The sequence below is a fragment of the Schistocerca cancellata genome, chromosome 1, assembly GCF_023864275.1.
Source record: "Schistocerca cancellata isolate TAMUIC-IGC-003103 chromosome 1, iqSchCanc2.1, whole genome shotgun sequence".
Taxonomy (NCBI): Eukaryota; Metazoa; Arthropoda; class Insecta; order Orthoptera; family Acrididae; genus Schistocerca; species Schistocerca cancellata.
Genome location: NC_064626.1, coordinates 704,005,726 through 704,077,814, shown reverse-complemented (window position 1 = coordinate 704,077,814; position 72,089 = coordinate 704,005,726). Strand labels below are relative to the sequence as shown.

Sequence of the window (72,089 nt, the reverse complement as noted above, 5' to 3'; positions counted from 1 at the left end):
TGAACTGTAATGACTATTAAGAGTGAAATTAAGATATTATCGCAGCATTTTCCAAAGATTATTTATCACAAAAACCTAAATCTAGAACCAAATGCCACTGAAAGTGCTTTGCTCGAGCGTCCTTTTCCACCATCAGTCATATATTCTCATCTACGTAGATACTCTGCAAGCCACCGTACGTTGCTAGGCGGAGGGTACCCTGAACCAATACTTGTCATTTCCTTTCCTGTTCCACTCGCAAACAAAGCTAGAGAAAAACAAATGTCTACATGCTTCCGTATGAGCCCTACTTTTTCGTATCTTATCTTCGTGCTCCTTAAGCGAAATGTGTGTTGATGGCAGTAGAATTGTTCTGCAATCAGCCACAAATGCTGGTTCTCTAAATTTTCTCAGTAGAGGTCCTCGAAAAGAACGTCGCATTGCCTCCAGGGACCCGGTACGGATCCTAAATGCTCTAGCAGTACTTCAGGATACGTCTCACTTTCGACCTATACAGATGAACCACACTTCCTCAACATTCGCCTCCTCTACCACAATGCCCGTTGCGTTTCATATCGCTTTGAAACGTTTCGCCCAGATATGTAAGCGATGTGACTGTGTCAAGCAGCACAATAATAATGCTGTATTCGACTATTATGGGTTTGTTTTTCATGCTCATCCGCGTTAACTTAGATTTTTCTACGTTTAGTGCTAGCTGCCATTCATCATACCATCTAGAAATTTTGTCTAAGTCATCTTGCGTCCTGGTACAGTCATTCAGTGACAACACCTTCTCGTACGCCACTACATCATCAGGAATCAACCACAGATCGCTGCCCTCTCTGTCCGCCACATCATTTGTGTACAGGGCGACAATTATTGAACTATTTGAAATTAAACATAAATTAGTTACAAACTATAGTGTGTACACACTTTATTCAACATGTAAATGTCACTACAGATATTCAGATTTACGTAATGGCATGTTCGATATGTCTGCCATTATTGGCGACGATGTGACGCAGACGAATAGCGAAATTCTGTATGACCCACTGAAGTGTCGGATCATCGATGCTGTCGATGACCTCCGGCATGGCTGTTTTCAGCTCAGCAATGGTTTTGGGGTTACTGTTGTACACATTGTCTTTGAAATAGCCACACGAAAAGGAGTCGCTTGTGTTTGGATCCGGGGAATATGGCGGCCAATCGAGGCCCATGCCAGTGGCCTCTGGGTACCCCAGAGCAAGAATGCAGTCCCCAGAGTACTCCTCCTGGACTTCACTCTCCTGCTTCGATGGGGTCGAGCTCCGACTTGCATGAGCCACATCTTCTGGAAATCAGGGTCACTTTGGATTTTTTTTTTTTTTTTTTGGTCATCAGTCTACTGACTGGTTTGATGCGGCCCGCCACGAATTCCTTTCCTGTGCTAACCTCTTCATCTCAGAGTAGCACTTGCAACCTACGTCCTCAATTATTTGCTTGACGTATTCCAATCTCTGTCTTCCTCTACAGTTTTTGCCCTCTACAGCTCCCTCTAGTACCATGAAAGTCATTCCCTCATGTCTTATCAGATGTCCTATCATCCTGTCCCTTCTCCTTATCAGTGTTTTCCATATATTCCTTTCCTCTCCGATTCTGCGTAGAACCTCCTCATTCCTTACCTTATCAGTCCACCTAATTTTCAACATTCGTCTATAGCACCACATCTCAAATGCTTCGATTCTCTTCTGTTCCGGTTTTTCCACAGTCCATGTTTCACTACCATACAATGCTGTACTCCAGACGTACATCCTCAGAAATTTCTTCATCGAGTTAAGGCCGGTATTTGATATTAGTAGACTTCTCTTGGCCAGAAATGCCTTTTTTGCCATAGCGAGTCTGCTTTTGATGTCCTCCTTGCTCCGTCCGTCATTGGTTATTTTACTGCCTAGGTAGCAGAATTCCTTAACTTCATTGACTTCGTGACCATCAATCCTAATGTTAAGTTTCTCGCTGTTCTCATTTCTACTACTTCTCATTACCTTCGTCTTTCTCCGATTTACTCTCAAACCATACTGTGTACTCATTAGACTGTTCATTCCGTTCAGCAGATCATTTAATTCTTCTTCACTTTCACTCAGGATAGCAATGTCATCAGCGAATCGTATCATTGATATCCTTTAACCTTGTATTTTAATTCCACTCCTGAACCTTTCTTTTATTTCCATCATTGCTTCCTTGATGTACAGATTGAAGAGTAGGGGCGAAAGGGTACAGCCTTGTCTTACACCCTTCTTAATACGAGCACTTCGTTCTTGATCGTCCACTCTTATTATTCCCCCTTGGTTGTTGTACATATTGTATATGACCCGTCTCTCCCTATGGCTTATCCCTACTTTTTTCAGAATCTCGGACAGCTTGCACCATTTTATATTGTCGAACGCTTTTTCCAGGTCGACAAATCCTATGAAAGTGTCTTGATTTTTCTTTAGCCTTGCTTCCATTATTAGCTGTACCGTCAGAATTGCCTCTCTCGTCCCTTTACTTTTCCTAAAGCCAAACTGATCGTCACCTAGCGCATTCTTAATTTTCTTTTCCATTCTTCTGTATATTATTCTTGTAAGCAGTTTCGATGCATGAGGTGTTAAGCTGATTGTGCGATAATTCTCGCACTTGTCAGCTCTTGCCGTCTTCGGAATTGTCTTCATATATTCTACACACCAACGTGAATAGTCGTTTTGTTGCCACTTCCCCCAATGATTTTAGAAATTCTGATGGAATGTTATCTATCCCTTCTGCCTTATTTGACCGTAAGTCCTCCAAAGCTCTTTTAAATTCCGATTCTAATACTGGATCCCCTATCTCTTCTAAATCGACTCCTGTTTCTTCTTCTATCACACCAGACAAATCTTCACCCTCATAGAGGCTTTCAATGTATTCTTTCCACCTATCTGCTCTCTCCTCTGCATTCCCGTTGCTCTCTTAATGTTACCACCGTTGCTTTTAATGTCACCAAAGGTTGTTTTGACTTTCCTGTATGCTGAGTCTGTCCTTCCGACAATCATATCTTTTTCGATGTCTTCACATTTTTCCTGCAGCCATTTCGTCTTAGCTTCCCTGCACTTCCTATTTATTTCGTTCCTCAGCGACTTGTATTTCTGTATTCCTGATTTTCCCGGAACATGTTTGTACTTCCTCCTTTCATCAATCAACTGAAGTATTTCTTCTGTTACCCATGGTTTCTTCGCAGCTACCTTCTTTGTACCTATGTTTTCCTTCCCAACTTCTGTGATGGCCCTTTTTAGAGATGTCCACTCCTCTTCAACTGTACTGCCTACTGCGCTATTCCTTATTGCTGTATCTATAGCGTTCGAGAACTTCAAACGTATCTCGTCATTCCTTAGTACTTCCGTGTCCCACTTCTTTGCGTATTGATTCTTCCTGACTAATGTCTTGAACTTCAGCCTACTCTTCATCACTACTACATTGTGATCTGAGTCTATATCTGCTCCTGGGTACGCCTTACAATCCAGTATCTGATTTCGGAATCTCTGTCTGACCATGATGTAATCTAATTTAAATCTTCCCGTATCTCCCGGCCTTTTCCAAGTATACCTCCTCCTCTTGTGATTCTTGAACAGGGTATTCGCTATTACTAGCTGAAACTTGTTACAGAACTCAATTAGTCTTTCTCCTCTTTCATTCCTTGTCCCAAGCCCATATTCTCCTGTAACCTTTTCTTCTACTCCTTCCTCTACAACTGCATTCCAGTCGCCCATGACTATTAGATTTTCGTCCCCCTTTACATACTGCATTACCCTTTCAATATCCTCATACACTTTCTCTATCTGTTCATCTTCAGCTTGCGACGTCGGCATGTATACCTGAACTATCGTTGTCGGTGTTGGTTTGCTGTCGATTCTGATTAGAACAACCCGGTCACTGAACTGTTCACAGTAACACACCCTCTGCCCTACCTTCCTATTCATAACGAATCCTACACCTGTTATACCATTTTCTGCTGCTGTTGATATTACCCGATACTCATCTGACCAGAAATCCTTGTCTTCCATCCACTTCACTTTACTGACCCCTACTATATCTAGATTGAGCCTTTGCATTTCCCTTTTCAGATTTTCTAGTTTCCCTACCACGTTCAAGCTTCTGACATTCCACGCCCCGACTCGTAGAACGTTATCCTTTCGTAGATTATTCAATCTTTTTCTCATGGTAACCTCCCCCTTGGCAGTTCCCTCCCGGAGATCCGAATGGGGGACTATTCTGGAATGTTTTGCCAATGGAGAGATCATCATGACACTTCTTCAAATTCAGGCCACATGTCCTGTGGATACACGTAACGTGTCTTAAATGCAGTGGTTTCGATTGCCTTCTGCATCCTCATGTCGTTGATCATTGCTGATTCTTCCGCCTTTAGGGGCAATTTCCCACCCCTAGGACAAGAGGGTGCCCTGAACCTCTATTTGCTCCTCCGCCCTCTTTGACAAGGTCGTTGGCAGAATGAGGCTAACTTCTTATGCCGGAAGTCTTCGGCCGCCAATGCTGATTATTTATCAAAATTTAGGCAGTGGCGGGGATCGAACCCGGGACCGAAGACGTTTTGATTATGAATCAAAGATGCTACCCCCAAACCACGGGTTAACCTTGGACAATGGTGATGAAATCATCTTCCAAAATCTTCATACAGCGTTTTTGTAGCCATTGTGCCATCGAAGAATATCGCACGGATTATTCCGTGACTGGACATTGCACACTACACAGTCGCCCATTGAGGGTGAAGGGACTTGTTGATCGCGAAAAGCGAATTTACCAGTTTTGCATATTGACGAACCCATCCAAATGAAAGTGGCTTCGTGGTTAAGCCAAACCATATTCACATCATAGTCCATTTCGTCAATTCTGGGACAATGGTGTTGGCGAAACACAAACGCTGTTCCATGACTCTTGGGCTTAGTGGCTGATAGCTTTGAATTTTGTATGGGAAGAGATGTAGGTCTTCAACAACAATTTGTCGCAGTGTCGCCCGGTTGATTTCCACCTGTAATGCAGCTCGTTTGATCAATTTCTTGGGGGTGGTTTGAAACAGTGTAAGTGTCTTCCCGGCGTTGTCAGGTGCTTTCACCCTTATTGGACGACCGACGTTGCCAACACTGTCATCACGAACACTACGCGTTCTCTCAAACTTGCGAATCAAATTCTTGATTGTTAGCACACTTGGGCCGGTTCTCTTCAGCTTAAACTCGGTCGCAAACTTCCTTTTAGCCGCAGTTGGGCTGTTATTGCTCGCATAGTAGGCCTTCAAAAGCGCTATAGGCTCAGGGACGCTGTACCTTGACATTTTCACATACAAACGGCCGACAACAACAAGAGACGTGGGCATGTACATACTAATTCCCATCATGCCCCGCGAGCAAACGTGGAGTTTGAACGTCCTAACGTAAACCGTTCAGAATTTATGACGACTTTATTTCATATAATTCAATAATTGTCACCCTGCAGACAGAAAATAATAGCGCTCGTATCACACTTCCCTGGGCCGCTCCTGACCGTACCCTCGTCTCTGATGAACACTCACCGTCGAGGACACCGTACTAGGCTCCACCACTTAAGAAGTTTTGGAGTCACCCACACGTCTGGGGACCTATTACATATGCTCATACCTACGTTAAGAGTCTGCAGTGGGGCACTTTGTCAAATGCTTTTCGAAAAATCTAGAATTAACGCAATCTGCCTGTTGTCTTTCATTCATACGAGTTCGCAGTGTATCATGTGGAAAAAGGGCAAGCTGAGTTTCACACGAGCGATGCTTTGTAAAACCGCGTTGCTCCGTGGACAGTAGCTTTTCGGTCTCAAGGAAATTTGTTACATTCGAACTGAGAATATGTTCACGAATTCTGCAGCAAACCGGATGTTAAGGGTATTGGTCTTTAGTTTTGCAGGTCCGTTCTTTTACTCTTCTCACACATAGGAGCCCCTTGCGTACTGCGTCGCCCTTATGAGAGTTTGTGTAATCATCAAACGACGGTATGTTTTTACGATTCCTCTGTGTGAACGATTTCGTGAACTCGATAGTCAACATGTAATTAGATACAAGCTGTTAAACCACGATGGGCCTTTTCCGTCCTTAATCCACCTACTAAGCACATACTTCTCCAGAGCGAGAGTAACAATCAGTTTCAACTTTGCCCATAATTCCTCTCCGTCCGTCATATTGGAGCTAAATGGTAAACATTAATTGTCCAAGTGGGAAGTTAACATCTGATTACCTGCTTTTTCTAGCGTAAATGCTCTCCTAGCCTTCTTGATGGGTTTATTGACTTTAGTAACCATCATCATGACATGATGTCACTAATCCCCGTCTCTAGATTGACGCCGTCGGCAGGCTCAGGCCTGTTTGTAGCTACAAAATCTAAAATATTACTACTGCAGTTGTTTCAAAGAAATGCCTTTTGCACGCTAAAAATCGAAATTTTTATTTTTATTTATGCACCCAGACGCGTTTCGCCTTTTTTACAAGGCATCTTCAATAGGTGTCCTGAAATATTACATGATTTGCCTTTTTACACATAGGTTATGGTTTCACATGTAGGTTATAGATTTAAAAACAGTTCCTTAACGTTTTTTTACGAAATGGAAAGCTTCTTGCAGGTAACTTCCAATTCACTGCATCTAATCAAACTGCTTTTTCTCATCTGGCAACCAGGTGAACATCCTACAGTTCACTTTCATTTCACTGTTTTCGTTACACATCACTGTAACTGCCATCTTTTTAATACAGAGATTAATTTCTTTTTCTAAGTGTTACCAACTGTTTTTCATTTTGTGAATGTGTGTGTGTGTGTGTGTATTAGAGACGGAGAGAGACTTCTTTTTTATTCTTAATAATAATAATAATAATAATTATTATTATTATTATTATTGTTATTATATTTTCCTGTATATACTTATGAGAGGAATTAGATGTGTAATCATTTGTTCGAATTTTTGTCTATTATACGATGAATCAGTGTAAACCGTGAATTGTTAGTCATATTTACTTGGTCATTTAGTAGTTGTTTCTTTTCAGCCTTTGTTTTGTATATATGATAATTTTCCTGTAATGTTAGGAGATGTCTTTCATTATTTATTGCCGGCCGCGGTGGCCGTGCGGTTATAGGCGCTGCAGTCCGGAACCGCGGGACTGCTACGGTTGCAGGTTCGAATCCTGCCTCGGGCATGGATGTGTGTGATGTCCTTAGGTTAGTTAGGTTTAAGTAGTTCTAAGTTCTAGGCGACTGATGACCTGAGATGTTAAGTCCCATAGTGCTCAGAGCCATTTAGACCATACTGCTCAGAGCCATTATTTATTCGAATTATTTTCATATCATTTTCTCTTGTAGTAGGTTTGTGGTTATTTTCTCTCAAATGTTCTGCAAAAGTTGAGTGGCTCGTTCCATATTTCCATGCTCTGATATGTTCTATGTACTGGGGGTCAAATGTTCTGCTGGTTTGTCCTATATTCCTTCCATCACATGTGTTGCACTGTAGTTGGTATATTCCGGATTTTTGGTAGGTATCTGTGTTTTTGTTATTTTTGGAATGTGCCTTTGGACTGAATTGTCTGTTTTGAATGCTATGTTTATCCCTTGTCTTTTGAAAATGTTTGTTGTTTTATGTGTGAGTTTGTGCTTTTATGTCATTGTGTACCATTTTGAATCTTGTTTCTTGTTTTTCTGTACTCTTGGTGTCATTATTGTTCTGTCACTGTTTGTGCCTGTTTGTGTAGTGTTTGTTGTATTGTTGTTTGTTGGTGTTTATGTACTGTGTTCACTGACTGTATTTGTTTTTTAATTTTTTTCTTTAATTTGGTGACTAGTTTCCTATTGTAGCCATTGTTTGTTAGTATTTGTTTGATGATGTCTAGTTCTTTCTGGTACTTTTCTGTGCTGAGTGGTACTGTGTTTAGCCGACGAAGCATGTATCTGAGTGCTGATTGTTTCTGTTAGTGTGGATGATTAGAAGTCTGACGTAGGACTGTGTCGGTTCTTGTAGGTTTATGGATGAGTTCAAAGCTATGCTGATTGTTTTTATTTTTTAATGGTTATATCTAAAAAATTTATTTGGTTGTTCTGATCTTTTTCCATTATGAATTTTATCTTTCTGCGTATTGTCTTTACATCTGTGTGCAACTGGTCAATTTTTGCCTAAGGTTCATCTATTAAACAAAAGATGTCATCCATGTATCTGACCCAATAAAGTATGTTGTAATTCTTTTTGATAACATTTTTGAAAATTAAGTTTTCTACATGGTTTATGAAAATGTTTGCTAGGGCACCTGATACTGGGGATCCCATTGGTAACCCTTCTTCATGTAAATAGTATTCGTTATTGAAATGAAAGTAGTTCTGCTCAGTTATCAGGTCGAGCAACTTGTCTATTTCTTTGATGTGTTCATCTGGTATCTGGCTGTTGTCCTTCAGGTTTTGTTCTATAACATTTATTGTTACTGCTATTGTGATATTAGAGTACGTGTTTCCTATGTCAAAAGAGAGTAGTGTAGCTGTGTCTGGGATTTTTACATCTTTTATAAGTTGTATTAACTGTGACGTGTTCCCTATAATTCGGTCATCTTCTATTTTATAAGTTTCTGTTAGTAATTTCAATATGTGTTCTGCAAGTTTGTAAGTGGGAGCTTGTTTGAAGTTTACAGTGGGTCTTACTGGGCTGTTTGGTTTATGAATTTTTGGTTGGCATCGGACGGTGCGTGCTGTAGGGTTTTTCTGTATTAATTTACCTTTTTCTGTGTCATCCAGTGTGTAGTCTATATTTTTAACATATTCTTTACCTTGGGCTGAAATCTGTTTGTTGGGTCTGATTTCAATTGTTTAATATTATTTTGTGAAATAAACTCCTGTGTTTTGTCAATATATCGCTATTTGGGCATAAGAACTACTGTATTTCCTTTGTCTGCTTTAGTAATAATGATGTTTTCATTTTGGAGTTTCTTTCTGAGTTTTCTGAGTGTGTAGGATTCTGTGTTTTTACTGTTTTTGTCAGTCTGCTTTTTTGTATCTGTAATAATTTTATGTATTTTTTTATCATTTCCCTAGTTAGCCCAGTGTTTACATTGCTGTTTCCACTTTTTTCCTCTCGCTTTAGAATGGCTTCTGATTGTATTATGAGGTTTTATATGTATTCTTCATCTACTTTTGTATTCACATTGTATTTCAGACCTTTTTTTCTTCATTGTTTAATTGTGTGTCTGTGAGATTTATCAAACGTGGATAAAATTGGTGTGTGTGTTTTGGTTGTTTATTGTTTATGTTTCTTTGTTGTGTTTGTTGTCTCATGAACTGTGTTACCTTTTTCTTATGTTTTTCTTCTATTTCGATCAAGATAGTGTCTGTGTAACTTTCAACCTTTTTGACCAGATCATAAAAAACAGCAGGATTGTTAATGTTATTTGCAAGTTGTTTTATAGTTTTCGAGATAAAGTTTGTTTTTTCGAGTGTAGAGCTTTGATTTCGTATTTTAGCCAAACTTACTGAGCTGTTTCTTTCGCTTTTTTTAGCACTAGACAAACTGTTTTTAATCTTTACATTGATGTAGTTAGGTGTGACACCTCAACGAGTCACCGAGGGTCTTCGTTAAACTCGTTGCATCGGGGAATTTTTAACAGTCGCCACTGCATCAGCTGGAGGTGTTGGGTTGCGGTAGTTCACAATACTGGGTCAGCACATACGTCGACCGACTCGTGGGCCGCAACCGTCAAAGTACTATATAGCGGGCATAAAACAATAAAAAGTGTTTCTGTCGAGACTGCATCCTTGACTCTTCACTCGCCGCGGCACAGGTGAACCCGTACGACAGCTTACCACACACGCAACTATGTAATTAGAAAGGAACAGTTCCCTGGTTTCTGGATCAATAAACACTTCTAAGTTCACTAAACATTTCCCGAATTCGAGAAGGTTTTTCATCTTCAGTTGAGGACACCTTAGAGCTCACAGAAGCATTTTCTAACGTTCCAGGAAGAGGAAGTTTATTATAATATGATAAAACAAAACTTCACCAAAGAAGACGAAGTAAATTTTCTTGAATTCCTATCAAGAACAACCGCCAAGATGAGAAACATAGAATTAGGTATCCTCGGTGTAACAAAGCAGCTCAAGTCACTTAATAAAGCCAGGGCCTCCGCTCCAGACTGTATACAGGTCAGGTTCCTGTCAGAGTATGCTGATACAATAGCTCCATATTTAGCAATTATACACAACCACTTGTTCACAGAAAGATCCGTACCTAAGGAATGGAAAATTGCTCAAGTCGCACTAATACCCAAAAAGGGAAGCAGGAGTAATCCGCTGAATTACAGGCCCATATCACTAACGTCTATTTGCAGTGGGGTTATGGAACATATACTGTATTAGAAATTATAAAGTACCTCGAAGAAATCGATTTTTTGACACATAGCACGGATTCAGAAAAGATCGTTCTTGTGAAACACAACTAGCTCTTTACACTCATGAAGTAATGAGTGCTATCGACAGGGGATATCAAATTGATTACATATTTTCAGATTTCCAGAAGGCGTTCTTCACAAGCGTCTTCTAACCAAACTGTGTGCCTATGGAATATAGCCTTAGTTGTGCGACTGGATTCGTGAGTTCCTGTCAGAAAAGTCACAGGTCGTACTAATAGACGGAATGTCATCGTGTAAAACATAAGTAACATAGGAGACCATCTGGGTAGCCGTCTTAGATTGTTTGCAGATGATGCTGTCATTTACCGTCTTGTAAAGTCATCACATGACCAAAACGAATTGCAAAACGATTTAGATAAGATATCTTTATGGTGCGAAAAGTGGCAATTGACCCTGAATAAAGAAAAGTGTGAAGTTATTCATATGAGTAGTAAAAGAAATTCGATAAATTTCGATTGCGCGATAAGTCACACAAACCTGTAGGCTGTAAATTCAACTAAATACTTAGGGATTACAATTACAAATAACCTAAAGTAGAATGATCAATTAGATAATGTGGGTAGAGCAAACAGAAGACTGCGATTCATTAGCAGAACACTTATAAAGTGCAACAGGTGTACTAAAGAGACTGTTTACACCACGCTTGTCCGTCCTATTCTGGAGTATTGTTGTGCGGTGTGGGATTCGCATCAGGAGGGACTGACGGATGACATCGAAAAAATACAAAGAAAGGCAGCTCGTTTTGTATTATAGCGAAATAGGGGAGATAGTGCCACAGAGATGATACGTGAATTGGAGTGGCAATCATTAAAACAAAGGCGTTTTTCGTTGCGGCGGGATCTTCTCATGAAATTTCAATCAGCAGTTTTCTCCGCCGATTGCGAAAACATTCTGTTGGTTTCCCCCTACATAGGGAGAAATGATGATCACAATAAAATAAGAGAAGTCAGGTCTCGCACAGAAAAATTTGTGTGCTCGTTTCTCCCGCGCGCCGTTCGAGGGTGGAACGGTAGAGAGACAGCTTGAAGGTGGTTCATTGAACCCTCTGCCAGGCACTTTACTGTGAATTGCAGAGTAACCACGTGGACGTAGATGAAACTCCGTATGAAGAGGCTTTGAAAGCCCAACGGCACCGATCGACCGCTGTGTCATCCTCAGCCCACAGGCGTCACTGGATGCGTATATGGAGCGGCAGGTGGTCAACGCACTGCTCTCCCAGCCGTTGTCAGTTTCAGTGATCGCAACCGTTAACTCCCATAAAACTGCTCCTCAGTTTGCCTCACAAGAGCTGAGTGCCCCTCGGGTGCCAACAACGCTCGGCAGACCGGACGGTTACCCTTCCAAATCCTACCCAAGCCCAACAGCACTTAACTTCAGTGATCTGAACGGGTGTCATCAATGCATTAAGACCGGTGGCCACTATAATAAGATACAGAGGCTAAAATAAAGCACATAACTAACTTTTGTATCCACAGAGACTCCTTGGTTAACAGGGTGAACTACACTTACATAAAAAACATCATTACTGTTGGTGGGCTTCCTCAAAATCATCATCAGCCCAAATGACACATGATGTCCTATTCCACTCGTCCATGGTTCCATTTTAGATGAACACACAATAAAGGATCCATGTAGTGCCAACGTTTCTCTTCATCCACTATTTTACACCTGAAATACAATAACATAGAAGATGTAATCGAACTCTCAGTCGAAGCAAATGTCACTACACCGCGAATATAACATAAGTAATCTTTATTTATTACTCATTTGAGACTGATTTTCGTACGTGCCTGTTAACAGCTGATTGCCAGGTGGAACCGTATCGCAATTTCGATCAAAACAGCTCGAGAAGCGTTAAAATAACATTTCTTAAGAAGTAAAGATCCTTGCTTGGACAGAATGCTGCAAATCACACGATGAACACATGCAGGACATATTTCCCCACCATGTAATAGAACTACGCTAAAAGACTTAGGATACTCTCAGGCAGCGCTGCTAATTGTTTATACATGACGCCAGATATTAATGAAGAAGTGTAATTACAGGTAATTGTTGTAACTGTAAACTAGAGCTAATATGAAAGCTTCGAGTTTAGTGGAACTAAATTATCAGAATTTAATAAATTTCATATTCATAATGTTTTATACCCCCCCCCCTCCTCCCATGAACCATGGACCTCGCCGTTGGTGGGGAGGCTTGCTTGCCTCGGCGTTACAGATAGCCGTACCGTAGGTGCAACCACAACGGAGGGGTATCTTTTGGAGGACAGACAAACGTGTGGTTCCTGAAGAGGGGCAGCAGCCTTTTCAGTAGTTGCAGGGGCAACAGTCTGGATGATTGACTGATCTGGCATTGTAACACTAACCAAAACGGCCTTGCTGTGATGATACTGCGAACGGCTGAAAGCAAGGGGAAACTACAGTCATAATTTTTCCCGAGGGCATGAAGCTTTACTGTATGGTTAAATGATGACGGCGTCCTATTGGTTAAAATATTCTGAAGGTAAAATAGTCCCCCAATTCGGATCTCCGGGCGGGGACTACTCAAGAGGATGTCGTTATCAGGAGAAAGAAAACTGGCGTTCTACAGATCGGAGCGTGGAATGTCACATCCCTTAATCGGGCAGGTAGGTTAGATAATTTAAAAATGAAAATGGATAGGTTAAAGTTAGACATAGTGGGAATTAGTGAAGTTCGGTGGCAGGAGGAACAAGCCTTTTGGTCAGGCGAATACAGGGTTATAAATACAAAATCAAATAGGGGTAATGCAGGAGTAGGTTTAATAATTAATAAAAAAATAGGGAGTCCGGGTAAGCTACTACATACAGCATAGAGAACACATTATTGTCGCGAAGATAGACACGAAGCCCACCAGTACTACAGTAATAGAAGTTTATATGCCAACTAGCTCTGCAGATGATGAAGAAATAGAAGAAATGTATGATGAAATAAAAGAAATTATTCAGATTCTGAAGGGAGACGAAAATTTAATAGTCATGGGTGACTGGAATTCGGCAGTAGGAAAGGGGAGGAAGGAAACGTAGTAGGTGAATAAGGATTGAGGGTAAGAAATGAAAGAGGAAGCCGCCTGGTAGAATTTTGCACAGAACACAACTTAATCATAGCTAACACTTGGTTCATGAATCATCTAAGAAGGTTGTATACATGGAAGAAGCCTGGAGATACTGACAGTTTTTAGATAGATTATATAATGGTAAGACAGAGATTTAGGAACCAGGTTTTAAATTGTAAGACTTTTCCAGGGGCAGATGTGGACTCTGACCACAATCTATTGGTTATGAACTGTAGATTAAAACTGAAGAAACTGCAAAAAGGTGGAAATTTAAGGAGATGAGACCTGGATAAACTGACTAAACCAGAGGTTGTACAGAGTTTCAGGAAGAGCATAAGGGAACAACTGACAGAAATGGGGGAAAGAAATACAGTAGAAGAAGAATGGGTAGCTTTGAGGGATGAAGTAGTGAAGGCAGCAGAGGATCAAGTAGGTAAAAAGACGAGGGCTAGTAGAAATCCTTGGGTAACATAAGAAATATTGTATTTAATTGATGAAAGGAGAAAATATAAACATGTAGTAAATTAAGCAAGCAAAAAGGAATACAAATGTCTCAAAAATGAGATCGACAGGAAGTGGAAAATGGCTAAGCAGGGATGGCTGGAGGACAAATGTAAGGATGTAGAGGCTTATCTGACTAGGGGTAAGATAGATGCTGCCTACAGGAAAATTAAAGAGACCTTTGGAGAAAAGAGAACCACTTGTATAAATATCAAGAGCTCAAATGGAAACCCAGTTCTAAGCTAAGAATTGAAGACAGAAAGGTGGAAGGAGTATACAGAGGGTCTATACAAGGGCGATGTACTTGAGGACAATATTATGGAAATGTAAGATGGTGTAGATGAAGATGAAATGGGAGGTATGACACTGCGTGAAGAGTTTGATAGAGTACTGAAAGACCTGAGTCGAAACAGGGCCCCGGGAGTAGACAACATTGCATTAGAACTGCTGATAGCCTTGGAAGAGCCAGTCCTGAAAAAACTCTACCATCTGGTCAGCAAGATGTATGAGACAGGCGAAGTACCCTCAGACCAAGAAGAATATAATAATTCCAATCCCAAAAAAAGCAGGAGTTAACAGATGTGAAAATTTCCGAACTATTAGTTTAGTATGTCACGGCTGCAAAATACTAACGCTAATTCTTTACAGACGAATGGAAAAAACTATCAGAAGCCGACGTCGGGGAAGATCAGTTTGGATTCCGCAGAAATATCGGAACACGTGAGGCAATACTGACCCCATGACATAGCTTTGAAGGTAGATTAAGGAAAGGCAAACCTACGTTTCTAGCATTTGTAGAGAAAGCTTTTGACAATGTTGAGTGGAATACTCTCTTTCAAATTCTGGAGGTGGCAGGGGTAAAATACAGGGATCGAAAGGCTATTTACAATTTGTACAGAAACCAGATGGCAGTTATAAGAGTGGAGGGACATGAAAGGCAAGCAATGGTTGGGAAGGGAGTGAGACAGAGTTGCAGCCTCTCCCTGATGTTATTCAATTCTGTATATTGAGCAAGCAGTGAAGGAAACAAAAGAAAAATTCAGAATAGGTATTAAAATCCATGGAGATGAAATAAAAACTTTGAGGTTCGCCGATGACATTGTAATTTTGTCAGAGACAGCAAAGGACCTGGAAGAGCAACTGAACGGAATGGACAGTGCTTGAAAGGAGGATATAAGATGAACATCAACAAAAGTAAATCGAGGATAATGGAATGTAGTCGAATTAAGTCGGGTGATGCTGAGGGAATTAGATTAGGAAATGAGGCACTCAAGGTAGTAAAGGAGTTTTGCTATTTGGGGAGCAAAATAACTGATGATATTCGAAGTAGAGAGGATATAAAATATAGACTGGCAATGGAAAGGAAAGCGTTTCTGAAGAAGAGAAATTTGTTAACATCTAGTATAGATTTAAGTACCAGGAAACCGTTTCTGAAAGTATTTGTATGGAGTGTAGCCATGTATGGAAGTGAAACGTGGACGATAAAAAGTTTGGACAGAAAGAGAATAGAAGCTTTCGAAATGTGGTGCTACAGAAGAATGCTGAAGATTAGATGGGCTGATTTCATAACTAACGAGGAGGTATTGAATAGGATTGGGGAGAAGAGAAGTTTGTGGCACAACTTGACTAGAAGAAGGGATAGGTTGGTAGGACCTGTTCTGAGGCATCAAGGGATCTCCAATTTAGTATTGGAGGGCAGCGAGGAGGGTAAAAATCGTAGAGGGAGACCAAGAGATGAATACACTAAATAGATTCAGAAGGATGTAGGTTGCAGTAGGTACTGGGAGACGAGGCAGCTTGCACAGGATAGAGTAGTATGGAGAGCTGCATCAGACCAGTCTCTGGAATGAAGACCACAACAACAACAGCAATGTTTTATAGATGAATAATGTTACAGTCGCTGTGAATCGGATGCCTCACAAGTACCTGCAGTACCCAAAGTTTTCAAAACTAGAAATGTTGTTAATTTGATAGTCGACCACATAAGGCCAATATGCATGATTTTGAAGAATTTCCCCTTCTCATGATGCGGTGTTGTATCTGCATGCCATACAGTGATCTGATAATTTGTGTTTCGTCTTTTATTCAGTGACATACTTTCATATAGGTTTCAAAATTGCCGATTGAAAATTATCTTCATATGAAGAGCAGTCCGTAAAATGATATTACTTTCTGTCGAACGCATTTCACTGATGTAATATTTCGCAGGGCCGAGAAGTCGTCGAGATTATCATTTTCCAATCGAAATCCACTTCTGCCTATCATCAGAACCGATCAAAGCACGACAGGGAAAAAAAACCACCCACACGAGAGAAGTTCATTCACAACGAGCGGCTTTGAAACCTTGCCAAATAAACAAATCTGGGCTGATCAAATGTAACTTTTCGGTGGCCCCCTGAATAATATTAAATTTTACTGCTTCAAACCCTGTTCAGAATATGCTTGTGTTATTGAAATCTAAATTGAGGTAAACACTAAATTTATACACATGTGAATTCCCTAAGAGTTCAGATTATTTCCCTTTGCACTGGCACAAATTGCTCACTGTCAATGCAACTATGTATTAGGATGATGGATAACCACCACTAAAGAAGACTTCTTTTGTTCTACACAACCAAAAAGGAACACGCGTATATTGATGATACTGTGATTTTAATGTTGGGAAATTTTACATACGAATTTTTCAGATTTTGAATGCTGAACTGACGGCTGCATAGGCCGTGAAAATGCCATGAGTAGAGGGAAGTAACTGAGAAACAAGCTGGCAGAGCATAGTTAAAAATCAAGAATGATTACTGCGCAGAATACATTTTCACTCTGCGCTGATCCTTGGAAGCAAGAAAATGACTACTGATTAGTTTTCCTTTGAGCATATGTTACGACTTTGTAAGTGTGGTTTTTCAAAGACAATGCTAAGAACTTAAGGTACTGATCCAGACAGTGAATTCTTTAATAAACAAAACAAGATCAGTGCATTACTCCCACAACGTTGTTCCGCTGATCGAGTAAAATTTATCCTGCTGCAGCGACCATGGATTTAAACAAACACATAGATGCTACCAGGCCCAGATGACGAGCCAAGTTCGTACGCCTATGCTGCTCACATTCTCAAATGGACGAAATCTGGATATCTGTCTCAGGTAGCATGGAGAGCCACATTTCATTATCTGTTACATGCCGAAAGTGTAGTGGAACTAAATGTAATGCAGGAAAACAATCAGTTTCCGCGCCAGAGAGTACGGTGAAGCACTAAGGGTGGTCTCCAAAACAATGTTAGTACAATAAAGTGCTCTGTCCACAAGTCGCCAAGGACTTAAAGTTTTAAAGCCTGTGTTATTTGAATATTTCTATAATTTAATACACAGGAAGTTACATGTATATTGTACATTACTCCACGGATTATATAACACATGCATGATGATGATTATGAGCTGTGCTATGCAATCATTCGTGGAATAGAAATGTTTAACATTGGAGAAACAGAGTGACAAACAGTCTTTAATATTACCTTAATAGTAATTGCAGCAGGGGGTTCCCTGTAAATACTGTTGCTATGAGAAAGAGGAGGAGAATGCGTTTCGATTTTGATTTAAAGACTAACATTTCTCGGAGATACACAGCAAAAACAATAATCCTGTTACAGTTTTGGAGCTACAGTTATGACTGGTACTATAGAGATACCTAGTTAACTGAACTTTTGAAAATGTCTCTCGAAACAAAAGCGGAACAATGTCGTAATCCATTCACTGACTATGCTGTACTAATAGAGCATTCCAAGTTGTTGGCGATATTAATTTGTGGTGAAATGACGTATTTTAAACAACAGGAGTGAAAACGATGACTTGTTCGACTAATTACTGCCTTATGTTATACTTAAGAAAGATATGTGAGATAAAACGGTACAGAGAAAATTAATAAGGCTGACACTTATTTGAAGGAAATATGTGTATTTTGAATTAAATAAGCGTCCTGCAGGAGTAGAGTGGTGTGGTGTAGTTTCATGTTAACCAGTTTTGTCGAAGGTTCTCTTGAAGGAACAGCTGTCTGAGTGGAAGTCTGTGTAGTACATAATATAAAACTAATCGACTGAACTACTGAGATATTCAGTTAGTTAATTTGAGGTAAGACTGTAAAAATTAAACTGGGTTGCGCTGATGTCATTGCAAATTAAAGCGGTCCTCCCGAATGTGAGACTTATCTGTTGACCACTGGATCACCTTGCTCGGAAACTAATAGAATAGTTTCGAAGCTATCGTTAAAATGACGTAGATTTTAGATAGTGATATATAAAGAGTACTTTTTTAGAAAAAAGGCAAATCAGTTTTTAAAAATAGTGCATTCGCAAGAAACTTTGATCAGATATAGATGCAAATTGTGTTAATGTTATTTCCAGTTTTATGGCAAATATAAATATTAGTTCCATGTTTATTACATTCTGAATGTAACATATGGCTTAAGAATTTTGATCACTGTATTTTTCTTCTCTGTACCATTATTGAATAACAGGAGAAATTGAAGATATTGAAATCAACATGTATAACTTGTTGCATAGTGCAAGTACACTCTTACATCTTTTACATCTCTTTCATGGGTAATGAAGCAGGCACAGAAAACATTAAATTTAAAACTATTCTGTGCTTAGTAATATATCATGTGAGACAAAAACAGTATATAAAACAGTATAAACTCATTTTATTGACATTTTTGTGAAACTTTCATTGTACATGAGTGTCAATCGTATTTACAGAGAGATTTAGCCGGTGGGATAATCAGTAGTGGACCTTGGCGTGTGGTGTGGAGAGAGCAGCATGAGCAGTCTTGAGGGGTGCACCATACACTCCAGCAGCAGCTGCTGGGGACAGTGGGTAGCCTGCTACACCTGGTACTGCGCCTGCTGGAAGTAATAAGTAATGTCAGCAAGTACACGACTCAAGCACGACAGAATGCTGATATCAGTTAATGACGTATCACAACCTGCTGAAAAGTTGTAATTGGTCTAGAAAGATATGGATCGCTGTTGCTCCAACTGTCAACAGCCAATACCTAAGAAAAATGGCGTAGATATTGCGTTTTCTTGCACTATTATAGATTATTACAAAAATGCTAACGATCAACGAAACTAGATGCTATCTCTGATGTACTCGACGTTACTATTTCCCTGTTCTTGCACTGCAGTCGCAAACGTATTTTGATTGGACTCAAATGGGACTTACCAGCAAGAGCAGCCCGAGCGGAGGCGGCGGCAGCGGCGGCCGCAGTGGCTGCAGCGGCAGCAGCAGGCGATCCAGGAGGAGCGGCGCTCTTGGAGACCACGGCGTTAAAACCGACGCCAGGGGCGGCCGTGTAGTCCACGGTGCGGACGCTGCCGTCGGGCTCGACCAGGCTGTAGCTGCCCTCCACCACGTCGCCGCTGCGGCTCTCCTGCTGCTGCTTGGCGTCGCCGGTCAGGGCGTCGCTGACGCTGTAGCTGAAGCTGTACTGCGGGTTGGGGTCGTAGTACGGGTCAGCCAGCTCGGCGGGCAGCCCACCAGCCAGGCGGCTCAGACCGGCGTAGCGTGCAGCGGCCAGACCGGCATAGCCAGGGGCGAGACCAGAGTAGCCTGGGGCTACACCAGGATAGGCAGGAGCGACTCCAGCATAGGCGGGCAGAGCAGCAGCTGGTAGCCTGGTGGCAGCCAGTTTCGCAGCAGCAGCTGCAGCTGCTGCAGCTGCAGCAGGGCTAGCAGCAGCTCCAACTGGAGCACCTGTGGGAAGTGTAGCTGATATGATGTCTATGTAGTATTTCAACATTATTAGGGTTTCCTCATGTATCTAAGTCTTTTAAAAGACAAAAAGGTGCCACAAATTCAGCAATAATAGTTTTGTGGGGCTCCACACCCCAGGAAATATCTTTCAATTGGATGCCGCTTTCATGACATATGTTTCACAAACCCAGTCCAGTATTCCTTTGAGGGAAAGTGAATCTTTGGTTTAATGTGGAAACCAAGCCATATGTTATTCCTGGTGAATCTTTACACCACTGAGGTGTGATATGACTAGCATTTGATTCCACAACCTTTTTGCTTCCTGGCATCTGCTTTACCTCTAGACAATCAGACCTGACATAACAGATAAAGAAGTATAAGTAATTACAGATGTTGTAACAGCAATAATAAGAGTCGAAACTGTGACAAGATCTTAGATGTGTTTCCAGTGTTTTCCATTACATATTGTTTCATAACATTACCCGTGATTATTCATATGATGTGCTAGAATTCACAAGTTTGCCCTTATTGCTGTATTCTCATAATGTGAAGTCATTTCACTGTATTGTGTACTGTACTTTGTCACTTAGTCACTGCTAACCAAAAAATTATGTTTCATATTGTTGCAATCATGCAGTGCTGATATTTTCTTATGGACAGCACAACATGATAAGCATATGATTTGGATGGAGAGATTTTTAAACCACTTCTATGACACTAGTGTAAAGAAAGAAATTTGGTATCATATATTGTGCTACAGGGCAATGGCCTTGCCGCAGTGGATACACCGGTTTCCGTGAGATCATCGCAGTTAAGCGCTGTCGGGCGTAGTCGGCACTTGGATGGGTGACCATCGAGGCCGCCATGCGCTGTTGCCATTTTTCGGGGTGCACTCAGTCTCGTGATGCCAATTGAGGAGCTACTCGACCGAATAGTAGCGGCTTCGGTCGAGAATACCATCATAACGACCGCGAGAGCAGTCCACACGCCTCTCCTATCTGCATCCTCTACTGAGGATGACACGGCGGTCGGATGGTCCTGTAGGAATCTTTATATAGTGCTTCAGATCAACTGAGAGTAAGGTCAGTTCCTTAAAGTCATACTGTGTGGCTTACTTCCGAGTGTAAAAATAGGGAATAAATTTCTATCTTACCTGATCACATACTTCTCATTTCATAATGCAGTCTTTATTATTGCTGAAGTGCTAGGATAATGCACTTTTTATGGTCAAATAGTTTCCAGGATATTATAATTTAGTTTTTTTTTCGACAAAATGGGCCCTTTCAGAGGCATGCCTAGTATTACAGCGATGGAATCTGATGGCTTTGAAGCTAATAGTGGGACGGCCGTACCTGCGAGTCCCAGACCCAGAGCCGCGCCCCGCAGCGCTGGAGCCGCCGAGTAGGAGACGGCGGGCGCGCCCAGGTAGCCGGCGCTGGCCGCTCCCAGCAGTGCGCATGCGCACAGCAGCACCTGCAAAACACACGGTGATCCTTCAAAGCGACGAATTCAGAGACAACACTAGTCTGTACATCAGTCAACTTAAAATAAATAAGAGTTCTTAGCTAACTGTTTACGCTGAATCTAAAACTGTTCTTAGTTTTCTTCTATCATGTGCAGGTGCTATAATGGAAAGAAGATTATTTAATTTTTTGTTACAGGAATTTTATTAGTACAGCAAACTGAGAATATAAAATGCCTGCTCTTTGTATGAGTGAGGTAATTAGACAAAGTTAAAACATTGACATGTATAAATTTGAGCAAACTGGAATTATTTTGTGCCTGGGAGTAAGGGCTTCTTAAGCGAGCCGATTGTAAACTATAAAAAATATAGTTACCACCACATATCTAATTGGGAGTGGTGAAGCATTTTGTAAGGCTTCTGCCACAAGATCGAGTCTGCTTTAAACTCGTGTGTACCAAGTCGGAAACCGGAGTTTTTGTTGGACCATCACAAACTGATGAATGGTTACGTATTTGAAAATACAATGAATGTTACAGAACAAAATGCATTGAACACCTTCAAGTCTATTACTGGAAACTTTGTACGGAATAAAAAACGTACAAATTACTGTGAAACTCATGAAACTATGTTGGAAAAATTCAAGAAGTTGGGTTGTAACATGAGTGCAAAAGTTCACTTCCTACACCTAGTGCCGGCCGGTGTGGCCGAGCGGTTGTAGGCGCTTCAGTCTGGAACCGCGTGACCCCTACGGTCACAGGTTCGAATCCTGCCTCGGGCATGGATGTGTGTGATGTCCTTAGGTTAGTTAGGTTTAAGTAGTTCTAAGTTCTAGGGGACTGATGACCTCAAATGTTAAGTCCCATAGTGTTCAGAGCCATTTGAACCATTTGAACCTACACCTAGTATACTGATCACTTCCTTGAAATTCTTGGACATTATAGTGAAGAACAAGGAGAATGCTGCCACCAGCACACTAAGGGGATGGAGGGAGGGAGGAGATGTCCGAAGGAATATGGAATTAAAGTATGATGGCCGCCTATTGTTGTATCCTGAAGAACTACAGTAAAGATAAAGGTTCAGTGAAGAAAACAAAAAAGAGAAATGTTGAAAATTAAATGTGTCAGAATACTCATCGTAACGTTGATAAGACAGCTGTTTATAGTACTGCCTAAAGTATGCCTTAGTATATGCCTAAAATAAAACAATGACTACAAAAATATAGACGTGGATTGAAATTTTATTTAACATTTTGTCCTTCAGTCTTTAAAATACGAGACCTTATTTTGGGAAAAATCCGGACTTCATACAAGAAAATAAAAGTAATTTTCGAAATTAGCTTTACGAACTGATCCTAGACCAAGTTTTTTTTGAGAAATCGTCTGCCAGAAATAAAAAGAACGGCTTTTATCTTCGATATTATCTACAGCCACAAAGATCTTAAAATAAATTAACTTTCTTGGAAAGTCGTACAGACAACTTCTGCGAATGGACATTTTACAAACTTTGAAACACAAATTATATTTAGCTTCGTGCTATACAAACTATTATGTTGTTGTTGTTGTTGTTGTTGTTGTTGTTGTGGTCTTCAGTCCTGAGACTGGTTGGATGCAGCTCTCCACGCTACTCTATCCTGTGCAAGTTTCTTCATCTCCCAGTACGTACTGCAGCCTACATCCCTCTGAATCTGCTTAGTGTATTCATCTCTTGGTCTCCCTCTACAATTTTAACCCTCCACGCTGCCCTCCAATACTAAATTGGTGATCCCTTGATGCCTCAGAACATGTCCTACCAACCGATCCCTTCTTCTAGTCAAGTTGTGCCACAAACTCCTGTTCTCCCCAATACTATTCAGTACCTCATTAGTTATATGATCTACCCATCTAATCTTCAGCATTCTTCTGTAGCACCACATTTCGAAAGCTTCTATTCTCTTTCTGTCCAAACTTTTTATCGTCCACGTTTCACTTCCATACATGGCTACACTCCATACAAATACTTTCAGAAACGGTTTCCTGGTACTTAAATCTATACTAGATGTTAACAAATTTCTCTTCTTCAGAAACGCTTTCCTTGCCATTGCCAGTCTACATTTTATATCCTCTCTACTTCGACCATCATCAGTTATTTTGTTCCCCAAATAGCAAACCTCCTTTACTACTTTAAGTGTCTCATTTCCTAATCTAATTCCCTCAGCATCACCCGACTTAATTTGACTACATTCCATTACCTGCGTTTTGCTTTTGTTGATGTTCATCTTATATTCCCCTTTCCAGACACTGTCCATGCCGTTCAGCTGCTCTTCCAAGTCCTTTGCTGTGTCTGACAGAATTAAAATGTCATCGGCGAACCTTAAAGTTTTTATTTCTTCTCCATGGATTTTAATACCTACTCTGAATTTTTCTTTTGTTTCCTTTACTGCTTGCTCAATATACAGATTGAATAACACCGGGGAGAGGCTACAACCCTGTCTCACTCCCTTCCCAACCACTGCTTCCTTTTCATGTCCCTCGACTCTTATAACTGCCATCTGGTTTCTGTACAAATTGTAAATAGCCTTTCGCTCCCTGTATTTTACACCTGCCGCCTTCAGAATTTGCAAGAGAGTATTCCAGTCAACACTGTCAAAAGCTTTCTCTAAGTCTACAAATGGTAGAATCGTAGGTTTGCCTTTTCTTAATCTAGCTTCTAAAATAAGTCGTAGTGTCAGTATTGCCTCACATGTTCCCATATTTCTACGGAATCCAAACTGATCTTCCCCAAAGTCAGCTTCTACCAGTTTTTCCATTCGTCTGTAAAGAATTCGCGTTAGCATTTTGCAGCTGTGAACTGATAGTTCGGTAATTTTCACATCTGTCTACACCTGCTGTCTTTGGGATTGGAATTATTACATTCTTCTTGAAGTCTGAGGGTATTTCGCCTGTCTCATACATTTTGCTCACCAGATGGTAGAGTTTTGTCAGGACTCGCTCTCCCAGGGCCGTCAGTAGTTCTAATGGAATGTTGTCTACTCCCAGGACCTTGTTCGACTTAGGTTTTTCAGTGCTCTATTAGATTCTTCACACAATATCATATCTCCCATTTCATCTTCGTCTACATCCTCTTCCATTTCTGTAACATTGCCCGAAAGTACATCTCCCTTGTATAGACCCTCTATATACTCCTTCCACCTTTCTGCTTTCCCTTCTTTGCTTAGAACTGGGTTTCCATCATAGCTCTTGATATTCATGCAAGTGGTTCTCCTTTCTCCAAAGGTCTCTTTAATTTTCTTGTGGGCAGTATCTATCTTACCCCTAGTGAGATAAGCCTCTACATCCTTACATTTGTCCTCTAGCCATGCCTGCTTAGCCATTTTGCACTTCCTGTCGATCTCATTTTTGAGACGTTTGTATTCCTTCTTGCCAGCTTCATTTACTGCATTTTTATATTTTCTTCTTTCATCAATTAAATTCAATATTTCTTATGTTACCCAAGGATTTCTACTAGCCCTCGTCTTTTTACCTACTTGATCCTCTGCTGCCTTCACTACTTCATCCCCCAAAGCTACCCATTCTTCTTCTACTGTATTTCTTTCCCCCATTCTTGTGAATTGTTCCCTTATGCTCTCCCTGAAACACTGTACAACCTCTTGTTTAGTCAGTTTATCCAGGTCCCATCTCTTAAAATTCCCACCTTTTTGCAATTTCTTCAGTTTTAATCTACAGTTCATAACCAATAGATTGTGGTCCACATCTGCCCCTGGAAAAGTCTTCCAATTTAAAACCTGATTCCTAAATCTCTGTCTTACCATTATATAATCTATCTGAAACCTTTCAGTATCTCCAGGCTTCTTCCATGATTCTTGAACCAAGTGTTAGCTATGATTAAGTTGTGCTCTGTGCAAAATTCCACCAGGCGGCTTCCTCTTTCATTTCTTATCCCCAATCCATATTCACCTACTACGTTTCCTTCTTTCCCTTTTCCTACTACTGAATTCCAGTCACCCATTACTAATAAATTTTCGTCCCCCTTCACTATCTTAATAATTTCTTTTATTTCATGATACATTTCTTCAATTTCTTCATCATCTGCAGAGCTAGTTGGCATATAGACTTGTACACTGTCGTAGGCGTGGGCTTCGTGTCTATCTTGGCCACAACAATGCGTTCGCTGTGCTGTTTGTCGTAGTTTACCCGCATTAGTATTGTTTTATTCATTATTAAACCTACTCCTGCATTACCCTTACTTGATTGTGTATTTATAACCCTGTATTCACCTGACCAAAAGTCTTGTTCCTTCTGCCACCGGACTTCACTAATTCCCACTATATCTAACTTTAACCTATCCATTTCCCTTTTTAAATTTTCAAATCTACCTGCCCGAATAAGGGATCTGACATTCCACGCTCCGATCAGTAGAACGTCAGTTTTCTTTCTCCTGATAACGACGTCCTCCTGATTAGTCCCCGCCCGGAGATGCGAATGGGGGTCTATTTTACCTCCAGAATATTTTACCCAAGAGGACGCCATCATAATTTATCCATACTGTAAAGCTGCATGCCCTCGGGAAAAATTATGGCTGTAGTTTCCCCTTGCTTTCAGCTGTTCGCAGTACCAGCACAGCAAGGCCGTTTTGGTTAGTGTTACAAGGCCAGATCAGTCAATCATCCAGACTGTTGCCCCCGCAACTACTGAAAAGGCTGCTGCCCTTCTTCAGGAACCACACGTTTGTCTGTCCTCCAAAAGATACCCCTCCGTTGTGGTTGGTTCAAATGGCTCTGAGCACTATGGGACTTAGCATCTGTGGTCATCAGTCCCTTAGAACTTAGAACTACTTAAACCTAACTAACCTAAGGACATCACACACATCCATGCCCGAGGCAGGATTCGAACCTGCGACCAGAGTGGTCACGCGGATCCAGACTGAAGCGCCTAGACCGCACGGCCACACCGGCCGGCCGTTGTGGTTGCACCTACGGTACAGCTATCTGTATCATTGAGGCACGCAAGCCTCCACACCAACGGCAAGGGCTATGGTTTATGGGGACTGTTATACCATTAATAAATGCTTAGGTTTGAGATTTCTGAAATCTGGAAATGTATGCAGACCAAAAGTTAGATGATGGGTTGGCTCGTCAACTAGAACTGTGTTCTCGGGTAGTATTTTTTTTTAAGTGTTCAATAAGTAGTTGATTAGTAATGCAGGTTATGAACATATAGAATCCATTCACGTCATCTGTAGAAAAATAAAAGAATGTCGTTTATATGAAAAAGAGCCTCTACGACTCTGCGATCAAGTCCTACGTGCTACACATTGACTACCGACTACAGTGTATTCTCTGTTAGATCACCATTCTATGTGTGTGTGTGGAGAGGCATACCGGGAAATGTAGCTATCCCTTCCAGTAACTCTTGAATTATCCTGTCGATGCTGAGTGTTTCTCAATTCAGTGCCATCACCAAGGAAAAAATCTTGGCAGTATCAGGAACTGAAGTGAAACCCATTGCATAGTAGATACACGCTGAGTCTTAGTTACAGATGTGGATGTTAAAAACCAACAACAGGTCTCGGATCTTGACCAGAATCAGGCAAAAACTATTTTCAGTGGGTACAAATTTGTAATGACACTAATCAAAGATCAGGTAAGAAAACTGCCGTAAAATAAGGAGTGGATAAAGCAGTTTGGTGCTAATGGTAATTAACTCCACCTCATGAAGTTCTGAAATAGTTACAGGTAATTGCAATAAGAGCGAAAGCTCACGGACAAGAAGACTATTTGACTCATAACAGGAGAGACAAGAAAAAATAATAGCTGACTTCAGTTATCTTTAATCCCAACGCATCTATGCAAACATACATTAATGGGAACCAAAAATCATCTTTTTTATCACTATCTCCTCACTGCAATGAGGTCGCAACACATAAAAGAGAAAAAGCGTAAAAATCGTACACACAACACAGACCACGCGGCTAAAAGCAAGCAAACGAGAGAAATACTTTCTGAGGAAGACCGACTCTGACCTATGTGGATGGCAATGAAGGAAATAACTGCGATAAAAATTTATAGCGTGAAAAACAAACACGGTCCTCTCTTTAATAATCGTACTCACTGATGCTGGCCGACGAAACGGATGCATTGAAAGAACTTTTGTGAAAAGGTCTTCAGTGACAGTTGTTAATATGATGAGATGTCATATACATGAAAGAACTGTAGCCAGAGAAATTTAAAGAAGTAACAATGTTAGACGCAACTGAGCCTATGAATAACAGACGAAACGAAAACAGTAAAGAAGTAATAAGCAATAAGCTTAGTAGTAAGAAAGGTCCATGTGAGACAGAGTCTCACAGTGTCTTTTCATAATTACTAATTCAGAGCAATCAAATATATTAAAAGGTAAAACAAATTACTGGGCATTTTCTTTGGATGAAGAGGGATTTTTTGCTACATAGTGTCTTTCTTAATTAATGTAGAGGTATATTACTACTTTTGACTCCACTTTGAAAATTCCTGTAGGTCTGTTCTACACACATAATGCTAATTTTGTTGCAGCAGTCTTCAGGTTTCGAGGCCTTGCTGCTGGCCACCTTACCTGAAGAGCCATGCCTGTGTTGTTAGAGAGGCTTCTGGACGACTGACCCTGTGGTGGCCACCCGGCCCATTTATAGTGGTTCGCTGCCCCCTCCATCCCCAGTGGAGGCGCTAAGGACATCCCTAACTGGCAGAGCGAGCACCGGTGACGCAACCAGGGGAATCTGGTTCGCCGCGCCTGCCACGCCTGCAGATCTCTCCCGCGGCCTTCGCTTGTGACCCTCCCTAGTACTCTGGCCGGCAATGCCGAAAGAGGGAGGACCGCAGCGGTTATCTTCCTGTGAAATTATCTCTAATTCGTTGCACTACGGACAAAACACAGATTGTGTTAATTCCGGTCCTCGTAGATGGTGCGGCCGGTTTGTATTTGACTAAATCTTGAGCATCGGCCGTGTTGTTACTAGGCTGCTGTACACAAACGTGTTGAGTGCGACAACGTGAACGCTACGTCGATAAAAACATAAATCAAGTTGTATGTATGAGATGGTCTAGCAGAACTCTGTAGGATTTAAGTATTGAGCTTAAACCGCTAGCAGCGCTGCATTTTCCCGCCCGACTCATCCTGACTAATTTGTTTCTTCTTTATGATTATAATGTGTATCGTTAGTCCACAGATTTGACTAGATAAGGCACTTCAGCCTGCTGTTCGACTACTCTATTCAAGGCCATCATTCAAATAACGAATGCGATGAGCTACGATTGACTTTTTCAATATTCTTAATCGTAGACAAATATAAGTTCATTCCTGCTCTCGGCACGAAAAATAAACATTTTCTTTAAAGTGCAAAAGCCCTTGCTCCGAAATAGGTATAAAAGTTTTCTGTTCCCGTTTTTAGCCAATAATGCTATAACTTCAAGTTTGTGATTTTTTTTTTGCAATATGCTCTTCCAAGATTTCCATCACAACCTTTATAAGGAAACAGAAATTGCCAATACTGATGGCAAATATTTTTCTGCAAATCCTTCCATAGTTACTCGTTTAGTCAGGGTGGTTCTTGATCAGTCAAGGAAACTTGCATAAATGATCTAAACATTTTTAAAAAGAGGAAGGGAATTGACCTACATATTACTGAAAGATTTTTAATACAAATGATTCAGACATGTATGTAATACCAGGAACATGATGCAATTAAAATAAATTTAAAAAAGAATTAAAATGCAATTATTGTAACCTAGGAGTTCTTACTTCATACATTTTGGCACCGACGGTCAAAGTGAATTTGATATACAAAAAATTACAGTGCCTTGTTCAAAATCTAAAGAAGAGTCGTTATTCCCGTGCGAATTTAGACTGTCGAAAAAGAGCGCGTTTTAATTGGTAATTTAATGAACTTCGAAATCCTTTTCTTTTCTTCAAACATATCTCTCTTAAGAGATTCTGAGCACTTAACCTGTACAAAAGAAGCCACAAACGCAATTTTGAAACATGTTCATCATAACTGCTACAGATAATGGGGTTGAAAGTACGTCAGACTGAGTTTCACGACTCTTGCTCATCGTGCAGCTACACTGCATTACATAAACAAAGAAGAACCAGAAGACATGGTCGAATGACAAAGTAATTTCTTACACTTACATACAATCTACGAATACGTAAATGACTGAAGCCGCAATTCTGTCACACTTAGAACTGCCACCAGAGCGAATTAGTGTTGTTCGTTTTTAGTGTTATTACTAGGCCTGGTTGTGTAGGCAAGGGGCGTGAACAGTGTCAGATGTTGAGTGATCACTGAATGACACGGAGATGTGCGTACACGTTTTAGACAGCGTTATCAGCACCTGACAGACTTTGAAAGCGGCCTGGCCTCCTGTGGGTCTCCATTTTGCCAACTGATTGAATCCTCCAATAGCCAGATTTGTGGGGCATTCTGATGTGACACTAGTCCGATGTTTGATTGAAAGAGAATGTGAGGGCAGGCATACTCGGCAGGATTCCAGTAGGCCATTTATGACAGCCTCAAGGGAGGACTTCTGTGTCGTGCACCAAACACTCTGTAACCACTTAACAACTGCACTTTCCATTCTAGAACAGGTGGTGTGGCGACTGCACACTCTAACCTTGTATACCAGTAACACAACTACTTTGTAGTTGCAACACTTCTTTATTGATTACACATACACATGAATTCATCAGCAGTAATAATCAATTAACAACATTTGCATATCAAGGCCCTATCCACAATTAGTATTTACAATATTAACCGTCACACTTGTGACAATTGCCCCTTTACGTGCCGGTGACAACAGATAAACAAATGTTTACATTGTCGGCTATCGACTTTCTCACTCAGTTATACACTTACTGAAAAGGCAAAATTAATTTGATGCTATCTGACCTGAAGGGTACTATTAAGTTTTTTTGCTTACACTTAGCATTCTACTACACTCAACATCCGGAAGATTCTAGGCTTTATGCAAAAATGTCAGTTCGATGAACATGTGATGGACGCGAGCGAACCTTAATCTATTACGATTTCACAAACACACGATCCAAAGAGTGAACTTATACTCAACTTTGGGCAGTAGGAAATCTTCTGCCTAAAACAAGCCTCTCGTTGAATGGAATAGAGAAATTGTGCGTTAACGGGGTCTGGACGTCCCTGAGTTCAAATCCTGATATTTCCATCACACTGCAAGCTCGCGGGGCGAGGTTTGCTCGCGTCGACCACTAAACACGTTTCTGAAAACAGGAAAACATGAACGGCAGATACACTGTAGTGTATACAAGTAACACAAGTATATATATATATATATATATATATATATATATATATATATATATATATAAACAATTCCTTAATATAAACATATTACAAGTTAACCAATGAACAGAATTAAGAAGCTTGGTTTCCTTTGATTAAAAAAAAATCTTACAAGATAATCTGTCTTTGCTGAATGGCTGACAGCACATAAATCAAAAGTGCAGTATCTAACGTGACAATTAACCTTCAGACAGGCAATAGAAAACTAAATTCACTTGAATAGGTCGCTAATGCAATAAGCACGGCCCCTATGGCCACAGACCAAAATACACACGACCTCTATCCGATCATAAAACACAATGTGACCTATATTTACCATGGCCACTTGCCTTCCATACACACAAGAAATTATTAAGAAACAAAAACTACCACTAATTCGTAAAACGAAAAAATTCTAAATCTATAAATAAATTTAGAAATGACGTTCAAGTGAACCAGCTACCTTCAGCGTGCCACTAAGCACCAAATCCAAACTTACAAATGTGAGGCGCTATTTCTAGTCGCTTTAGTAACATAATTTCATGGCCATTCCAGAACATAACTCGCCTCGCCACCATTGCAGTGAATGCTTTGCTGGTCACTGGCACGAGCAACTGCAACAGTCAACAGTCCTTAAGTACACAATAACATTCACTATATATAGAAGGAGGAACCTACCACGAAAGCTTGGCGATTAATCTTTTCTTCGAGTGAAGTTCACACGCCATCCGTCCACATAGCTCTCGAGGTATTAGGAAATCCTGGTCGCCACTGGCCAGCCGTGTCAATACAACTTTAATACTTTCCGGCAGGGGCCCATGCTTCTTCGTTGGTCCAACTCAACTGGTCCTCACGGCATACTGCCGTGCCACGTGACACGGTGTCGCCAACTCCCCACAACGACGATATCGAAAGCACGTCACGTCACGTCACGGACTGACTCGGCTCATGCGCGGACCCACTCTCCTCGACTTGTGCACGCGCGCCACCCTAAACAGCCTGCCTCAAAGACGCAAAGAGAACAAGGCACAGGGACAACGACCAAAGATGGAAGTAAGAATCGATATCGCCTGGCACCAGAAACCCACTGGCTCAACAGGTAATAAACGCCCCCCCCCCCCCCAATTTTCTGTGTCATACACTGTGTTATCAAAAGTATCCCGGCACCTGGCTGGAAATGACCTACAAGTTCGTGGCATCCTCCATCGGTAATGCTCGAATTCAGTATTGTTTTAGCCTACCCTTAGCCTTGATGAGAGCTTCCACACTCGCAGGCACACGTTTAATCAAGAGCTGGAAGGTTTCTTGGGGAATGGAGCCCATTCTTTACGGAGTACTGCACTGAGGAGAGGTATCGATGTCGGTCGGTGAGGCCTGGCACGAAGTTGGAGTTCCAAAATATGCTAAAGGTATTCTACAGGATTCAGGTCAGGACTCTGTGCAGGCCAGTCCATTCCATGGATGTGCGTTATGAACAGGTTCAGGATGGTGTTGAAAGATGCAATCGCCATCCCCGAATTGCTCTTCAGCAGTGGGAAGCAAGAAGGTGCTTAAGACATCAATGTAGGCCTGTGCTGTGCTGTGCCACGCAAAACAACAAGGGGTGCAAGCCCCCTCCATGACAAACACGACCACACCATATCACCGCCTCCGAATTTTACTGTTGGCATTTCACACGTAGGCAGATCACCGAGCATTCACCATACCCACCCCATTGCATCGGATCGACACGTTGTGTACCATGACTCGTCACTGCACACAACATTTTTCCACTGTTCAGTCAATCAATATTTACCCTCCTTGTACCAAGCGAGGCGTCGTTTGGCATTTACCGGCGTGATGTGTGGCTTATGAGCAGCCGCTCGATCGTGAAATCCAAGTTTTCTAACATCTTGCGTAACTGTATAATACTTGCAGTGGATCCTTATGCAGTTTGGAATTCCTGTGTGATGGCCTGGATAGATGTCTGCCTATTACACATAACGACCTTCTTCAACTGTCGGCGGTCTCTGTCGGTCAACAGACGAGGTCGCCCTGTAAGCTTTTGTGCTGTACTTGTCCGTTCACGTTTCCACTTCACTATCACATCGGAAACAGTGGACCTAACGATGTTAAGAGTGTGGAAATCACGCGTAGAGACGTGTGACACAAGTAACACCCAGCCACCTGACCACGTTCGAAGTCAATGACTTCCGCGTAGCGCCCCATTCTGCTCTCTCACGATGTCTAATGACAACTGATATGGAGTACCTGGCAGCAGGTGGCAGCACAATGCACCTAATATGAACAACGTATGTTTCTGGGGGTGTCCGGATACTTTTGATCACATAGTGTTTCCCACCCTTGATCGGAGACTAGCAGCAGTTGGACTACGGTACTACAGTCCCATGTGTAAGCTGTCGTTAAGACCACAACACCACACACGTTTGAGCGGTACTGTGAATGGGAAGCATGAAGTGCTGATGATTGGCGTCGCACTGTGTTCAGGGATGAATCGCGGATCTGCACTACGCTGGAAGGTTGTCGTCGGTGAATATGGCAGTGACTAAATGTTTTGGAGAGGTACAGCTATGGTACTCCTGGCGTCATAGTATGGTGATTTGTCTGATACAACGCCCTCACTGCATATAGTGACTGACGGAACTCTGACGGCACAATGGTATGTCACATACATTCTGCATCACAATATGTTATATCCCGTGTGACAATATCTTTGTGTCATTTTTCAACAGGAAAATTCTCGTCCACACATGGAACACGTCACTATGAACTGTCTGTGTGATGGTGGGGCACTATTATAGCCAGAAAAATCCCCAGATCTGTAATCAATAGAACGTGTGTGGGACTGTTACCGAAAATATCAGGGATCAGATGCAATAGTTGTGGGCCAACGTGCCTCATGAGAAGATACAACGGCATTCAGGATGGGTAGGGGAACGGGGGAAGGGGCCAAGTTCTTTGCAAGATTGACGTGATTTTGTGATCAGTACTTTAACTTCACGTACCCTATCGATCGGTGAAGTTTAATTTTGTTTCCTTTTCCCCAACCTTTATTAGGCAGTGTACAGGTATCGATATAACCGTAAAAAGTGCTTCAGGCGTTATAATTTATTGCAGATATCAATCTTAAGCGAAAGAAATTCGTATTATTAACAACAGATGACGAACGCCCATTATATAAGACAGGCTTGGTTAATCCTGCGTCTGAGCAGAACTTCTGATCATTTCGAACATACATCTACATATATGTATATTTATAATATTGTTGCAATTATTTTATTTTAAATGGTAACTGATGATAGCAGTTCTCTGAAGACAGCCATAGACGTCTAATATTACTAGTAGTTGTAGTAGTATTAATAGTAGAGTTATGGTCGAACGTAGATTCAGCCTCACCTCACGACAAGACTGACATTAAACCAGTGGCAACTCTCGCAGAATTCAGATAAGATACATAGGGGAAGGCGGGGCAAGATGGGGAAGCTAACTTTAAACCCTTACAAAAGGGACAAAAACAAACAATTTCAAGTAGGTCTGATTATCATTTGTTTGTTTAACAATTGAATTACAATAGCATGCAAAGAAACCTACAAACTTGTTACATTTAGTTAGAAATATCTCTATTTGATACATAAACTACCAATTCCCCATCTTGCCCCATATGTGGGGTAAGATGGGGAACTAGCATTAATTCATCTCTAAAGCTTAAATAAGGACTGGAATAACGAAATCATGTGACGATAAGGTTTCGAAATAATGGTTCTGCGAATTGTAGAATCAGGTATTACGTTTTATTTAGGCCTCTTACTTTCACATAGTACACAAGTGTGGACAGCCTCGTCATCATCACTTTCTGTCCCTGCACAAGTGTCGTGGGCACCCCGACGCTGAAACACATATTTCTGTGGCACGTTGAACTGTCGAGCAGCCCTGAAAGAACCCATATGATCTTCCATAACAGCATTTACAGCGCCTTCCATTGACTCCAATGACTAATCTTGCCTAGACGTTTGTCGCCGATACTTGCGAACCATCTGAAATAAAACACGTGGAACGTACTACTGAGTCAGATTATTCCTGGTAATCTATATTATACAGTAAATACCATATTTCCAATAGTCAGTCGTTAAAGCATGGCAAGAATACTGACTTTGCACGTTTTGTGTATTTTTATTCACCATATAGCCTAAGGCATACTTTGTAATTAATTAGGGAAGTGTTGGAATAACGAATACCATTCTGTTTACAATCGTATTCAACGTATAATGTACGTGTTCAAAACCCGCAGCGAGGTAAACATATGAGACGATAAGAACGTAATGGTTGGACAAATAGTATGGCCAAGACGGGGAAGCTCCCCATCTTGCCCCACTCCGTCTTGCCCCCTACCATTCTGTCATGTTATATTACGCCTACATGAACACTATGCAGTGAACATTGACTACTGACAGCAGTTTACTGTTAATAAGTGCTATACATACAGTCTGGGCAAATGTTCACGAAACACATGTTTTAGGACCTCGAAAGGTGTAAAACATTGCAGATCAGTATAACAATTGTACGTACCTTGAAAAGCTCACAGAAACCGCCGCGAAACAAAGGTTCAGCAATGTCAACACACTGGGACCTGTGTATTGATGATGTTGACACAGCTATCCACAGATGGCAATAGAGTTATAGCTTATAGCCCTTCCCTGTCTTACCCCACCTCCCCGTCTTGCCCCGCCTTCCCCTATATAAATAACACTCCAACAAATGAATCCTCGATACTCTACAGCAGAAAGTAATCAACAAACAATCTTGTTACATACAGTCTTAACTTAATCCACTTTGCTCATTAGGGCAACTCATTTTTTCGGTTTTTCTTTCTATAACTTACAACTTCTTTCGTTTGTTTTCAACATAAAGAACGAGCCAAAACGTTATGATCATCCCCTTACTAACGTGTTGGTTCATTTTTGGGTCGTAATACTGTAACAATTCGGCGTTGCATGGGTATGACAACTTCTTCTTCATGTACGTACATACTCCATAAACCACCGTACGGTGTATGGCGGAGGCTACCCTGTGCCACTTCAAGGCACGTCCTTTCCTGTTCCATTCGCAAACAGAACGAGGGAAAAACCACTGCCTATATGCGTCCATATGAGTCAGAATTTCTCATATCTAATTGTAGTCGTCCTTACGCGAAATGCTTGTTGCCGGCAGTAAAATCGTTCTGCAGTCAGCTTCAGATGGGAATTCTCTAAATTTTCTCAATATTTTTCCTCGAAAAAGACGTCACCTTCCCTCCAGCGACTCCCATTCGAGTCCCCGAAGCATCTCTGTAAAACTTGCCTGTGGTTCGGAGCTACCGGTAACAAATCTAACAGCCCCTCTTTTAATAGCTTCGATGTCTCCGTTTAATCCAACCTGGTATGGATCCCAAACAGTCGAGGAGTACTCAAGAAAAGCTCGCATTAGCTTCTTACTGATATGCCAACACATTATGACCACAGACCTGTTATCGACACAAGCACCTCCAGACAATATCAGCGTCACCAGGAGAGGAATGACTACTAGTCAGACAGACGCACGGTGCATGTAGATTCAGTGAGCGTGATGTCAATGTGTAGAATTGGAAATTCGCCAGATCTACCTGAGTTTGAACGAGGGCAGATTGTATTGGCCTGGAGGTTCGGCCGAGCATTTCGGAAACTGCACAACTTGTAGTTTGTCGAGGAATTCTGTGGTGACTTCAACATGTGGCGAAATCAAGTTGAAACTAGGTCCAGACATCGTGGGGTTGAGCGGCCAACGCTCATTACTGATGTCGGACGTTGTAGACTGGGCAGACTGGTAAGACACGATAGGCAGCGAACTGTGACAGAACTAACATCAGACTTTTAGTGCAGAGTACAAGTGTGTCTGAACACTCATTGCACCGAACACTGCTAACGACGGGCCTCTGCAGCCGACGACCCATGCATGTGCCAATGTTAACAAAATGGTTCAAATGGCTCTAAGCACTATGGGACTTAACTTCTGAGGTCATCAGTCCCCTAAAACTTAGAACTACTTAAACCTAACTAAGGACATTACACACATGCATGCCCGAGCCAGGATTCGAACCTGCTACCGTAGCGGTCGCGCGGTTCCAGACTGTAGCGCCTAGAACCGCTCGGACACCCCGGCCGGCACCCAATGTTAACACCACGTAATCGGCAACTACAACTGAAACGGCATGTGGCCATCGCTACTGGGCGTTAGCGTAACGGCAGAGGATTACACGGCCTGACGAATCTCGATACCTTCTTCATTACGCCTGTGGGAGGGCGCGAATTTCTCGCCTTCCAGGCAAACAGCTTCTTGACCTCTGCTACTGGGCGGAGACAAGCTTTCGGTGGCTCCATTATGCTCTGGGGAACATTCGCATGGGCATCCATGGGTCCAATACGCAATGCACCGCGACGACCAAGGAGGTCATACACTGGTTGCAGACCACGTACACCCCTTCGTAACGATCGTGTTTCCCGGCGGCAGTGGCATTTTTCAGCAAGATAATACGCCATGTCACAAGGCCAGTAGTGTGATAGAGTTTTTCGAGGAACGCAGTGTCGAGTTCCAGTCATGTGCTGGTCCCCAACTCGCCATAACTGGACCCGATCGAAAACATCTGGGATGTGATTGAACGTGGCGTCAGAGTTCATCGCTCCTCTCCCCAGAATTGACGGGAATTAGGTGACTTGTGTGTGCAGATGTGGTTGCAGCTCCCTTCAGCGACCTACCAAGGTTTCATTGCTTTCATGTCACGACGCGTAGTCGCTGTTGTCGGTGTCGAAGTTGGAGATACCGGCCATTAGGTAGGTGGTCATAATGTTCTAGCTGATGATTGTATATGCGATGAACCCCTCTTTCCCAAACATCTCCCAATAAGTCGATCTTTCTCCTTCTCTACTCTTCTCATATTCTCGTTCCATTTCATATTGCCTTGCAACGTTATGAAAGATATTTGAACGATGTGAAAGTGTCAATCAGAACATTACTAATGCTGTATCTGAACATTACTAGTTCGCTTTTCCTACTTATCCGCAATAGCTTACATTTTTCTACATTTAGAACTAGCTGCCAATCCTCACACCAACTAGAAACTTAATGTATGTCATCTTGTATCCTCCACATACATGCTGCTTAGCCGCCACGGCATCGTCAACAAACAACCCCTTGCCATCCTCTCCGCCAGATCATTTATGTATATAAAAACAATAACAGTCTTATCACACTTCCCTGGGGCAATGCTGACTATACCCTTCTCTCTGATGAACACTCGCCATCGAGGACAACATACTGGTTCTATTACTTGAGTATTCCAGTCGCTCACATTTCTGAAAACCTATTCCATATGCTCGTACGTTCGTTTATAGTCTTCAGTTGGGCATCGTGCATTCCTGAGATTTAGAAATATAGAATCTGTCTGTTGTCCTTCATCCGCAGTTCACAGTATATCATGTGAGAAAGAGACAAGTTGAGTTTTATACGAGCGATGTTTTCTAAAACCGTTTTGTCCTTGGTAGGGTTCCGGAGTATCTGGTAGCAGATGCCTACGCACAGCTCACGTAGTTCCCATAAATTACGGGCCGGTGGTCTGTGGTCTGGAGCTGGCGTCCGATAGCACCAGATGTGTTCCTTCGGGCTCATATCAGACGAATTTTGTGTCCAAGACATGCGCTCACCATCTCGCTCCTCAAACCACTACACCACGATTCTGGACTTGTGACACGAACAGTTGTCCTGCTGTACACAGCCAAGGGGAAGATATGGAGTATGAAGGGATGCAGATCCACATTACTCATGGTGTCTTCGATTACTACCACGGAAGTCCGGCGTAATACTGCCCCCACCAGGCAGTCTACTTCGAGCAGCGCGTCTTTCGAGAACCTGTTTCTATGGCTGACATCGTATCCGGTTACGACCATCGACTTACTATAAGAACAGTCTCGATTCATTCGGTCAGGCGACATGCTTCCAATCTCCATGATCCCGTGGCCATTGCAGTCGTAATTGATGGTGTCATTGGGTCAACATGGGAACACGTAGGGGTCATGTGTTTGGGAGCGCCATGTTCAACAATGTGCTCTGAATGGTGTGTCCAAATGCACTTGTGACGTCCGCCGCAAATCATTGCATATCCTACTTTACAGAGCTGACAAGTTTCTGACGTTCACGTCATGTGATGAGGGGTTGACGCCCAACGTTTGGTCGCCTATCGTTCTTCAACCACTACCCACTGATGCTTACGACGGCGTCGAGTGTGCAGCCGAAGAGCTTCGCAGTTTCCAAGACGCTCGTTCTCAGACCAGAAAAACTATTAAAGTCATGCATGTCAGTGGATTTCGCCATTGCCCTTATTGTCACTAGAATGATTCCGTATTCATCTCTGCTCCTCATACGTACATTCCTTACAGCGTCACGTGCTCACAGTGCCCTCGGGCGACAGTGGGACTTATGGTGTACAGTAGTCATATTGTTTGTTCAGTCTATAGGGGATCCATTGCACAGAATGACGTCCAATTTTAACAGCGTATTATTGACGTAGGAGGAAACGCCAAAGAAAAACAAACATTAACGAAAATTTGACCAATACATGGTGATGTAAGCGACATAGTACTCACACCATCAGACGTGCCTCAATTTGCATCCGAGACACGCAACATGACTGTCTCCATGAAAGATCGCCCGCGGCTGGTGAAGATCTTTTTCAAGAACGCTCACTGTGCACCAGTAGCCTTGAAGAAGCTTTCGATAATGGAGAATGTGAAAGTAGTCATTGGTCCTATGTCTGCTAGGAATCAGGAGAAATAGATTAGAAAATTCTAAAAGAGAGAGCCGGCGGCGGTGGTCTAGCGGTTCTGGCGCTGCAGTCCGGAACCGCGGGACTGCTACGGTCGCAGGTTCGAATCCTGCCTCGGGCATGGGTGTGTGTGATGTCCTTAGGTTAGTTAGGTTTAAGTAGTTCTAAGTTCTAGGGGACATATGACCTAAGATGTTGAGTCCCATAGTGCTCAGAGCCATTTGAACCATTTGAACCTAAAAGAGAGATTATTTTGGTGCTTTGTGACAGACGGAGGAAAGCAGCTGATCCAACATCTGTCGAAGACGTGACCGCAGCATTCACGAATATACAAGAGGTAGTGTGTAAACATTCAGTGCACAGGGAATTACCCAAGCCTGCCTACGAGCACGACAGAACATAATGAATTGTTATCCATGCGCGTAGAAAATCACTCATGTTCAGAAGTTGCTTCCCGTTGGCCTACTAGCAAGACAAACATTCGCTCTGGAACTACTTGTTCGCATGTAAGTGGGCAATGAACGGTCATGGAACATTCTGTGAAGGGTCAAAGCCCATTTGCATCTCCAAGGATATGTCAATACGCAGAACTGCAGAATATGAGCAACGGAAAATTCGCGCTGGTACCATTTCATTCTGTAAAGGTGACTGGTGTGGATTTACGGTATCGTTTATCATAGGACCGTAGTTTTTCGAGGAGAGCGTCCTGTGGGTCCTGTCACCTGTACCGTCACTGAGAAACGCTAAGAGAGTTTTGCGCACCAACATCATTCCAGCCCTTCCACTGGGTGAGTGTGTGGGTAGGATCATTTTTGCGCAAGATGGCGCTCCTCCGCACGTTGGACAACCAGTGAAACGGATGCTGCAGAGACATTTCGCAAATGCTAGAACTACCAGCCGTCATTTCCCTACAGTCTAACTGTCCAGATCATCTGATCTTCTTACGTGTGTCTCCCGGCTGTGGGGTTATCTGAAAGGTGGTGTGTTCTTTGCTCCAGTTACGAACGTAGCTGAAATAAAGGCGCGCATTGTGCAACGTATTCTGAACATGACCTCTGAGACACTCCGCTCTATTGTCGAACATGCTTTTCTTGATTTCAACTTGGGCAGAAAGCAGTGGAGAGCATATTGAACATGTCTTGCGCCAGTTTCATGACAGTTGGTAACCGATGCCATTTTGCTCTTTATGCGGTTTTAGTCCAAGGGAAATTAAAAGGTTATGCAGTTTTGCTTTTTGTGCTGTTTTTGGCCTCAGGACAATTAAAAACCGATTTTTTCCCATCGGATGTGGTACGACCTTGCCGTGGTGGATGGGCTTACCTGACTAACAGTTCCATGACTGTTGACTACCGAACTTGTGCAGTCATGCACACTGAAACAGTACTGTTGGTTTAAATTGCAACTCGCACCATGCGGTCGTATTGCGATTCGCCTGTCACTTGAAGACGACCCCACTTACGTTAAGTTGATTACAGCGCCATCTATTGGTAAAATTTTCGTAATTTTTTTGTCCTAAAATATTTCCTCCTTCGTAAATAACATGCTTTTCAAATTTGACGACATTCTGAGTAGTGATTAACTTTGCACAGCGGTTTGAAACTGGAACATTAATTGTGGACACCCTGTATATTGACAAAAATGGAACTACGTTGCTAAGAACTATTTTCCTCGGTGTTTTAGTTGGGGGGTTATTTCCGACGTTCAACTGCGTTTAGACTTAGAGTTGGTTAAACCAGATCGATCAACTTGCTGATAGTCCACGAGTAATGTACTGCTGGGTTATTCTTGCTCGCAGCCAGAATGCAAAAACAACAGAACTTGTTTGCAGCCTCGAATGAAACGACACGTGGTATTGTTTCGGATGTAGAAAAATCCAATTTAGTCACGTGTGGTTTCAAATGTGTCGTATTTTAACGGCGGCCAGCATTAACGGAATACAGCGAGCGAATACACAAGTTCGCAGCTTCAGTCTTGTTCCTTTAGTAAAAGATATTGCAAAAAGACATTTTTTGTGAAGCATATGAAACTGCTAATCCACCTCAACGAGTCTGATCCATTTTCGTGAAATTAGTCGCAGCCCTAGGACTCAGTTCCTGGTTTATAGGCAGCTGTGCACCAACATGCGAAGATACATAGCTCCTCAGTAATGCGAGCGATCTCATCTATTTTTCACCTAGTCATGAATTTCGTTAGCAATTGTTAGAAATGTATTGTTCATTCTCACAAGCTTCACGTACCTCCACATTTTGATAGGTTAAAACGTTTGAACACGTTCGAGACGGAGTCCAGTCTCACGGGAACGACGTTTTAATTTATTTGTTCTTTACTAGTAAATCTGCTCGCACCAAATTTTTCGTACATTATTCACAAACACTATCAGAATGCAGCTGCAAAATTGTATCGTTATACAACACATAGTTCAGGAGATATGGGCCAGTGCGTGGTAAGGGTAGGGTCCGTCTCGAAAGTGTTACTACACAAAGTCCGACTATTGCAGTATATTTCAGTTTTAATGTAAAAGTGCGCTGTTTGAGGACGAGATATCAATTATTAAAATAATGTAGCTGTCCATTCTCGGACATTAAGTCAAGTAACTCACTACCTGTTTTACAACTTACAGTTATCAGAGACATAACTTCGTACTGAAGACCAACGGCACTGACTCGTGTAGCGTAAGGCACAGCACGCTATCTTAAGAGATAGCAGAGCCTTTGGCGACTAGGCAAATGCTGGACTGGTCCCCAATTTCCGCCCCAGAATGTACGGTACATAAAAAGTTGAAACACGACAGCACACTGAGCAACGTTTACGCAGTTCACAGACAGGTGGGTCGTACGACTTATCTCCCTCAGGCAACTTAAGGACTGCCACGGCAGGAAGCGTATCAGGCTGCAAATTTAAAGAAAATAAATTTGACAAATCCTGAGTACAGAGGATGCCGTACTAGACGCAGTGAACGCTAACGGAAAGAAGAAGATTTAGGTCCGAACATCACATTAAGTGCCTAACGCAGAAAAATAACTCCCAAAATTTCAAATGTTAACTTGTGTTATAAATGTCAAATCCTCTCATATACGAGGCCCTAAATTTTACAGCATGGCGTAACGGAATGGCGTCGTCAATGCCGCGGATATAGCCCAGCGAGGTCGTTCAGTAATTAGAATGTTCGGTCCGGCTGTCCTAATTTACGAATTACCTGTTTTAACTAAATCATTTCAGACAAGGCAATAACGAGGTCATTCACAGTTAAATGGCTCATCTTTGCAGTCTCCCTACCTTCCCTTCGCTTTCCCTCCCACATACATTCTCCCTTTTTCTCTCTTTCTCCTCTCTCTCTCTCTCTCTCTCTCTCTCTCTCTTTGTCTGTTCTTAGCTTCATTTGTCTCTCTCTGGAAAACTACCTCGATGAGATCAAGGCTCGAATTTCACTCGTAGTGAAATTTATTTATGATTAAGTAATTTAAACTTTGTGGTTCTGTTTTAGTCGTATTCCTAGGGTAGAAAAGCCCTTTCTCTGGCAACGTCAGATGAAAGTCAAATGCAGGACGCTGCTTCAGGCACATCTTACCTGGCTACTCGGGTGTTCTGAAGACAGAAAGTGTCGTGAATGAAGCGTCGGTGTGCTCACGTCTAGACAAACAACAATAAAGATATTGTAGGGAACATCGATATCAAGCAGTCTATTACATATAGTGAAACGAATATCTGTTGCTAATATCAGTTCTTATACTTGAAGAGAGGAGTAGGAGCGGAAGAAAGAGAGCTACTGAAACAGTTTCTCCAAAGCAAGCCGACTGACGAAGAAATGATTCCTAAGAATTCGTGAATGTTCCACTACGCACTGTCTTCGTTGCATTCAATTCAGGAAAAAAAACAGTTGAATAACAGTATTAAAAATCACTTATTTTGAAGCACATAATAACTTAGCCAAAGTAGACTTTACAAATAAAATACTAGAATATAGTTCTAGGAAAACAATTTAGATTCGAGCTAGTAAAAAGATTCAAATGAAAAAGCATATGTGTCAGTTTGGTATTTATATATTTGTTTGCTTTCATTTATGAGGTTTGTCATCTATTGTCTAAACAACAAGTACCCAGTCTACTTTAAAATGACGTGCAAACAAAAAATTTGTCTCTTAACCTGGTGTTCTGGAATCTCATTATCAAATATAGTATTCCATCAATAGAGAAATCTATCCTGATCAATAATACATAACTGTCCGTTTAAATAATGGTGCTGCACATCTCATCACTAAGTCCCGACATCAGATCAAGACGCATGTAAATAGGAAGAAATCCAATAGGGACGTAACGTTCTCCATGTTCTCAGCGCTCTTCTTCCCTGTAATTAGATGTCTCCGTAAAGTTATCATTCTCGACAATATCACAAAATTAGATCGCTTTATAATTTTTAGATCAGTTTATTTCATGATGCATGCAACGAAACTCACACCAGTGGAACGCAATCTGCTTATCCATACCCTGACGTGCCTCAACACATCGCTCTTAAACGTAAAAAGTGTCCAATTCATAAATTTCTTAAGACTATCGGTTATTATTTTAGTGTGGGATTTGCTTCTCTAAAACTTCTTATAGATAACACCATTATGATGTTTTGCCCGCCCTGCTAGCCGTGCGTTAGGGGAAGAAGCGCCTGGTCCCCGGCACGAATCCGCCCGGCGGACTTGTGTCGAGGTCCGGTGAGACGGCCAGTCTGTGGATGGTTTTTAGGCGGTTTCCCATCTGCCTTGGCAAATGAGGGCTGGTTCCCCTTATTCTGCTGCAGCTACACTATGCAAACAAGGTCTCCGCGTACGCGTACACCACCATTACTCTACCACGCAAACATAGGGCCTAAACTCGTCAGGTCTGAGACTTTCCCTGGGGGGTCCACCAGGAGCCGAACCGCACAATAACCCTGAAAGAGTGGTTCGGTGTGGGGCGGCAGAGGCGTGGACTGCGGTAGTCGTCGTGGGATTTGGGCCACTGCGGCTGCGGCGGGATGGAGCCTTTCCGTTGTTTCTAGGCCCCCGGTTAACATACAATTCAATACAATACAATTATGAAACTTTGCTCTTCGTGCAACATCCTCTGAGACCCACCTCTCACACTGCTAGTCCCCCTGAAAAATACAAAGCCAATTCGTCCTATGAGCCTTTGAAATGTGTTGTTCAATACATCGTAGAACAGTGCATAACTGAGTATGACATGTCAACCTTCGTTTCTCAACATGTTCCTCTGTCACGCACACACAAACATTCGGCAACCCCAATATTATGGTAAGGCACAGTCATACGTATCACTGTTCCAAATCCTTCTCATATGGGTTGGATATGGTACGTGATCAAATATAGAGAGGATCATTTCCTGAGATGGATATATACACAGCGATTTCTATTCGAACCTGCAAATATTTCACGAGTAAGTCTGTCAGTGTCACAGCTATACCATGCTTCTCGATAATCCTTGTTACCTTACTTCTTTTTGCTAAATTGGTAACAATACAATCGCTGCCAGTATAACAGAGGATAATTTGGGTGTAGATTGGATGAGTAGTACCTCATGTGTCAGAAAACCAGGTCAATACATATCAAAAAATTTCCGCTTACATCTATGACATACATTAGTTTCGGATCATATTTCCAAATAGTGTGAAACGTAAACTTGTGAAATCACTTGTTCTACCGAACCTCTCCTATCGTGATGCACTCCAACGAGTAGTGAGAACGCTAGACGGCTATAACTAAGCACGTATGGTTTCGTGCGCTGAATCTACAACATACGTCAGTTTGGCCATGTCAGTGCATCATACACCCAGTTAGGAATGTTGCGGTCAGACAAGTTCCGTAACTACCACACACTGTATCTATAAGGGGCGAAGGCCGTACATTACAGAATCGGTGTGTCAATAAGTCAGATCGCTGCGAGGCACGAGCACCAAGCTGAAGATAACAGTTTGGTACAGTACAGTGTCCTGCTGTGTGAGGAAGATCGAAAGTAATTGCTGCACATACTCGACCGACAGGAATCGTCGACCTTTCAAGCTCTTTTTTAAGTGACCAAATGCATGATTATCGCATGATGAGGGATCAGGAGCATAAGGCAGGTGTTCGAGTGGCTCCCACATCAGTTGGCGACACTTCTGCGTTACGACTTTTGTGATAAGGCAACGTGCGTTATCGAGAACCAGCGTCACCCATTGGTGCACAATTCCACAACTGTGATTTTTGACAGACATGCTGTCCCATATACATTTTTCATTCTCCGAGGGATGTCTATCGATGTTTGTCCTTCGGCAGTCAAGAAAAGAATAACAGTACGTTGGTTCTATTTGGTTGCATTTGGTAATAACATCGCCACAGTTTACGTTTCCGTATTTACGGCACGCACGTCGCAAAGACATTAATACCTCACTAATCCCTTGCCTACGTGTCGGTGCTCAGATACTCGCAACGGAGTCGCGCTGCGTTGTGTGTATGCTGCAGCAACGCCCTAAAACGGAAACTGTTTGATCGCCCTTTATCGGCTCCCGAGTGCGCATACACTCCAGCACCTGGCAGCAGAGATTAACTATAGTACCTTACCATAATATAAACGTAGGGTAAGAAAAATTAGGGTTTAATGTTCTGTAAACATCGAGATCATTAGATACGGAATTGAGGTTAGGACGTTGGAAGGATGAAGAAGGATATCGGCCGTGCCTTTTGAAAGGAACCATTTCGGCATTTGCGTGGAGCGATTAAGGGAAACTGCGCCAACTGCGCCAACTGCGCCAACCTGTTCGGTGGATTACCAGTCTCTCTTATCTAGCATCCCAGCCGTATACATCCATAAAACGGAAACATTCGCCAATTTCTTCTCTGCCAGTTTTGTCCGACTTTGGAAAAACTTCCCTGCACTCTGCGCACAATTGAATCCTCTGTTGCTTGTAAGGCCTTCTGTCACGGTCATCACTTTTTCCCAAGAATGAACGTGTACAGATTTTTCCCTCTAGAAAATATTGAAACAAATGCTCTGTCTTTTCCCAGCTACGCTTTATTTTCCTTGCATTTCTCAGACAGTAATCCCACTTCATTTTCGCCTATCTTAATAGTTTTTGTTTTATCGTATTCCTCTTTCTCGCTTTTCTCGCCCCTAATGTCATGTCCATTCCCGTTAGTGGGTGTCTTTACTGTTGTACTGTCTTGATCTAATATAAACAGTATTTTTCTCAACTTTTGACGACATAATGAATTCTGACTGTTGATGCTGTCTTAGATGTAAATTATTACATGCAGAATGCCTTGTTAGATGTAAGTGAGGATCCGATGGCGCTAATCTCGCCAGGAAAAATAAATCAATAAATAAAATATAAGGGACTTTCTCTGTGCCCTTCCAGATCTTACGATGCAGTCAGTGTTCTGCACCCCTCTTATCACCATGAGGGCGTCTCCTGGTGTTGTGCTGAAAATTTCTCTAAGGCATACTACCTCTGTTAACCTCCACAAATAGTTCAGTATATTACAAATATCGTCAATAATGAGTCCATAAATACTGAGCAGCAATACATTATATACAATGTTAATAACAGTTTCTGGTTTCTCGGCAACCGATGTGCTAGGTATCCAGGGATAAGGAAACCAAAGGAAATAACTGTAAATAAAGCTAGGCTGTCTGTGATTTTGGCCTGCCTCTATTCTGCCAGTGTATCTGCAACGCAGTTACCGACGTAAATGACGCGTAGACACCTTAAGCGACATCTCTCATTCTCAGAGCACCAGTCGCTTGTCTGAAACCTGCGACGTTTCTCCTACCGGGATGTGATCCAGAATGTTTTTAAAACTGTCTATTCGTTCACACACTCCTAATCCTGAGCGCTTTAGCTCAGGCGAGAACATCCGAAATAGGGGCTTAATATTAAGTCCCCTATACTAGCTCAACGGTTTATTATTTTTATATGTTAATACTTGATTCTGTATTTTGACTTGACTGCGTTTTCCAGCTCACCTTCTTCCATATGCAAAAACTAAAGTTCATGTCGTGTCAGAATATTTGTAAATTCCAGGGAACGACTATATCCTTCAGTTACGTAAATATTATGCAATGTAAATTATTCTTCAAACCAATGATCACAGTTCTTACTATCGCACATCTAGATTCAAACTACCAAGGAAAAACTGTACACGTATTCTTCAAATCAATTTTACACGCAGTGTGCCTTGTTCTCCAAATCTATGTTGTAAATGTTTCAATTAAATTGAAACTCAATATTAAGCGATAATGATCGAAGCAGACGAAATGAATTAAAATTCGTTGTGGGGCCGGTACTCGAACCCGAGTATACTTACTTGCTCGGCAGAAATGCTAACCATTACACCACCGCAGTATAATAGTCAGCATTGCTGTACGAACTACTTACGCAGAGTGCCCTTCCCAACACAAACTTCAATTCATTTTTCCCTTCCATATTGTCACTGCTGCCAGGGCTCTCCGATATTGGCAAGCACCCCAGCATTGGACGTAATGGGACGTCCTTGTACCATTGGTGATCTTATAGATCTTATAATTCCATGAGACATTTAAGTCTCTTTTTATTATCTAGGATAATGATCGAAGCAGACGGAATGAATTAAAAGTCGTGCTGCGGCTGGGACTCGAACCCGCGCCTTCTCGCTTACTACACAGAAATTCTAACCATTACACCATCGCAGTACGATGGTCAACACCCCATTTCTCGCAAGCAAGAAGACCCGGATTCGAGTCCCGGCCGCAGCAGAAATTTGAATTTATTTCGTCTGCTTCGATCATTATCGTAGATAATAAAAAGAGACTTAAATGTCTCAGGGAAACATTTAATTATAAGATCAATATTAAACGTAATAAAATCTTGGTCTGGTGCACCCAATAATATTACGTCAGTCAGTGAGTCATGTAAAGGTAAGACTGCCGTTACAGAGCTTACCTTCAAATGATGAACAGCAGTATTGGCGTCCTGATGCTCCGTGGCCCCCGGAGCACTGTCGCCCTACTGTCGCTACACACACAGTCCAGAACGCGTATTCTTCTATCCCAGCGCTTTTGGATAGTACATGACGTGTTTATAAATTCTCTTTCTATAACATTTTATAAGCCAAAACAGTGGGACCACCGCTCATGGCGGAGTTGGATGTCGGCTGGAGGCATTGTAGGAGCGTGACACGTTAAGGAAAGCATATAAGTGGATCAAAGACTGATGGGGAATCGTCCTAGAGACAACACAGACCTCAAATGGGAAAAATCTACTGACATTAGCGACTTTGACAAAGGTGATATTATTATTACTCAGCACATGCGAACAAGTATCTCAAAAACGGCGTAGCTGGTCGAATGTTCTCGTCATGGTGTAGGGAGCGCCTATTTGAAATGTTATATGGACACTGAAACTACCACTTGGCGATAAGTGGTTGAGGTCCACGACTATTCACAGAAAGTGGGCTTTGGAGGCTCGTCTGCTCTGTAAAGCAGGACAGGTGGCGATCTGTGGCAACTCTGCCAAAAGAGCATAATGCTGGTGCACAAATGTGTCGGAGCACACCGTTCATCGTACATTGTTGAACATGGGGCTCCGCACAGACGACTCCTCCGTGTTCACATGTTGACCCTAAGACATCGTCAATTACAACTGTAGTGGCAGCGGGATCGTCAAGATTGGACCGTGGATAAGTAGAAACATATCGCCGCGGCGGATGAAACACGTTTTTACTACACCTGGTCGATAGTCATCTCCACAAATGCCGTCATCGAGGTGAACGGATATCACATTTTACTATCTGTTACGTAGTAAAGGAGTTTTGCTATTTAGGGAGTAAAATAACCGATGATGGTCGAAGTAGAGAGGATATAAAATGTAGACTGGCAATGGCAAGGAAAGCGTTTCTCAAGAAGAGGAATTTGTTAACATCGAGTATAGATTTAAGTGTCAGGAAGTCGTTTCTGAAAGTATTTGTATGGAGTGTAGCCATGTATGGAAGTGAAACATGGACGATAACTAGTTTGGACAAGAAGAGAATAGAAGCTTTCGAAATGTGGTGCTACAGAAGAATGCTGAAGATAAGGTGGGTAGATCACGTAACTAATGAGGAGGTATTGAATAGGATTGGGGAGAAGAGAAGTTTGTGGCACAACTTGACTAGAAGAAGGGATCGGTTGGTAGGACATGTTTTGAGGCATCAAGGGATCACAAATTTAGCATTGGAGGGCAGTGTGGAGGGTAAAAATCGTAGAGGGAGACCAAGAGATGAATACACTAAGCAGATTCAGAAGGATGTAGGTTGCAGTAGATACTGGGAGATGAAGAAGCTTGCACAGGATAGAGTAGCATGGAGAGCTGCATCAAACCAGTCTCAGGACTGAAGACCACAACAACAACAATATCTGTTACGTGCTGAAAGTGATGTGGTACGTAATGCAATCTGCAGGAAATCAATAAAATTCCATGCCAGAAAGTACAGTGTAGCGCCAATCTCGTAAACACTGTCAGGACAGTAAAGCGCCCATAGTGAATAAATTCTACATTCACAACTCACAAAGCGCTCAGATTTCGATGCCAGTGTTATCTGAATATTTATGTGATATGTGCATGGTTGATTACTTCATTTGTTATACGACACACAGATAATATTTATGAACGGGGTCTGGTGAGCAGTAATACTGTGAATGCAATCTGGTAACACCAGATAAAGACATAGACATTCAGTCTCTAATATTTCTGTACTAATAACTGTAACAGGGGGATCCCTGCACCTCCGTTTGCTCATAGAAAGAGAGACTGCTCTTTTCGATTGGTTTAACTACTAATGTATCACAGAGACTTTCTGATAAAAAAGTAGCTATGTTAAAGTTTTTGAGCGTCATTGATGATTGTAATCCATAGAAGTACTTGGTTATCTGAACTTTTTAAAATGTCTCTCGAAACAAGAGTGGAACAATGTTGTAAAAACTGACTGACAATTCTGTAATAATTGCAATTTCTAAGTTATTGACGACGTTAAGTTGTAGTGACATGTGAGCACACTTGATAGAGTGATACTAAATGACGTGCTACAAGCAACAGATGTGGAAAGATGGGTTGTTCATCGAACAGTTACTGCCAGAAATTTGCAAGGCTATACTAGAGAAATAGATGTGAGGTTAAATTGTCTAGAAGAAAGTAATAAAGCTGATGCACTTAACTGAAACAATGCGTGTGTTTGGGGTTAAAAGAGTATGTTGCAGGGGGAGAGGCTATGTCGAAGTTTCACTCGAAGAAAGAATTACCTGTGTTGAGGTTTGTAGCATAACTGATCAACTGATCAACTGAGGCCTTCGTCGAATTAAATAAAATATTCAAAATAAAATTGCTGTGGACTGACATAGTTTCAGAACACGGCGCACTCCGAAATAAGACACTGGTCTGTTGACCACTGGGTCACCTTGCTCGGTCTCTAACAGAATGGTAGCAAAATTATCGTTAAGATGATGTAGGTAGACTGTAAAAACATCAGAGTTTATAGAAAAGCTATCACTTTATAAAAAAAAGTGTGTTCGCACGAAACTTTGATGATATAGTTCTGAAAACTGTTTTCATGGCATTTTGGTAGTAAGTTTTACTACAACAAAAAATATTAGTTCCATGTTAATTAGATTAGCTTTAAGAACTATTACACTTGTGTTTTTTTCTTTCTGCCAACGGCCTTACTTCAGTGGTAACTCCGGTTCCCATCAGATCAGTAAAGTTAAGCACTATCAGGCTTGGGTAGCACTTAGATGTGTGACTGTTCAGTCTGCCGAGTACTGTTGGCAAGTGCAGTGCACTCAGTCCATGTGAGGCAAATTGAGGAACTTTTGGACTGAGAAGTAGCTGCTCTGGTCACGAAAACTGACTGCCACTGGTAGAGCAGTGTGCTGACCAAAGGCCCCTCCATCTGCATCGAGTGACGCCTGCAGGTTGAGGATGACACGGCGGTCGGTCAACACCACTTGGTCTTCCGAGACCTGTCCAGATGGAGTTTTTAGTTTTAGTTTTTTTTCTATACACCATTAGTGGCCCGCAGGAAGAAATCGTAGATTTTCAAATGAATGTATGTAACTTGCTCTTCAGTCCCACTTTTACAATTTCTTTTGTGGGTCGGGCAAAAAGTATGGAAGAACAACATTAAATTTGATAGTGTTCTCCATTGGGCAGAGACAGATGATATGAGACAAGACAAAATATAAAACAGTATAAACACATTTATTCACATTTTTGTGATATTTTCATTGTATGGAGTGTCAATCGTATTTACAGAGAGATTTAGCCGGTGGGATAATCAGTAGTGGATCTTAGCGTGTGGTGTGGCGAGAGCAGCATGAGCAGTCTTGAGGGGTGCACCATACACTCCAGCAGCAACCGTTGGGGACAGTGGGTAGCCCGCCACACCTGGTACTGCACCTGCTGGAAGTAATAAGTCATGTCAGCAAGTACGCAACTCAAGCACGACAGAATGCTGATATCAGATAATGACATATCATAGCCTGCTGAAAAGCTGTAATTGGTTTAGAGAGATACGGATCACTGTTGCTCCAACTGTCAACAGCCAATATCTAAGAAACATGATGTAGATTTTGTGTTTTCTTACAAAAATGCTAATGGTCAACGAAACTACATGCTGTCTCTGATGAACTCGATGTTACTATTTCCCTGTTCTTGCACTACAGCCACTGACACGTATTTTGACTGAACTCAAATGCTAAGGTTGTGACTTACCAGCAAGAGCAGCCCGAGCGGAGGCGGCGGCAGCGGCGGCCGCAGTGGCTGCAGCGGCAGCAGCAGGCGATCCAGGAGGAGCGGCACTCTTGGAGACCACAGCGTTAAAACCGACGCCAGGGGCGGCCGTGTAGTCCACAGTGCGGACGCTGCCGTCGGGCTCGACCAGGCTGTAGCTGCCCTCCACCACGTCGCCGCTGCGGCTCTCCTGCTGCTGCTTGGCGTCGCCAGTCAGGGCGTCGCTGACGCTGTAGCTGAAGCTGTACTGCGGGTTGGGGTCGTAGTACGGGTCAGACAGCTCGGCGGGCAGCCCACCGGCCAGGCGGCCCAGACCGGCGTAGCGTGCAGCGGCCAGACCGGCATAGCCAGGGGCGAGACCAGAGTAGCCTGGAGCTACACCAGGATAGGCAGGGGCAACTCCAGCATAGGCGGGCAGTCCAGCAGCTGGTAGCCTGGCGGCAGCCAGTCTAGCACCAGCAGCCGCAGCTGCTGCAGCTGCAGCAGTGGTAGCACCAGCTCCAACTGGAGCACCTGTGTGAAATGTAACACATTTTAAGACTATATATTACATCAACATCTATTAGTTTCATGACATGTCTAAATCTATCAAGAGACAAAAAGGTGCTACAGATTAAGTAATAATACTTTCCTGGAGTTCAAGAGACTGAAAAATCTGTTTCAGTTGGAACCCATTTTGGGTTCATAATTTCCTAACCCAACCTAGTAATCCTTTTGGAGAAAAGGGACTTACGCTTTAATGAGGAAACCAAACCACATGTTCTTGGTGACTCTTCACATCACTGAGTTGTGAAAACTGTGTTAAAGGCAAACTGACAATTCTAAGATCTGAGTAGGATTCGAGCCCACAACCTTTCAGCTGCAAAGCATGTGCTTTACCACCGGTCCAGCCGGCCTGAAGTAACATAGAAGTGTAATTAATAACAAATCCTGTAATAACAGTATTAATAGTCGAAACAGTGACACATCTTAGGAGCTTATCAATTCCATATTGTCTGACATTACCCATGAGTCCTGAAACAATGTGATAAACTTCAGAAGTTTACCACAATTGCTGTTCTCTCATACTACACGATCCTTTCACTGTTTTGCATACAGTAGTTAACCATTAAGTCACTGCTAATCAAAGAAGTACATCATAACACTATTCAAGTCAATTTACTTCTTCTTGCGATCATACAGCGTTGGTAGTTCCCTATAGATACCACAACATGGTAAGCATATCATGCTGAATGAAGAGAACTGTAAAGCATTTCCATGAGATCTGAATAAAGAAATTTGGCATCGTTATATAGTGCCAAAGACCAACAGCGAGTCAGGACACGTCTTTAAGGTTAGAACATATCAAATGGTTGTAGAGCTGAACGTAAAACTAGAGAATCTTTTCGATGTTCCTTGACTTCATACTGCACATTTCAAATTCCATAATTCCATCTCCATTAGTACTACAACTGGTTGTGAACTAGTGTAAGGAATTTTTCACGGCCCAGTAGTTTTTAGGTTATTATACACTACTGGCCATTAAAACTGTTACACCACGAAGATGACGTGCTACAGACGTGAAATTTAACCGACAGGAAGAAGATGCTGCGATATGCAAATGATTAGCTTTTCAGAGAATTCACACAAGGTTGGCGCCGGTGGCGACACCTACAACGTGCTGATATGAGGAAAGTTTCCAATCGATTTCTCATACTCAAACAGCAGTTGACCGGCGTTGCCTGGTGAAACGTTGCTGTGATTCTTCGTGTAAGGAGGAGAAATGAGTACTATCATTTTTCTGCTTATGATAAAGGTCGGATTGTAGCCTATCGCGATTGCGGTTTATCGTATCACGACATTGCTGCTCGCGTTGGTCGAGATCCAATGACTGTTAGCAGAATATGGAATCGGTGGGTTCAAGAGGGTAATACGGAATGCCGTGCTGGATCCCAACGGCCTGGTATCACTAGCAGTCCAGATGAGAGGCATCTTATCCACATGGCTGTAACGGATCGTGCAGCCACGTCTCGATCCCTGAGTCAACAGATGGGGACGTTTTCAGGACAACAACCATCTGCACGAACATTTAGACGACATCTGCAGCAGCATGGACTTTCAGCTCGGAAATGGGGTGCCATTGGTTACAAGTCTCGGTCAGCTCTTGTTCGCATTGACGGCACTTTGAACAGTGGACGTTACATTTCAGATGTGTTACGACCCGTGGCTCTACACTTCATTCGATCCCTGCGAAACCCTACATTTCAGCAGGATAATGCGTGACCGCATGTTGCAGGTCCTGTACGGGCCTTTCTGGATACACAAAATGTTCGACTGCTGCTCTGGCAAGCATCATTCTCCAGGTCTCTCACCAATTGAAAACGTCTGGTCAATGGTAGCCGAGCAACTAGCTCGTCACAAAAGGTCAGTCACTTCTCTTGATGAGCTGTGGTATCGTGTTGAAGCTGCTTGGGCAGCTGTACCTGTGCATGCCATCCAAGCTCTGTTTGACTCAATACCGAGGCGTATCAAGGCCGTTATTACGACCAGAGGTGTTGTTAAGGGTACTGATTTCTCAGGATCTATGCACCCAAATTGAGTGAAAATGTAATCACATGTCAGTTCTGGTTTAATATATTTGTCCAATGAATACCCGTTTATCATCTGCATTTCTTCTTGGTGTAGCAATTTTAGTGGCCAGGAGTGTAGTATTGTTTATTCCATGGAATGGACACTTTGAAGGGCATGCCTCGGTTTACGGCTATGGAGACTAGGGATTTTGAAACTAATAGTGGGACGGCCGTACCTGTGAGTCCCAGACCCAGAGTAGCTCCCCGCAGCGCTGGAGCCGCCGAGTACGAGACGGCGGGCGCTCCCAGGTAGCCGGCGCTGGCCGCTCCCAGCAGCGCGCATGCGCACAGCAGCACCTGCAACACACAAGACAGTCTTTCACAGCGACGAGATTCGCAGATAACACCAGTCTGCACGATATTAGATAGCTGAAAAGAAATGTGTGTACTTAACTTTTTATGCTTATTTCAAAGCTGTTCTCAGCGTCCTATCATATGCAGATGTAATAATCAAATAAAGTTTATTTTATTCTGAGTTATAGGAATTTTATTAGGACGGTAAACTAGGATCACGAAAATACCGTGATATTTCTGTGTGAGAGGGAACCTGAGAAAGTAAAACACAGTGGTGTGGAAATGTTTGGCTAAATTGGAGATAATTTTTGCCTCGCAGTAATGAAATCTTGCGTGAGCTACTTGTAACCCATTAACAATATTGCTTCTATCACCACACATCAAACTGAGTTTGATGAAGAAGTGTGTGCAAGTTCTTCCACGAGATAGATTCTGCTGTAATTACCTTTGTACGAAATTTGATGCTAGAAATTTTGTTCATCCTCAAGTTCACAAACTGATGAATCATCATGTACCTGAGAATTTAATGAATTTTATATAAGAAGATGCATGGAATGCCTCAAGTCTATTACTGAAAAATTTCTGCGGACTACAAAACATACAAATTACAAGGAAACTGTCTAGACCATGTTGGAATATTTCAAGAAGTTAGTTCGTAACACAAGTGCAAAAGACTAGTTACTATACTCACATATTGACCACTTCCCGGAAAATCTTGGACATTATAGTAAAGAACAACTAGAAAGCTGCCACCAGGACTTTGAGGGGCTAGAGGAAAGGTCATAAGGACGATGGAATTAAAAGTATGGTGGCCCACTATTGCTGGTTGATGAAGAGGGACAATAAAGATGATGTTTCTGTGAAGAAATAAAAAAGTAAATACTCCTCCATACTACTTTAAAAACCTGTAGGAACTGTTTTAAATCTATAACCTATACGTGAAAACGATAAACTGTATGTGCAAAAGAAAAAATCGACTTATATTTCAGGACATCCACTGAAGATGCCTTGCAACTAAGGCGAAACGCGTCTGAACACACCCCCTACAATAAAGAAAACTTAATATGCAGCATGCAGACGTCTGTTTTCCTTTGAACTATTGTAACTTATATACAGTTACTGCGAGAATGGCCACCAGAAGAAACTTGTTAAAGAAGGGACAGTTTGAAAACGAAATGTATCAGAACACTTCTCATAACGTTGCTGTAACAATTATTGTAGTAGTTTTAGTACATGGCTAAAAATAAAACAAAGGTTATAAAAATACAGACCTTGATTGTAATTTTATTAATATTTCTCCTTCAATTACCTAAGTTTTATAATATGAGATCCTATTTTGTCAACTATCCTGACATGATAGAACAAAATGAAAGTAATTTTCGAACTCACATTTACCAATTGACCCTAGAACAAGCTTTTTTTCAGAGTTCTTCCTTCAGAATTTTTTTAGAAAAGTCGCTTTGTTTTACCTTCAGTATTATCTCCAGCCACATGGATCGTAAAATAAAAGTATCCAGGTTGCTGAGAAATCGTACAGCTGTTATCTGAAGATGGACATTTTACAAAAGTATAGTCAAGTTAGATGCAGCGATGGTTGGCGTTCTCGGAAGATATTAGAAAAGTTTTCAATCAGGACTTGATTACTAATGGAGGATATGAAACCGCAAAATCCATTTACATCGTCTGTCGATCTGAAAAGATTTCTTCTAATATGAAAAAAATAGCCTACTCAACTATGCGAACAGCTCTTACGGCTCTCGCATTGTCCCGCATTGACGACCCACCACTGTGTCACTCTCTGCAAGGGCCGTAATTCTAAGAAAGCGTAGAGAGGCATACTGGTCTCCGAGATTTTAACGCTAAGTTTCGCAAACTAGAGCCGCTACTCCCCCATCCAGCAGATCTTCAGTTATCCTGGTGATGCTGAACGCTTCTCATTCTTTTCCCTTCATCAAGGATAAATCCTTGTCAGTATCAGGAATCGAAGTGAAGTCCACTGAATAAGAGATACACGCTGAACACTCAGTTACTAAAGCGGACGTTAAAGAAGAAAAGCATGTTTCAAATATTGACCAAAATAAGGCAAAAAGTGCAAACCTCCGGAAGCAGTCAGAAATGACTCTGATAAAGGATGAGGTAATGAACATCGTAAAATGAGGACCGGATATGGTAGTTTGCTGCTCACGGTACTTATTTTTTAGCCTCGCAGAACTTCGAAATAGTTACAACATGCAGAACAAGAGCGAAAGCGCATGGACAAGAACAGCTGACTCAGAATAGCAGCGAAAGCTCAAGGATGCGAACTGTTGATTTCAATTTTCTTTACCCTCAACGGTTGCTTGAAAACGTCCGTTAAAGAGAACTAAAATCAACACTTTCTGGATCACCGTTTCTCCTCATTGCGATGACGTTGCAACACAAAAGAAGAAAGCGTAAAAATTGAACGCAGACCACGTGGCTAAAAGGAAGCAAGCGAGAGAAATAATATTTGATGAGGCTGACAAAAAACTATGTGGATGGCAGTGAAGGAAATAACTGCGATGAAAATTCATAGCGTAAAAAGCAAGCACGATCCGGTCTTTAGTAACCATACTCACTGATGCAGCCCCAGAAGTGTAATACACAGAGAGTACGTTTTTGGGAAGAAGTCTTCAATGAGAACAGACTTAGTAATATAATGAAGTGTCATATGTATGAAAGAAGTGTGGCCTGAGAAACTGAAAAAGGTAACAACGCCGTAGACGTGATTAAACCGAAATATAATAGAGGAAATGAAGCTAGTAAAGGAGTCATAAGCAATAAGTTTGGTAGTATGAAAGATCCACTATGGAACGCAGAGTCTCATAGGGCCGTTCCATAATTACTACATTCACAATTAGAAATATTAAAAGGTGAAACGTACTATTGGGCATTTTCTTTAGATGAAGTGGGCTCTTTACTACGATTGAGTGTCTTTCTTAATTAAGGTAGAGGTAAATTACTACTTTTGCCTGCACTTTGAGAATTCCTGTAGGTATACTCTACATGCGTAATGGAAATTTTGTTGCAGCAGTCTTCAGGTTTCCAAGCCTTGCCGCTGGCCACCTTACCTGGAGAGCCATGACTGTGTTATTAGAGAGGCTTGTCGACGACTGACATACTGGTGGCCACCCGGTCCATTTATAGTGGTCCGCTGCCCCTCCATCCCCGCTGGAGGCGCTAAGGACATCCCTGACTGGCAGAGCGAGCACCGGTGACGCAACCAGGGGAATCTGGTTCGCCGCGCCTCCTACGTTTGGAAGTCTCTCCCGTGGCCTTCGCATCTGACCCTCCCTAACACTCTGGTTAGCAACGCCGAAAAGGGAGAACCGCAGCGTTTACCTTCCTGCGAAATTATCGATAATTCTTTGCACTACGGACAAAACACAGATGGCATTAATTCTGGGTTCGTAGATCGTGTGGCCAGTTTATATTTCGCTGTTCCGAACACCGTTCCAATGGCAGGCTCAGGAGAGCCGCTGTTGCTACTACACTGTTGTACGTGGTAATGTTAAATCTGACGACATAAATGCAACGCCGATAAGAAAACTCAAGTACAGTTTAGCAGAATGTTTCGAAGAACTTTGAAGGATTTAAGCATTCAGCTTCAACCACTAGCAGTATTACACTGAAGCCCCAAAGAAACTGTTATAGGCATGCGTATTCAAATACGAAGGTATGTAAACAGGCAGGACACGGGGTTGCGTTCGGCAACGCCTATATAAGACAACAAGTGTCTGGCGCAGTTGCTACATCGTTTACTGCTGCTACAGCGACAGGTTATCAAGATTTAAGTGAGTTACAACGTAGTGTTACAGTCGGCGCACGAGCGATGGGACACAACATCTCCGAGGTAGCGGTGAAGCGAGGATTTTCCTGTACGACCATTTCACGAGTATGCCGTGAATGTCAGGAATCCGGTAAAACGCCAAGTCTCCGACACCGCTGCGGCTGGTAAAAGATTCTGCAAGAACGGGACCAACGACGACTGAAGAGAATCGTTCAACGAGACAGAAGTGCAATTCTTCAGCAAATTGCTGCATATTTCAATGCTGTGCCATCAAAAAGTGTCAACGTGCGAACCATTCAAGGAAACAGCTTCGGTATGGACCGACTGCACGACACAAAACTTTTCTCCTCGCCTGGGCCCGCCAACACCGTTGGACTGTTGATGACTGAAAACACGTTGCCTGGTCGGACGAGTCTCGTTTCAAATTGTATCGAGCGCACAGACGTGTACGACTATGGAAACAACCTCATAAATCCATGGACTCACCATGCCATAGGGTGACAGGTGACACGTATGTAAGCATAATGTTTGATTACCTGCATCCATTCAAGTCGATTGTGCATTCCGACGGACTTGGGCAATTCCAGCTGGACAATGCGACACCCCACACGTCCAGAATTGCTACAGAAAGGCTTCAGGAATACTATTCTGAGTTTAAATGCTTCATCTGACCACCAAACACCCTAGACATGAACATTATTGAGAATATCTGGCATGCCTTGCAACGTGCTGTTCAGAAGAGATCTCCACCCCCTCGTACTCCTACGTATTTACGGACAGCCCTGCAGGATGCATGGTGTCAGTTCCCTCCAGCACTACTTCAGACAGTAGTCTATGCCACGTCGTGTTGCGGCACTTCTGCGTACTCACGTGGGCCCTGCACGTTATTAGGCACGTGTACCATTTTCTTTGGCTCTTCAGTGTATACTTTCCCGACAGACTCACGCCTGTGTGTATTTTATCTGATAGCGTCCAATTTACAAGCGACTTGAAACTTCCTGGCAGATTAAAACTGTGTGCCGGACCGAAACATCCCCCAGGCTGTGGCTAAGCCATGTCTTCGCAATACCCTTTCTTCCAGGAGTGCTAGTTCTGCAAGGTTCGCAGGGGAGCTTCTGTGAAGTTTGGAAAGTAGGAGACGAGGTACTATCAGAAGTAAAGCTGTGAGGACCGGGCGTGAGTCGTGGTTGAGTAGCTCAGATGGTAGAGCACTTGCCCACGAAAGGCAAAGGTCCCGAGTTCGAGTCTCGGTCCGGCACACAGTTTTAATCTGCCAGGAAGTGTCAGCGCACACTCCGCTGCAGAATGAAAATATCATTCTACAAGCGTGCATCAATCTGTGTGCATCAATGAATCCTTGTGTCAATGATTTGAGAAACGAGACAGCTTGATTTCAGCACTATGTCAGCCAGATGACAGAATGTTTGTCCAATGCTCCTCCACTGGAGGCAGAACATTCAGTTGATGTAGATCACCGACCTTGATCACCACGAGCGAGGTGGCCCTGGTGGACCACGGTTCGACACCCCATCTGGACATCGTCCTTTCTCCTCCATTCGTTGATCAGACTAGAGCTCTTGAAAACATGGTTCCCCACCACCACAGTAAGCAGTTAAGAGCACTATCATGGTCATACTTCGTTATAATATCAAACTGAAAGAATTGAGTATGACACAAACTTTCAAACACAGATAATTCCCGGCTTCTTAGGGTATGACCAAGGCGGGACAAGGAGTGGGAGAATTATGTGATTGTTTCCTTTTGTTATACTTACGTGTGTATTAGCTATAGATTTGTCTGGGTGAGTCATTTCAGCACTGCTGTTCGGCCAGTCTGTTCAAGGCTCTCTTTCAAATAATGAATGTGATGAGCAACTTTTTCACTATTCATATTTGTAACCAATTAGTTCGTTGGTCTTGCTACAGTAGAAAAAGTAAATGGTTTGTTTCACGAGTAAAAGACCTTGTTCGAAAATAGACTTAAAACATTTTTGTTTCTTTTTTTGCCAACTGTGCTGTAACTTCAAGTTTTTGATTGTCTTTGCAATGTATTCTGCTAATATTTGCATTGCAACATAGTAAAACGTTTAACCAGGGCTTTCCTTAATCCATTTGGAAAAAAGCATATAAATGATCCACAAAATTTTAAAAGGTGGGTGGTGGCATTGCCGGGCATATTCCTGAAAGAGTTTTAATACAAATCATTAAAACACGCACCGCGAAATAATTAAAATTAATTTAGAAAAGAGTTAAAGTGCGATTCATTATAACCCAGGCATTCACACCTCATACCGTTATGCACTGACAGTCAAAGTTAGGTATATAACAAACTAAAGTGCCTTGTTCAAAATCTAAACACACGTCTTTGTTTCGCTTCAAATTCAGACTGTCGAAAGAGTGCGTATTTTACTGGGTAATTTAATGGATTCCAAAATTGGCTTCTTTTATATCCTTTATATGAATGTTAGAAATGATACCTTGCTTACATCCACTCATGGGCGATATAAGTATCAATTCTGTCGATCGTTGGTACATATGTGTGGCAAAATGGACCCTGTAACAACACTTGATTAGTTATTAACGTTGTCAATTTACGCAGACGACTAGATTTTCACTTTCGGATTTTTTTATTTAAGTAGGGCGACTTAGCTCTAGAAAATACGATGATGTGCAATAAGTGTTACACATTAAACAACATTTTAGATTGATCTGAAGATGGCTCGGTAATGAGCCGAAAGCTGTAATCAGTAAAGAAAATTTGCGATCTTGACTTAGGATTTTTATTCACACTTGTTTTAAATCAACAGATCGCATATCTCCACCTGCTGAAAATGTCATAGAATAACAGAATTGTCTGTGTTGCGTGCCAACCAGCGTGAAGTGACGTACAGAGCTTCACTAAATTAGAATCAAAAAGTAATTGTTCATGTATTTAAACATAAATATATAATTTAGCATAAATTATTCACTGTTTAAAACAAAAGAAAAAAATCCAGATTGAATGCCTGAAGCACGAAAAATTCGTATTTAAGTATATAAATACAGAAATTTTCAAAATACTTCATTTCTAAAAATATAGTTTTTATTGACCTCTCTTTCAAATAAGATACTTTACTTATATCTAAAAACGTTTGCAACGCAGTTATGTTTCATGTATAACCGAAAAGGCTGAAAAAGTATGAAATCACTCAAACCTGGAGAAACAGTGAAATCATTCGTACAACAGACTCAATAGTAAGAGAATTACGTTAATCGGCAGTTTCACATGAAGTGACGCTGCTCAGACACGAAGAGTTTGATATCGATGACGTGGCGGCACAAACTAGCTTCGCCGGCCGCAGTGGCCAAGCGGTTCTAGGCGCTACAGTCTGTAACCGCACGACCGCTACGGTCGCAGGTTCGATTCCTGCCTCGGGGATGGATGTGTGTGATGTCCTCAGGTTGGTTAGGTTTAAGTAGTTCTAAGTTCTAGGGGACTGATGATCACAGAAGTTAAGTCCCATAGTGCTCAGAGCCATTTGAACCATTTTTTGAAAGTAGCTTCATTCGGTTGTTTCATTCGACTGAGAAAGCCGACTGTACGACAGAACAATCGAGTGGACAGTCATTTGTTAAAATCATTCGGTTGTCCCATCACTATCAGTACACACGCAACGGTTTACTGTAATGAAATGTTTATGTCTGACCCTATATTTTGATTTGACTGCGTGTTCTAGCTCAACTTCTTCCCTAGCAAAATCAAAAGTTCAAGTTTTCTCACATAAATAAGCTCGTATGCAGTGGTGTTGGACACATTCGGCCGAGAATCACGTTGACTGGAGTAGAATTGTCTTCACTGATGAGTCCCGCTTCCAGTTAAGCCTCGACGTCCAGCGGAGGAGTGACCGGAGCAGCTCCGGGCAGCGTTGGGTTACCAGCCTACCTGCGGGCTACATTTCTTTTAATAGCAGGACTCCTTTGCTTTCTATTCGCGGCATCCTTACAGGACAGCGGTACGGCGACGACATTCTGCACCCCGTTTTGTTGGCCTTCATGGCAAACCACTCTACGCTTACCTATCAGCAAGATAATGCCCGCCAGCTACGGCGAGGGTTTCTACTGCTTGTCTTCGTGCTTGCAGAAAACAAATCTTAGTTTGGTCAGCAAGGTCGCCGGATCCTTCCCCAACTGAGAACGTCTGGAGCATTGTGGAGAGGGCCCTCCAACTAGCCCGGGAACTTGCACAAATGGACAGAATTTGGCACGATACCCCTCACGAAAACATCCAACAACCCTATCAATCAATTACGTGCCAAGTAACTGCTCGCATAAGGGCCAGAGGTGGAGCAATGTTTTATTCACTTGCTCAATTTGTGAATCTCTTTCAATATCAGGTTACTCCTTCGTGGACAGTCGTTGTTTTGGTATTAGAGTCTATTCCATACATTCTCGTATCTCTTTTTTATAAGAGGGATAAAATAAAGTACTAACGGTAGCCGTAGGAGAATCGTTACAAACATGACATCTGACGTTGGGAGCATCTCGTGGTCGTGCGGTAGCGTTCTCGCTTCCCACGCCCGGGTTCCCGGGGGTTCGATTCCCGGCGGTGTCATGGATTTTCTCTGCCTCGTGATGGCTGAGTGTTGTGTGCTGTCCTTAGGTTAGTTAGGTTTAAGTAGTCCTAAGTTCTAGGGGACTGATGACCATAGATGTTAAGTCCCATAGTGCTCAGAGCCATTTGAACCATTTTTTTGACATTGGGATAAGCGGTTGGCAGCACTGCTTGTTTGCATGCGATATCTGTGTGACGGCCTATTAGTGTAACAAATACTCCAATTTCATCATGACTAGTTTCCCCCATTTATTGCCACTGTTTAGATTTCGGGTTTTACTTATTGAATCCAGTTCATAAATGTACTGAAAAACATTTTATTGGGAGTGATGTTCTGACTATTTCTAACTCTGTAGGAGTTATATGAATATTCCGAGTTCACCCACAATCATTAGTTTATACTAAAGAACCTAAGTCGCAACCTTGTTATTCAAAATGTGTATAAATCCTGTTACACAATGTGATATAAATAGATATAAATAAAGTATCTTATTTGAAAGAGAGGTCAATAAAAACTATATTTTTAGAAATGAAGTATTTTGAAAATGACCTACAAGTTCGTGCCGCTCTCCATAGGTAAAGCTGGAATTCAGTATGGTGTTGGCTCACCCTTAGCCTTGATTAGAGCTTTTACTCTATCAAGAATTCGTTCAATCAGGTGCTGGAAGGTTTATTGGGGAATGGCAGCCCTTTCTTCACGGAGTGCTGCGCTGAGGAGAGGTATCGATGTCGGTCGGAGAGGCTTGGCACGGCGGTCCGAAACATCCCAAAGCTCTTCTATAAGATTCAGGTCAGAACTCTGTGCAGACCAGTCCATTACAGGGATGTTATTGTCGGGTAACCACTCCGCCACAGGCCCTGCATTATGAACAGATGCTCGATCGTGTTGAAACATGCAATCGTCATCCCCGAATCGCTCTTAAACAGTGGGAAGCAAAAAAGTGCTTAAAACATCAATGTAGGCCTGTGCTGTGATGTTACCACGCAAAAAACAATGGTTGCAAGCATCCTCCATGAAAAACATGACCACACCATAACAACACCGTCTTCGGATTTTACTATTGGCACTACACAAGCTGGCAGATTACGTTCACCGGGCATTCGCCATACCCAAACCCTGCTATCGGATCGCCACGCTATGTACCGAGATTCGTCACTCCACACAACTTTTTCCCATTGTTCAATGGTCCAATGTTTACGCTTCTTATACCAAGAGAGGCGTCGTTTGGCATTTAATGGCGTGATGTGTGATTTATGAGCAGCCTCTCGACCATGAAATCCAAGTTTTCTCGCCTCCCGCCTAACTGTCATAGTACTTGAAGTGGACCCTGATGTAGTTTGGATTCCTGTGGGATGGTCTTGATAGATGTCTGCTTATTACTAATTAAGACCCTCTTCAACTGTCGGCGGTCTCTGTCAGTCAACAGATGAGGTCGGACTGTATGCTTTTGTGCTGTACGTCTCCCTTCACGTTTCCACTTCACTATAACATCGGAAACATTGGACCCAGGGATGTTTAGGAATGTGGAAATCTCGCGTACAGACATATTATACAAGTGAGACCCAATCACCTGGCCACGATCGAATTCCGTGAGTTCCGCGGAGCGCCCCATTCACCTCTCTCACGATGTCTACGGAGGTCGCTGAACCCGAGTACCTGGCACTAGGTGGCAACACAATGCACCTAATATGAAGCACGTATGTTTTTGCGGGTGTCCTGATACTTTCGATCACGTAGTGTATGTGTTATTGATAAGATACATTTTTAATTGCGGTAGTAATTCTTATTGAGAATGAATTTCCACTCTGCAGCCGAGTGTGCGCTGATTTGAAACTTTGTGAGATTAGAATTGTGTGCTGGACCGTGATACGAATCAGGGATGGCAAGGGTACTACCGACTGAGCTATCCAAACACGACTCACAACCTGTATTCACAGTAATACTTTCGTCAGGTTCGAGTTCCGCTTCCGAAGCACCGTGTTTAGCGTCTAGTGGGTTACATTATTATTAATTTTTTCTTTGTTGCACAACCATATTTAATTTTCTTTATTGTAGACAGTATGATAATTTAATACGTGCGAGTGACCTTCGTACATTAGAGAGAACTGTAGATCGAGAGAAGAGCCTATTATTCTGTACTGCAACAAGTGATATGTTTGTGTTCAGTGACAGTAACATATATATCTAGACAGTTCTGAGGGCATGAACTGTTTCATAGTTAAATATTTAGTCTTGTTGAAATTATGATAAATAGATTTAATACACTCCTGGAAATGGAAAAAAGAACACATTGACACCGGTGTGTCAGACCCACCATACTTGCTCCGGACACTGCGAGAGGGCTGTACAAGCAATGATCACACGCACGGCACAGCGGACACACCAGGAACCGCGGTGTTGGCCGTCGAATGGCGCTAGCTGCGCAGCATTTGTGCACCGCCGCCGTCAGTGTCAGCTAGTTTGCCGTGGCATACGGAGCTCCATCGCAGTCTTTAACACTGGTAGCATGCCGCGACAGCGTGGACGTGAACCGTATGTGCAGTTGACGGACTTTGAGCGAGGGCGTATAGTGGGCATGCGGGAGGCCGGGTGGACGTACCGCCGAATTGCTCAACACGTGGGGCGTGAGGTCTCCACAGTACATCGATGTTGTCGCCAGTGGTCGGCGGAAGGTGCACGTGCCCGTCGACCTGGGACCGGACCGCAGCGACGCACGGATGCACGCCAAGACCGTAGGATCCTACGCAGTGCCGTAGGGGACCGCACCGCCACTTCCCAGCAAATTAGGGACACTGTTGCTCCTGGGGTATCGGCGAGGACCATTCGCAACCGTCTCCATGAAGCTGGGCTACGGTCCCGCACACCGTTAGGCCGTCTTCCGCTCACGCCCCAACATCGTGCAGCCCGCCTCCAGTGGTGTCGCGACAGGCGTGAATGGAGGGACGAATGGAGACGTGTCGTCTTCAACGATGAGAGTCGCTTCTGCCTTGGTGCCAATGATGGTCGTATGCGTGTTTGGCGCCGTGCAGGTGAGCGCCACAATCAGGACTGCATACGACCGAGGCACACAGGGCCAACACCCGGCATCATGGTGTGGGGAGCGATCTCCTACACTGGCCGTACACCACTGGTGATCGTCGAGGGGACACTGAATAGTGCACGGTACATCCAAACCGTCATCGAACCCATCGTTCTACCATTCCTAGACCGGCAAGGGAACTTGCTGTTCCAACAGGACAATGCACGTCCGCATGTATCCCGTGCCACCCAACGTGCTCTAGGTGTAAGTCAACTACCCTGGCCAGCAAGATCTCCGGATCTGTCCCCCATTGAGCATGTTTGGGACTGGATGAAGCGTCGTCTCACGCGGTCTGCACGTCCAGCACGAACGCTGGTCCAACTGAGGCGCCAGGTGGAAATGGCATGGCAAGCCGTTCCACAGGACTACATCCAGCATCTCTACGATCGTCTCCATGGGAGAATAGCAGCCTGCATTGCTGCGAAAGGTGGATATACACTGTACTATTGCCGACATTGTGCATGCTCTGTTGCCTGTGTCTATGTGCCTGTGGTTCTGTCAGTGTGATCATGTGATGTATCTGACCCCAGGAATGTGTCAATAAAGTTTCCCCTTCCTGGGACAATGAATTCACGGTGTTCTTATTTCAATTTCCAGGAGTGTATTTTTTGTGCACTGTAGTATCCATTTGGCCTCCTCCAGGAGTAAATCTAAGAATCCACCACAGTGTCGACGAGTGTTTTTTCGTCTGGAAAGACAGTCTGAATGCCCATGCAGGGATGGCAGCCCATTAATCCTCAAGAACCAAAGAAGGTAGTGATGTTGGACGCTGGCGTTTGGAGTGAAGTCGACGGGAAAGGTCTTCCATATGGGTTCAGGTCGGAGCTCTGGGTAGGACAGTCAAGGACTATTATTGTCCACAAACCACTGACTCACGAATATTGCTTTATGACAAAATACATTGTCATATTGATACAATGATCGTCTCCGAATCGTTCCTCTACTGTATTCAGTACGCAACGCTGAAAAATGTCCTCATATCCTTCTTCATTGTGCGTTTTCTTAGGTGAAATAAAGTAACTGTACCCTAACTGTGACAAACACACCCATACCTTACAACCATCCGCTCTGTACTTCACCACTGGCACTATACATGGTGAAACGCCCGCTAAACCCGCTCGGCAGAACACGTAATTAGGATTGTGGAAAGGGACAAATAAGGTTGGGTCAGTTTCACCTTCTAATTGTAATTTAATGTAATTTAGTAACACATTTACAACCAAAGCGGCACATAGCCGAACTTTTACCAAATGCAACTCTTTCACGGCTGAAGGCCTCCAAAAATGAAATCTTAAAAATCAACAAGATAAAAATGCGGTTAAAATAGCAAATAAAATAATTAAAAAAACATATATCACAGCTAGGTGGAAAGCCTCAAGGCAAAGTAGATTGAACAAACACATGCAAGGTGCAATACAAATGGCTGAAGGCCACAACTAAATTTCAAAATTTTAAAATATATTACCATGATCTTTTAAAGGCAGAATGCTGCAATGTTTAAGCTTGAAAGATAATTTTAAGAATAAAGTTGCAAGGCTGAAAGCCCACAGTTAATTTTCCAAAATTAAAAAAAAAATGTAACCATAAGCCTTAAATTTTAAATAGCTAAACACAAAAAATTAAACACCGGTGAGAAATACAACAAAGACAACGGCACTCAGAAGCCTCCAGGGAGGTCGGTCTGCCCTGGTTCACTTAGGTGAGACAGGTGGTGAGCCCAGCTACACTTGATCCGTCGGAACCCAACCAGGGGACAGCCACTGACCGACCGACACAACGACTTGCTTGCCATCAATCAGTACAGGAGAACTCAGACACAAAAGGTTATGAACGTGATAATCCACAATGATGTATGAATTAGCTGTCAACATTACACACCATGTTGGACAGCGACAACAGGTGAGGAAGGACGCTGCCTGAAATTATGGGAGTGGCCAGGGCAGGTAACCAACTGCAACACTAACGGCCACAAGGCAGAAAATTCCGCTGGTACACTTGAATTTGAAATACGATAATAAAGTTAACTTCACCCAAAAAGGACACTGCCTGAATTTGCGTCAGTGGCCAGGGCAGGTAGCCAGAACACTAACGGCCACAAGTCAGAAAACTCCGCCGGTGCACTCGAACTGTAGTCAACCAATATAGTTAATTGCACCGCATGGCGGCTAAATTTCAGCAACAGAAACACTCGGTGTTGCTCACAGGAAAACCTCCCCAACAGTGAACCACACACACAACCTGACAAACACTTGCATAAAGGCCTGAACGATACCCAACAGTAACTAAGGACGCATGAAGACAAATCGGGGGTCGACGCACATACACACAGCAAACTCATGAACGATCGGCGAGCCAAAACGCGTCGTCCGGCAGGACGCCCGGTCGACGATCCAAGAAGACCGTGGCCCGGCTCAAGTGATGCGTGGCGGCAGTGGTCGGGCGAGCCATGTCGACGCAGACCTCACTGCTCCAACCCGACTGCACTAGTGCCGCATTGCAACTCCACAACTGGCAGGTTGCGCCCCAGACACGTTCTAACTGACTGGCAGCCCGAACTCACGACCCCAACTGGCTTACGACAGACAACGACCGCGAAGTAATAGCAGTCAAACAAAGATGCTACGAGAGGGGATATATCGATACGCACTGCTAACGCCGCTCACGGTCAGGCAAAGCAGCCACTCAGTGACAGTATTAATTTAAATTAACGTAGTGAGGTGGAAGTACGTTTAAAACACGGTGTAAAATACATGATGGCGGTAACATGAGCCATGCACGGCTCACATGGTACTTAAGATTCTTCTGACATTCGTCAAAACCAAACACTACCTTCTGATTGCAACAGGGTACACTATGATTCATCACAGTCACTCGTTTCCAGTCACCAACTTACGAGTGGCGTCGCACTTTACATCACCTGAATCGTTGCTTAATAACTATAGACATGTGTGGCTTATGAAGAGCTGCTTGAGCGCTGTACCCCCACTCTTTTTAATTCCGTGCGTGCTGTCACTGTGCTTACTGGACTCCTGTAGCCTTTTTAAACTCGCGAGTGAGTCCTTCCAGGCCGGCCGGAGTGGCCGAGCGGTTCTAGGCGCTTCAGTCTGAAACAGCTACGGTCGCAGGTTCGAATCCTGCCTCGGGCATGGATGTGTGTGATGTCCTTGAGTTAGTTTGGTTTAAGTAGTTCTAAGTTCTAGGAGACTGATGACCTTAGAAGTTAAGCCCCATAGCGCTCAGAGCCATTACAAGCATTTTGACTCCTTCCACTGATATCATGTGATTTTTACAACCACCCTCTATAATTCTCGACGGTCCCCGTCCGTCCAGTATATGAGGCCTGCTTGGCCGCGATTCAGTTGTGGTTGCTCCTTCAAATTTCTCCTCCACAATCACGCCACCAGCACTCGACTTGGACAGTCTTAGAAGGGTTGATGGGTTTGTTACTCAGGTGTCATCTAATGAGAAGCCCACGTTCGAAGTCAGTGGGCTCTCCTTGCCGCCCCGTTCTGTTGTTTCTGCTTCTCCACTAGCAGCAGAACACTCTCTGACTTAATTTGTACTAGTGGGTCGTGAAATCTAGTGGTCAATTGTACTTTACATATTAATGTCGGGGTACTTTTGGTCACATAGTGCATATCTGGCTGTTGGATGCCAAGTGTCAGTCTGAGATTCAGTAGAGGAATCAAAGTGACGTCTAATCGATCCACTTAAGAGGTCAGTTACAAAACTCTGATCAGGAGTACTCTTGATCACCTTTCATCTGTATGGGGCCCAAACCAGAATGGATTGACGAAGACGATAAAGAAAAATCAGGGAAGAGGTGCATTATTATTACTGTTTGTAGCAGTTTTAGTGCATGGTTAAAAATAAAACAATAGTTATAAAAATATAGACCTCGAATGAAATTTTATTTTAATATTTCTTCTCCAGTTATTTAAATGTTATGATATGAGACACTATTTTGTCAAAACTCCTGAACTGACAGAACAAAATGAAAGTAATTTCAAGACTCATCTTTGCCAGTTGACCCTAGAACAAACTATTATTTCAGAAATCATCTGGCAGGATTTTTTTTAAAAAAAAGGTCGCGTTGTTTTATCTTCGATATTATTTCCATCCACAGAGATCGTAAAATAAAAGTAAACAGGTAGCTGAAAGAGCCATGCAATTGTTATCTCCAAATGAACATTTTACAAACTTTAAAATGGAAAACTACTTTTAGCTTCGTTCTGTACAAACTACACACATCAAAAAAAAATTTTGCATCACCTCATTCTGAGAATTGCAGAACCTGTACAGAAAATTGGAAAACCGCACATTCCATATGTACCACCATACAGCGAGACCTTTAGAAGTGGTGGTCCAGATTGCTGTACACCCCGATACCTCTGATACAGAGTAGCACGTCCTCTTGCATTGACGCATGCCTGTATTCGTCGTGGCATACTATCCACAAGTTCATCAAGGCACTCTTGGTCCAGATTGTCTCATTCCTCAACGGCGATTCGGGGTAAATCCTGGTTGGTGGGTCACGTCGTCGGTAAACTGCCATTTTCAATCAATCTCAGGCATGTTCGATAAGGTCCACGTCTGGAGAACATGCTGGCCACTCTAGTCCAGAGATGTTGTTATCCTGAAGGAAGTCATTCGCAAGATGTGCCAGATGGTGGCGCGAATTGTCGTCCATGAAGACAAATGCCTCGACAATATGCTGCCGATATGGTTGCACTATCGGTCGGAGTATGGCATTCACGTATCGTACCGCCCTTACGGCGCCTTCCATGACCACCAGCGGAGTGCGTCGGCCACACATAATGCCATCCCAAAACAACAGGGAACCTGCAACTTGCTACACTCGCTGAGCAGTGTGTCTAAGGCGTTCAGCCTGACCGGGTTGCCTCCAAACACGTCTCCGACGATTGTCTGGTTGAAGGCATGTGCGACACTCATCGGTGAAGAGAACGTGATGCCACTCCTGAGAGGTCCATTCGGCATGTTGTTGGGCCCATCTGTACCGCACTCCATGGTGTTGTGGTTGCAAAGATGGAGCTCGCCATGGGCGTCGGCTGTGAAGTTGCGCGTCATGCAGCCTATTGCGCACAGCCTATTGCGTAATACGACATCCTTTGGCTGCACGAAAAACTTTATTCAGCATGGTGGCGTTGCTTTCAGGATCCTTCCGACCATAATCCGTAGGCAGTGGTCATTCACTGAGTAGAAGCTCTCGGGCGGCCTGAGTGAGGCATGTCATCCGCAGTTCCTGTCTCTCTGTATCTCCTCCATCTCCGAACAATATCTCTTTGGTTCACTCCGAGATGCCTGGACACTTAACTTGTTGAGAGCCCTTCCTGGCATAAAATAACAATGTGGACGCGATCGAACAGCGGTACTGACTGTCTAGGCATGGTTGAACTACAGACAACACGAGCCGTGTACCTTCTTCCTGGTGGAATGACGAACTAATCAGCTCTCGGATCCCCTCCGTCTAATAGACGCTGCTCATGCATGGTTGTTAACATCTTTGGCCGGATTTAGTGACTTCTCTGAACAGTCAAAGGGACTGTGTCTGTGGTACAATATCCACAGTCAA

At 42.7% G+C, this 72,089-nt stretch overlaps 1 protein-coding gene across 1 annotated transcript; it reads right to left on the bottom strand.

The window, feature by feature from the left end:
- Positions 1-18,680: 18,680 nt before the first annotated feature.
- LOC126095407 (cuticle protein 7-like) lies at positions 18,681-53,124 on the bottom strand. Its single transcript, XM_049910239.1, has 3 exons — positions 53,121-53,124; positions 52,098-52,628; positions 18,681-18,902 (listed from the first exon to the last, which is right to left on the bottom strand). Exons 1-3 carry the CDS (start codon positions 53,122-53,124, stop codon positions 18,778-18,780), a joined length of 660 nt encoding a protein of 219 aa, XP_049766196.1. The 3' UTR covers positions 18,681-18,777.
- Between the last annotated feature and the right edge of the window lie 18,965 nt (positions 53,125-72,089).

What these genes read in the sequence shown, in the direction of transcription:
- LOC126095407 (XM_049910239.1), bottom strand. An exon ending in CGCTCGGGCTGCTCTTGCTG is followed by an intron (nt 18,903 to 52,097) that starts GTAAGTCACAAC and finishes TATTACTTCCAG; the next exon opens with CAGGCGCAGTACCAGGTGTA.